Raw genomic sequence first — 72,089 nt, forward strand, 5'->3', positions numbered from 1 at the left:
CATGGCTATGGCATAGGATCCAGCTGTAGTTCTGATTCAACCACTGGATAGGGAATTTCCATATGATGCAAGTGCAGCCCTAAAAACAAGAACGAAAACAAAAACCAGAAACGGACTCACAGATACAGAAAACAAAATAGTAGTTACCATTGGGGAGAGGGAAGGGAGAAGAGGCAACATAGGAACAGTGGATTAAGAAGTACAAACTATTATGTATAAAATTAACTACAAGGATATATTGTACAACACAAGGAATATAGCCAATATTTTACAGTCAATAAATGGAGTAAAACCTTTAAAAATTGGGAGTCACTATGTTGTACACCTGTAACTTATATAATATTGTACATCAAGTATACCTCAATAAAAAAGAATAAAGTCTAGGGGAGTTCCCGTTGTGGTGCAGTGGTTAATGAATCCGACTAAGAACCATGAGGTTTCGGTTTCGATCCCTGGCCTTGCTCAGTGGGCTAAGGATCCAGCATTGCCGTGAGCTGTGGTGTAGGTCGCAGACGCGGCTTGGATCTGGTGTTGCTGTGGCTCTGGTGTAGGCCACTGGCTGCAGCTCTGATTTGACCCCTCGCCTGGGAACCTCCAAATGCTATGAGAGCAGCCCAAGAAAATGGCAAAAAGACAAAAAAAAAAAAAAAAGAAAAAAAGAATAAAGTCTACCTTAAGGAAAAAAAAAACCAAGCAACCAGTTTGCCCCTCATAGAGAAATAGTTAAATGAATTTGATTTTTTCCATTATGGAGTATTATGTTGCTTATATGATCAAAGTTTTATAAAATTTACAACAGCAACAACAAAAACCCATGTTTGTTCTTCAAGTTCATGTGTGCGTATTAATTATTTTTAAACAGTTTCTTTTAAACATTCTTTTCCTTTCAAGGAATTTTATTTCTCTCTGAACAACTGCAGAAAAAAAAATCAAATTGGCAATTACTAGAAAAGAAGAGACAAAAGTATGTGAAATATATCTTGGTTTCAAATTCTCTACAAATGCCATTCTGAAATGTTTCCTTTCTGTGCAAACTTTCAACTGTCACTCACATTCTGCAAATGGAAGAACCATCTATTTATTCCCTTGTAAACTTTCAACTGAAGTTTTTAGTATTTAGAAATGCTAAATATATGATATCAAACATCCCCTTAAAAAATCAAGAAATGCCTATGCCCTCCTAAAATAGACTGACAATTTGATTTTTGCTTTAAGTGGTCAAATAAATTCTCCACTTAGATTGGACAATTTTAGAGACCAAGAAATGACACCAATAGAGTTTCTTTAATCTGTATGGCTCCTGATAAATTCTCACTAATGCAAAGGGACAAGGGTTACTGAAGTTTCCTCACCTTATATTTATGCTTCCTTGGGTGCTGCCTTTTTTTAAAAGCATGAATTTCTTCTCATCTTGCGTTTGTCGTTGAAAGTGTGGACTCTACAAGGGCTTAATCTCTAGAATATGTAAGCAACTTATACAACTCAAGAGCAAAAAAGCCAATCAACCAATGGAAAAATGGGCAAAAGACCTGAATAGACATTTCTCCAAAGAAGATATACAGATGGCCAACAAACACATGAAAAAATGCTCAACATCGCTGATTATAAGAGAAATGCAAATCAAAACTACCATGAGATATCACCTCACACCAGTCAGAATGGCCATCATTAATAAATCCACAAATAACAAGTGCTGGAGGGGCTGTGGAGAAAAGGGAACCCTCCTGCACTGCTGGTGGGAATGTAAACTGGTACAGCCACTATGGAGAACAGTTTGGAGACACTTAGAAATCTATACATAGAACTTCCATATGACCCTGCAATCCCACTCTTGGGCATCTATCCCGACAAAACTCTCCTTAAAAGAGACACATGCACCCGCATGTTCATTGCAGCACTATTCACAATAGCCAGGACATGGAAACAATCCAAATGTCCATCGACAGATGATTGGATTTGGAAGATGTGGTATATATACACAATGGAATACTACTCAGCCATAGAAAATGATGACATAATGCCATTTGCAGCAACATGGATGGAACTAGAGAATCTCATCCTGAGTGAAATGAGCCAGAAAGACAAAGACAAATACCATAGGATATCACTTATAACTGGAATCTAATATCCAGCACAAATGAACATCTCCTCAGAAAAGAAAATCATGGACTTGGAGAAGAGACTTGTGGCTGCCTGATGGGAGGGGGAGGGAGTGGGAGGGATCGGGAGCTTGGGCTTATCAGACACAACTTAGAATAGATTTACAAGGAGATCCTGCTGAATAGCATTGAGAACTATGTCTAGATACTCATGTTGCAACAGAAGAAAGGGTGGGGGAAAAACTGTAATTGCAATGTATACATGTAAGGATAACCTGACCCCCTTGCTGTACAGTGGGAAAATAAAAAAAAAAAAAAAAAGAAAGTGTGGACTCTGAGCACAGGCTATTGGAATTCAGATCCCAGTTGTACCACTTTCTCGTTGTGAGGTACCACAGGACACTTAAGATTTAAGTGCCTCCTTCTCTTTGCCATCTTTCTTTCTCCCTGCTGTTGACAGCCATGAAGGTTGAGCTTTGCTATTTCAGCAGGTACAAGATCCACCCAGGTCATGGGAGGTGCTACAACAGAACTAATGGGAAGGTTTTCCAAGTTCTTAATGCAAAATATAAGTGTGCATTCCTTTCCACAAGGAATCCTCGGAGACCAACTGGACTGTTCTTTACAGAAGGAAGCACAAACAGAGACAGTTGGAAGAAATTCGAAAGAAAAGAACCCGCCATGTAGTCAGATTCCGGAGTGCCATAATTAGTGCATCACTTGCTGATATAATGGCCAAGAGGAATCAGAAACCTGAAGTTAAAAAGGCTAAAGACAACAAGCTATCAGGGCTGCCAAGGAAACAAAAAAGGCTAAGCAAGTATCTAAAAAGACAGCAAAGGCTGCTGTGAAGGCTCCCACAAAGGCAATACCTAAGCAAAGGATTGTGAAGCCTGTGAAGGTTTCTGCTCCCCAAGTTGGTAGAAAACACTAACTTGGAAGGTGAGAATTTTTAATAAAGCTCTGACTATAAATTAAAAAAAAACAAAAAAGATTTCAGTGTCTCAGCTGCCCCATTGGTAAAATGGGGGTAGTAATGGTAATACCTCATTGGTTTTTGGTAGATTAAATGAGTTTCTATCTGTAAAGCAGTTAGAAGTTCACACTAAGAACTATAAGTGTATTCTATTTTATTTATTACAATAAGGTAGCAGTGCTAAATATGTGTAAAATTCTTAATGCTTTTGTTGTAATTACAAACTTTTGTACTGGAATAGAGGAAGCAATGTGAACACTCTGGCTTCATCTAGGTCACAGTTCCAAAGTAAAGCAATTGATACACAATGTAGGCATATGGGCTTTCATTAAAGAAGCTCAACTAATGACCCAAGGAAAGAAATATTTTTGGTAGTTTTTTTTTTTTAAAAAGCTGTTTCTTGGAGTTCTTGTCATGGTGCAGTGGTTAACAAATCTGACTAGGAACCATGAGGTTGCAGGTTCGATCCCTGGCCTTGCTCAGTGGGTTAAGGATCTGGCATTGCCGTGAGCTGTGGTATAGGTCACAGACACAGCTTGGATCCCACGCTGCTGTGGCACTGGCTAGGCCGGCGGCTATAGCTCTGATTAGACCCCTAGCCTGGGAACCTCCATATGCTGTGGGAGCGGCCCTAGAAAAGGCAAAAAGACAAAATAAATAAATAAATAAATAAATAAATAAATAAATAAATAAATAAAATTAAAAAGCTGTTTATTTTTCTAAGGTATGTTTGCTTAGAGATATATTACTTTAAAATCTATGAGGCCAATCATCAAAAAGTCTACAAACAATAAGTGCTAGAGAGGGTGTGGAGAAATAGGAACACTAGTACACTGCTGGTGGGGTTGAAAATTGGTGCAACCACTGTGGAAAGCAGTATGGAGATTCCTCAGAAAACTAAACATGGAACTACCATTTGATCCTTCAATCCCACTCCTGGGCATCTATCCAGAGAAAACCATGACTCGCAAAGACACATGTACTCCGATGTTCATTGCAGCACTATTTACAATAGCCAAAACATGGAAACAACCTAAATGTCCATTGACAGAGGAGTGGATCAAGAAGATGTGGTACATATACACAATGGAATATTACTCAGCCATTAAAAAGAACGAAATACCAGCATTTTTAGCAACATGGATGGACCTAGAAACTATCATGCTAAGTGAAGTCAGCCATACAAAGGGACACCAAGATCAAATGCTTTCGCTGACATGTGGAATCTTAGAAAAGGACAGACTGAACTTCTTTGCAGAACAGATGCTGACTCACAGACATTGAAAATCTTATGGTCTCTGGAGGAGACAGTTTGGGGGGTGGGGGGATGTGCTTGGGCTGTGGGATGGAAATCCTGTGAAATCAGATTGTTATGATCGTTATACAACTACAGATGTGATTAAAAAATAAATAAATAAATAAAATGGACCATGTTGAAAAAAAAATTTATGAGGCCATCAGAAATGTGTTTTTTTGTGTTGTAACATAAAACACACCAATGGACAGGAGATATATACCATCTAGATTATCATCCACTATCCTTTATAACAGCAAGTATGCAATGACAAACCAAATTTTTTTTTTAATGAGCTTGGGCCCTATTACTTTAGAGGCTAATATCTTAATGGTTTTTTAAAAATATTTTGCACATAGATTATATGTTTATAGAAAAAATTATTCATAAATCATCTAGATTCAAGCAAAAGTTACAACTTATCTTTAATTGTCTACTAAGTGGCAATGTAGTGGGAATATCTGGTTCTGTTTGTGAATCACTCTTAAATGAGCTCCTCAGAATAATTTTTAACAAATCTGTAACAGGAGTAATACAGACTATATTCTAAATCAGGAACATGGTTAGAGAACACTAACTGCTTGGTGTGTAAATTGTGTGAAGGGCCCTAACTTTAAAAAATAATTATAAGTTGTTACTTATGGATGAAGATGTCTGACAGAAGATATTTTCAGTCCTGTATCTAATAGGAAGAAAGCACTCATGATAAATTCAGTGGCTACAGTGATTGACAGGAGCATAGAGGATAACACTTGAAACTAAATCATCACAAAAATCTGATTTAGTACAGCGTAAGAGACTATTTGTGGAGCATTCCCACTGTGGCACAGCAGGATAAGGAGCCAGCCTTGTCTCTGCAGTGGCTTGGGTCACTGCAGAGGCTCAGGTTTGATCCCTGGCCTGGCATAGTGGGTTAAAGATCTGGTGTTGCAGCAGCTGTGGCATAGCTCACAGCTGCAACTTGGATTCAATCCATGGCTGGGGAACTTCCATATTCAGCCAAAAAAAAAAAAAAGAAAAAAAAGAAAAGAAAAAGAGAGAGACTATTTGTGCAATGCATACTTAATTCTTGTAATAGGAGTGTGAAATTTTTTCCTAGATAATAAATTCAACTATTCTCATATACCATTCATTCAACAAAAGTATATGGATCTCACTTATGAAACAGGCAGTGTTACAGGTGCTCAAGTTCACACCTTCTAGGATGCAAACACTCTTGGTATGTAAAACTCTAGGAATTCACAGCTTAGGTGGGAGATATAAAGAGGTAAAATACAGTACAACTTGGGAAGCACTATACAGTTAGTTACATGAAAGCCAGAGGATAGGGTGACTAACTATACATAAATTAAATAAGATCTTTTATCCTAAAAAAGATCAAGTTAATATAACTGAAAGAATATCAACAACTTATTCATTTCTCTACTCACCCCCCCCCTTTTCATGTTTATTAAAGTTACACATACTCATGGTTTAAGGAGTTAAACGGTTCCTCACTCACTTTTGTTCCCACTCCCAAGATGCCCATTTTCAATTTCTTTAGCTAGATCTTTTAACTCAATATGTCTAAAAATTGTACTTTCATTATATATATTCATTTTGAATTTTTTGTCATTAATTGCTGACGTCTCCCCTTGGGTAAATGACGATTTAGCTCTCTCCTCCCTCCTCCCTGAATGCACATGCGCACTTTCAATTATCCTAATAAACTACTGTAATTTTAGTAGGATCAATATTTAGTATTTACATCATAAATGTAATTCACAGTTGTAAAGCTAGTCACAGTTGAGCCATGTAGTATATGATAATTTTTCCTTGCCCATATAATTCTTTCTTGCCAGTCATGAATTAGGAAGTTGCCCTCCTAGCCACTGAATCTGCTCTTGAACTGAGTCCCCAGAACTGCGAGAAATAAATTTCTGTTGTTTCTAAGATACTAGTCTATGATATTTTTGTTATAGCAGCCTGAACTAAGACATATTACTTTCAAGTCTTTCTAAAACATTCAGCTTAGATTTGAAGAAATATTAAGTATCTTTCTATATTTCAGTTTACATAACATTTAATTAAATTGCATGTTTGCAGTAACCTGCACAACTAGGATAAGCTTTTTTTTTTTTTGGCTGCAGCCATAGCATATGAAGTTTCTGGGCCAGGGAATGAACCCATGCCACAGCAGTGACCCAAGTCATTGAATAACAACGCTGGATCCTTGACCCACTGCACCACAAGAGAATTCCCAGGATAAACAATTTTGAAAATAATCGCAGGCCGTATACGACTAGCCTGGTAGGAGAAGTTGGAGGAGGGTGCTTAAAACGGGTAAACTTGAGGTTTTAGAGTGAAGACATCCCAATTATAATGAGGAAGGGCTACAGAAAATTTGATTAGGAGGTTAGTTATGATGGCATACTGGTCCAGTGGGTGCAACAGAATTAGAAAGATGCTCAGTGAGTTGGTTGTCACTAGAAATGAGAATCTCTGAATTAAGATCTGACAATGATATGAAGTTTATGCCTCTATCAGGCAGATAAGACTGTTCTGCATGACGTGAAAATTCTTATAAATTTAAAATAACAAAGTTCTAACAACCTAGTAAGACCTAATTATTTACCCGATTTATTTGTCAGGAATTCACCAACTCCATGTTTTATGAAACAATTTTTCCATTTTATCTCAAATAGAATTAGGATTAGTTATTAATTTTGAAGGTTAAGGAAAATTGTTGTGGCTAGGGATGCAAACAGTATTTAAATTGTTACTTTTATAGAAATAATATTGATTATCTAGAAATTTCAGCTATAATTTTTTACTTCTTGATTCTATAAAGAGATGAGTTATTAAATTTTATATAGAGAATCAGCATTTAGATTTGGGTGAAATTATGAAAAGTCAACCAAGTGAATAAATAAATAGGCCTAATTTAATTAAAAAAATTTTTTTGACTACACCCAAAGCATGTGGAAGTTCCCGGGCCTGGGATTGAACCCAAGCCACAGGCTTGTCAGTGCTAAATCCTTAACCACAAAGTCACCAGGAAACTCCTAAGTTTTTAAGTTTTAAGAGAGAAATGAAAAACCTTTCAGATACTTATTTTTGTAATTAAGATTATAGTAACAGAGATTAAAATCTGTCAAAAATACAGCAACTGTTATACATAATATATTTGAAATCTATACTGCAATTTACTTAGAAAGAAACAAAGGAGTTCCCTGATGGCCTAGTGGTTAAGGATATGGAGTTGTTAGTGGTTAAGGATATGGAGTTGTCAGTGCTGTGGATTGGGTCACGGTTGTGGCACAGGTTTGACCTCTAGCCTGGGAATTTCCACATGCCGTGAGCTTGCCCCCCCCCCAAAAAAAAAGGAAAGGAAAAGGATAAACTGAGAAGATACTGACATTCTTAAGGTAGGAAAGAGAGACAAGTGGAAAGATGATCAATGAAATAAAGGAAAAAGTAAGTTGATTACAACAAACATAAAATAATAACTATGTAATTGCATAGACAGAACAAGAGAGTCAGGCCTGGCTGACCAGCTGGAGTGTGGGCCTGGACAGGAGTGATCAGCTGTGGAGACTGCACATCATATGTGCAGAAGGCGTAGAGAGGGTTTGACTGGATTCAGAGAAAACCTTCTGCCATCCCCCATCAACTAGACTGGAAATCATGGTTGAAGAGAGCAAAGTCCCTTTTGAGAAAGCATTTCCAGTTTCCCCTGACTGCATTAGGGTGGTTTCTGTGACCAGGTAGGGTATCCTGAAGATGGTTCTGTGCATAGCAGGGATCGGTTGGGGCTGTTCAGACACCAACATCTGGAGAATTGAAAGGCTGAAGAAAGACTGCAAATGTTATATAACAAAGTACCAGAAAGTGATGCTAGAAAGGAAACTAAAAATGGAGATTAGAAATGAGTAGACCTTTGCCATCAGTAAAAATCTGGGTCACTTAACAGCTGTATTTTTCCAATTGTGTTTTTGTCTGTGGACTTGGATAGCACAGTTGTCTTATAAATGTTTCATTATCTCAGTCTAACAATAGATTTCATTCCAGAATACAATTGTTATATAACAAAAGTTCAGTGTGTTAGAGAAAAAGTCAATGAACACAGTTTTAAGCTTTGTGTGTCCTTTGTTTGTAGGGAGTCAGGCATAAATGAGCCTTTGTCATTTGACTCTTTTAGTGTATTTCTAGTATCCTGTGCCTCAGGCATGACACATCAGATTCTGGGGTTTATCTTTTATTACCTGCCAGGCCCCTCTGGAAAGAGCTTCCATGGAATTCACCTTTGTTTGTTTGTTTCAGGTGTACATATAAATACATGTTGAGTGCATTTGTTGCGGATATTGTGGTTTCCAAAGCCAACGTAAGTAAAAAAGTGTGAGATGAATGATGAAGGGGACCTTCTGAAGGAGGTATGAAGTTAATAATTAAAATGTCATTTACCAAAATACTAACAGCAAAGCTTTTTATGTCAACTATTTGAGTGCCAGTATGAATAAGGGCAACATGACTATACTTGCTTTATATCTGCATTGGGGAAGTTTGTGAAGAAATTCTCTGCTACACATTGAGTTTATAAATATAATAAAAACTAAATTCAGAATTTGCATTATGAAAGCATGTTTAGTTTGATTAATCATTTTAAATGACCTCCTTAGGCACTGAATTGGAAACATAAGTCTGATAAAAATGTTTACACCTCTTTTGGTTGTTATGGAGAGCACAATATTTTTCTCAAAATTTTTGTTTCATTCTAACAAAAATACTTTGAGGTTAAATGACCAAAGGGGAGACCCCATTTTCAAATTATATTTGAAATGCTCACCATTTCAAAGAATGATGGCCACTTATCTGCTAGCATAGATTAAAACTCTCAGTTGTCAACATGTAGTATTTCTCATTACTTCTTACTGTGTATGTACCCAACTTCTATTCTTTTATTCTCCCAGGCCATTCTGAAATTCTAGAACGTAGACTGGGAGGCATGCTGTGGCCATGTCTGAGGGTTTTCTTTAGATAAAGTTAACAAAATATAATGCAAGAAGCATGCCCACTATGTGTGAGGCATGGTGGGAGATAATGCACCACGTTTGAAATAGCAGCAAATAGAGAACAGACTCTTCCATCTGGGGGAAGAGATGGCTGAAAACTACGGAAGAATGGGGTCACTGCTATGTTTGAGTATAAGCAGTGTGCTTAGGGACAGAGACAGGTACTTTCCACAAGGAAATTGGGTAACGCCATGCAAAGAAGGGACTCACTGAGGAGTATCTATTGCTTACAATGTCCTGTCATTGTCAGAGGCATCAAGGGATAGACATGTCTGAGGAAGAAAACTCATTTATCTGAAAGTAAATTCACAGCTGCAAATGATGGCTTAGAGGAAGAAAGTCATTAGTATGCATATCAGTCGCTTTTTGAAATTTTGATTTTAACTATTTAACTTCTTCTTGGATGAGGTTTTACTACTCCTGAGCCTGTGGCAGAACTGTGTTTTCTACCCCACCTTCCAAAAGTTTATTTATTTGTTTTTTTACTTTTTTTATTTTTATTTTTTGGCCTCACCTGAGGCATGTGGAAGTTTCCAGTCAGGGATCGAATCCCAGCTGCAGCTGTGACCTCCACCACAGCTGGATTCTTAACCCACTGCATCACAGCAGGAATTCCACTTTCCACAATTTTAGTTAAGGATTCCATAGCCATAATAACAGTCACATTCTCCCCAAGATCGATCTAGGCCAAAGGGTGAGTGTTCACTCTTAGGAGAATAGAAAGACCAACTACATGATTTTAAAGTACTCCATTTCTGCAGCACAAGACATATCTGTCTTTTGGGGAAAAGTTCCTTGTTAGCAGGGATGGAACATGTTAGTTAATAGATGTAATAAAGGTGAGTCTTGGTGTCTACCGGACCCCGCTCTTCATGGAGTAACCTCCTCTGCACTTTCCTGAGTAGGGTCGTACGCTCAGGAAGAGAAGGAATACAGGAGGAGCGACGCAGATGGTGTGTAACATTCCTTTTCCAGTTTACTGATGGCCAGGAAGGGATAATGACTGTGTTCCAGACCAAAAATTCTGGCAACAGGAGGAGCAGCAGCATAAGGTTAACTGCAAAAACAGGAGAGCTAAACACAGGCTTGCCTGATTTAGAAAGGCAGATTTTTGCATATGAAGTAAATCCCTAGGACAATCACTTCCTCAACCTGAACAGATTCTCTGGCAGAATCTTCAAGTAAAAGTGAACCATTATTGACTTCAGATATGGTGTGTCCCTAAAGAATACTCTACTGATAGCCTCTATTCAAAATAATGTTGTGAAGTCATGCATTCAGCCAAATTCTAATCAGTGAAAAGAAAATCGATCAAAAACACATTCTTATTCCTCAAAATAAACCCTGTGGTGTATGACATTACGAAAGTGAGGGAAATAGAAGAACATTTATCAAAATTAAAATTTATCAAAAAACCTTGAGTGTGTGGGAGTTCCCATGTGGCTCAGCAGGTTAAGTATCTGGTGTTGTCACTGCTGTGGCTCAGGTTGGATCACCTAGGAACTTCCACATGCCATGGTGCAGCCAGAAGGAAGGAAGGAAGGAAAAAGAAAAACAAAAAAAAAAAGCCTTGAGTGTGGTACTGAGTTGGGTGATATGCCAAACAATCTATTCTCTGCTTCTAGATGCTTATGACTCAGTAAAGAAAATATTCACACAGTAGACATAAAAGGCTGATGCTTCCATTTAAGATGCAGAAGAGAAATGGATGCCAGCGGGGATGAGACCAGAGGCAGTATGTGTGGTGCTGGGGGAAGCTGTAACTGACCTGCTGAGGCAGCACTCAAGGCTAGAGATTTCCCTACCTCAACTTCCCCTACTTTTCCTTCCTGCGCAACTTTATAAAGACATATAGGAACTTTTTCTTTACATCAAATTTATCTCTTTCCAGTTTCAGTACTTTTGAATTTTGCGATGAGGATTCCCACATTTGTAATAAAGAACAGAAATCTCTAGAGATTCCATGTAGTCAGATGAAACCTCCTAAAATGTAATACAGTTGAAGGATAAAAATTCTTTAAAAATATACAGGTGAAGATCTAGCTTTAGAATAAGTGGATAGCATCTTTGTAAGAATATCTCATTTTCTGTAAGTTTAGAAAAGACAGTCTTTTGGGTCCTTGTCCATAATGATATCAGAGAATCTCTAGCTTGGTGTAAGATTAAAGTGACTTTGCAGAAACAGCTTAGTAGATGGAATGAATCACTTACTAGACAATAAAAAAGTGTTGAAGTTTTAAAATAAGCTCCAAAGAATGCTTATTTGTCTGGTGAGTCAGATACCTAAAAAGGAAAATACTTTGGGCAGGGTCTTGAGTAAGACATGGAACAGATCAGCATCTACCAACATAGGTTGGTAGATGTACCAGAAATACACAAATATACAAAGTGAATGCTTTGTAATTTGGGGGGTTTTGTAATGTTTCTGAATTTTATTTATTTCATATTGTTCTTTAATGTTTAGGAATTTTTTTGAAATATTAGCATGTTTTAGCTATACTATAAAGAAGCATATGTTTTAAAGGGAATAATCATAACCCTGGAGATAAGGTGTGGTTTTGAGGATAAATACAGCAAAAACAACAACAACAACAACAACAACAAAACCTGAAGGAAAGGCGAAATTAATGGAGTAAGGGGACAGAGTTGCTATGGAGCAGCTTGTCATCAACAGAAGCTCTCTTTCTCTAAGCCATTCTTGAGAAAACTTTGAAGGAGTCCACATAATATTTTATCTATGAAAGCTGTTTGATTACATCAACTATTCCTGTTGGACATTCAAAGAAATCTTATTTGGAATTATTTATGAAGGAGAGATCCCAGTCAAATGTCCAGAAGCTGGCCTTCTATTTCAACATGGTAGGCCTTGGTTGCCACGCATTCATTTATTTATTAGAAAACATTCAATTCCCATTGTATTCTAGTCAATATATTAAGCACAAGGATATATCTAAATTGGCACCTAGTGGGAATCTCCAGTCTCTTAACTAGTTCGCCTAGTCACTCTTTCCTGATTTCAATTCCTATCCCATTCTTTCTGGATTTCATGCCTCATTATTTTGGCCTCCTACTCACCAATATCTTCAGCTTATTTTTGTCATTATCTTCCTGAGTTTGTATCCTCACAAAACCTCAGTCTTGCATTTTTCACAACTCCAACAGAGCTTGGCTAGAGAAAAATGATTTACCTGGTAGACTGATGCCACTAAATCTTCAACATCTTCAGTTCCTGTGGGGTGCTCAACATTGTTGTTTCCTGAGTCCCTTTTTCATTCTCAGCTACAACCCAGTGGAACTACTTCCATTCTTCTTAACCCTTTAGTTTTTCATATCCCTATTGTCTGAGCACCTCCAGAATGGGTAAGAAAAATCAGTGGTCTAAAATTAACTTTAAATTCAGATTCTGTCACTGATTAGTAGCAATTAATCTTACTAAGGCTCTGTTATATCATCTGAAAAGCACACATTAAATGCTGGCAATTTCCTTTCTCTCCTCCTAATTCTTCTCTTCCTCCATATTTTTCCTCTTCTCTCCTTTTTCTAACCTTCTATCTTTACTTACTCTTATAGAAAGAGATATATTAGAGTAATTTCTTCATCTCAACTCGGGTTTTTGCCCTTTCAGGGATCTTATTCTATCTTTTTTCTTCACTCCAACATCTTCTTTATTGACTTCTTTTATCAAGCATTTAAATATGTGTAAGTCTTTTCTTCCTAAAAGCAACATAAGCTTTTTTTGGATACCTATGCATTCGTTCAGGGGCCATTCTGTCTTCTTCCCTTTATACTTTTGACCTTATTTCCCACTGGTCTCCACTTGGTAGTAGTAGACATTTCTGTAGCTTACTGTGTGCAGACCCTGGACTAAACACTGTTCATTCCTCCTCAACTTACAGCAGTCTGACTGCTGCTCATAATCTTCCACTGAAACTGTTCTCACCAAGGCTTTTGATGAGCTGGTTGCAAAAAGCGACAGGCAAGTTTTAATGCTAACCTTATTTATCATTTTATTATTTCAGTAGCATGGCCTATTCATGCTCCCTTTTCTTTTTGGCTGAACCTTCAGTATGTGGAAGTTCTCAAGCCTGCCCTGCAGTTGCAACCTGCACCACAGCTGTACAACACCGAATCCTTAACCCACTGTGCTACATGGGAACTTCTCTTCTTTAAATATAGCTTTGCTCTTTTAATGTCAATGAAGCCATCCTTTTCCAGTTTTTTTCTTTCACTTTCTCATCATTTATTTTCTGACTACTCTCTCTGGGATTCAGTTTCTATGTTTAATCATTAAATACAGTTGCTCTCAGTTTTATCTTAGTCCTCTTATTTTTTCAATCCCTGCTCTTCCTTAATAATTCCAACCACTGTCAGGCTTTGCTTTTTCCCTCTTGTTTTATCTTTGAGGTTCTGATCCACATGGGTAATATTTGCTGGGAACCTCCAGATGACACATTTGTCTTAGTTTCTGTATATCCCAAACCGAATCTAGCTCCCCTCTCAGTTCTCCTCCTCATTTGGGTTTTCTGGGCAGAAACTTTACTATTACCTTTGATCATTCTGTCTCCTTTACCTCCTACATCTAGTCAATCACCAACCTGCCATAGCTACCTCCCAAATATATTTTCAGTATGTTCACTTTCCCTTCCATCTCCACAGCTGTTATCCTAATTCATATCATTGTAATCTCTAGCCTAGAATTCCCAAGTGGATACTGGGAAGTCTAAGCAGATCCTTGGTTCATGGCTGCAGTAGCTCTTAATTCTAGAAGAAGCACCTAATTATACACTTGGCACTTAAGGAATTGTGGTACTTGGGCTTAAACTAATCATCACCTTTTGGTTTGGAGAAAAATAGTATGTGAATGAAGAAAAGCTACTTTAATGATATTGAGAATTCTAAAAAGACAAAAGACAAAAAAAATGATACTGAGAATTATTTTACCAAGCACTAAGTAATATTTCTGAGGAAATTAAACAGTTTACCAATTGGGATAAAGGAGACAAAAATTGTGAGTTGCTTGAACAGGGTACAAAGTTTAATTAGGGATATACTTAGGGGATTTAGGATTATTAATCATCTTTGAATAGGGTGGCTAGAGCAAATTATCCAGGGAGTTTTTTTTTTTTTTTTTCCTTTCTTTTCTTTTTTGGCTGCACCAACATGTGGAAGTTCATGGGCCAGAAGTTGAATCTGAGCCACAGCTGCAACCTACACCACAGCTGTGGCAACACTGGATCCCTAACCAGCTGCGCCACAGTGGGAACTTCTGGGAAGTTAATTTTGAGCTGTGATAAGAAGAGGAGTTAACTACCTCAGTGGAATAGGCTAGATAATCAGTAAGAACCTAGGCAAAAAGGAAACCATATGGGCCAGAGGAATGACCCAGCTAGATGTGTATAGATGGTGACAGAATTTGTGTGAGGAAGTGGCCAGCTACAGAGCCTGGAGAGATTGGTAAGGATGAGTTATGCAGGGCCTCAGAGAATACTAATTTGAATTTTTCCTGAAGGTGACAGAATCTGTGGAAGTATCCTAAGCAGAGGAATAACAAAACCAAAATTATGATTTAGAGAAGTGATATGGACAGTAGTCTAGAGGCTAGATAGGAGAATGGCAACCCTGAATGTGAGGAGGAAGTTAGTAATGACTGTGGTAATCCATGTGACAAAAGATGGTAAATGGAAGCATTCATTTTGGGGGAAGCCTGTGCCTGCAGCATGTGGAAGTTTCAGGGCCAGGGATCAAACCCATGCCACAGCAGTGACCTGAACCACAGCAGTGACAATGCCAGATCCTTAAGGTCTAGGCCACTAAGGAAACCCAATATGGTGAGTCATGAACAATTGCCATAATGTATTTAACTCTTCCTATTTTAATCTACACTGCTTTCAAGTTTTCACTATTATAACAAAGGTGGCCCTGGACATGCATAAATTTTATATATTTTGAATTACTTTCTTAGATCAAGTTGCCAGAAATAGGAATAGTGGTTAATAGGCATGGATGTTTTTAGATTAGCTGATGTAAGTTTGTGATGTGTTCTTTGAAATATATTTTCTGCAAATATTTTGAATACATTTTCTTCTTTTTTTCTTTGAAGATACACGTTAAGGAAACTGAAATTCTTTTCCCTTTGACATATTTTTAAAATTTGATAATTGTTGACCACTTTTTACATTATTTTTCTTTTTTTTCTTTTTTGTCTTTTTGCTATTTCTTGGGCCAGGCCGCTCCCGCGGCGTGTGGAGGTTCCCAGGCTAGGGGTCGAATCAGAGCTGTAGCCACCGGCCTACACCAGAGCCACAGCAACGCGGGATCTGAGCCACGTCTGCAACCTACACCACAGCTCACGGCAACGCCGGATCGTTAACCCACTGAGCAAGGCCAGGGACCAAACCCGCAACCTCATGGTTCCTAGTCGGATTCGTTAACCACTGCGCCACGATGGGAACTCCCTACATTATTTCTAACGCAGGTTGAAACTTGATGTGTTGTTTGTCTGTTTGGCTTTCTTCTTCATGTACCTCCCCTCATTAACAAAATCAGAGTGTATGGTAAATGAATTAATGATAATACCTCATGCTACAGCCAGTATACAGGATTAAAACAAAGGTTTTTTAAAGCATTGACATTGCAAAGGTAACTGTTAGAGAAAATTAAAAGTGAATAAATAGAATTGGTGATATTTAGAATCTAAATAATACTGATTACTGGAAAGGAACTTAGGTCAAATTAGGTTTAAATTTAATGTTTGGCAGAATCCCTTTAGGTTAAACCTTGTAGTTAACTTGATGAGCCACTGAGTTGAAATGCAAAATGCCAAACATGTTAAGTCACATTAACAATTTTCAAAAGAAATGCTGTGCTAAAAAAAACAAGAATGAAAATATCTTGTAATATGAAACATTCTTTAAGGCCATTCCTGTGTATGAGCTGAAGCATCTGATGGAATGATGGTGGGAACATTTCTGAAGTGTGAAAAGTTTCTCTAGTGGAAATGTCAAAAGAAATGAGAATTAACCTGATGTAGCAGAATTCTGAGACTGTCCAAATTAAGCATGAATTAGATTTGTATGTTCACACAGATCTGTGCTATGTCCATGGTTTTCCCAGCCTTATTTATTCACTTCCTTCTATCTTTAGTTTGTGTCCCCTCTTCTGTTCAAGTGTGGCCTAGCTGTCCTGGCTATCTAAAGACACTGTTTATAAAACAGTCTGATCTGTTTAAGAGCAGTACTGTGGAGGACAAGCATGAGGATGTTGGTCACACCACTCCTTCTGAGAACCCTCAGGCAGCCTGACATTTCCTCACCTCTCTCAGAGGTTCCCCTCTCTTACTATGTTCAGAGTTTAGAGATGCTGAGATAAGGGGGGCTGTACAAAATAAATCATGCCAGGAATTCCCACTGTGGTGCAGCAAATTAAGGATGTGGCATTGCTGCAGCAGTGGCACAGTTTACATCTGTGGCTTGGATTACATCCCTGGACAGGGAACTGCCACATACCGTGCGTGTGGCCAAAAAAAAGAAAAAAAATAATAGTATAATTGTAAAATAACATGTAATTGAGGAATTTGAGTGAGCAAATGTTTATAGTCACACAGCTAATATTTTCAAATAGGAGTAAAATTTCATCTAGTTCAGCTGTCCCCTATGGTGATGTGGGAAGCTCCCAAATGATTCTCATTCTTCCTTGGCAGTCATGTGACCTTGAACAAATCATTTAACTCCAATGAATCATTTAACTCCAGTTTCTGCCTTGACAGATTGTAGGTAATAATAGTTGTCCCCGGAAGTTGTTCTGAGTATTAAACAGATATAAAATATTGTTTGGTTATAAAAATACTTGTAAAATGTTAGTATACTTTCTGGGTATGACTACACTTATAGCACTATTTACAGAGGAAAATACCAACACTCCAGAGGACTTGCTACTTAGTGGAAAAGTCAGAATTAGAAGTCAAATCAGAGAATCCTGGCTAGTAGATTATTTTTTTTTTTTTTACTGAAACATTCACATTGTAACTAAATGTAGTTGAGAGATGAAGAAGAATGAAAATACCCTACTGGAGGTGGGATAAAACAGGGAACCATTAAATTTGATTTAGCTATTATAACTATGTCTACACTCTGATCACCTTAGTATATAAAAGAAAATCAAAGTCCTGAATGAAATGTATTCTTCATTTGAAAACAAAACGTAAACATCTATTTTGGATTCAGAGGCACATATTATGTCTTGGTTCTAGGGTTTATATTGGTGAAACGCTCAGGTTAGTAATTGGTAAATTGTCCTTATTAATTCTCTTAATAAACTTTCCCTTTTGGTCTGGTTTATATGAAGGCAGGTGAATATTACTAAAACAAACTTTCTCTGGGCTTGGGTCTCTGGTATTTAAGAAGCAGAATGGCATTTTAGAAATCAGAAGACTGGTTTGTACTCTCCACTCTCGATCCACTTTGGGGGAAAAGTTATTCTGGGTCTTACTTTTCTCATTTATTGAATGGAGATTCTACTTTCTTGAGGGTTATGCTGAGAAAATGCGCCAGACAGAGTGCTCAATTTTAGCACATTGTTGTTTCATTGCACTCAAAGTTTGAAGCTAGAAGAAATATTAAGGTTCATTTCATTTGATTCCTTCAATCTATACATGGATCAAATTTATACAAATGTTAGTCTGCTCAGTTTCCTTTGGTAGTCATGTAACTGGCCTGGTATTTCATTTTCTAAGCAATACTTCTTAAAAATAACCAGAGACATAAGTATATAAAAATAGTTACCTGAATTACAACTATACAATGTATATTTCTGGCAATGCAATCTTAGAAATGGTGAATATATACAATAAAGCTAACATATCACTATCAGAATCCTATCCAAAGTGCACTGGGAAAATATACACAAAAATATAAATTATTAGAAAAAAATGACTATCTCACAATAAATCACATGATCTAAATGTAAGATTATCTATAGTATAAACTAAAATTTTCTAAAAAATCAAACTTTAAAGTCACACAGACTTTATCCTACGAAATACGTCTTTTTAAAAAAACATGGTAATGATAATATTACTGTGTCATACTTACATATACACACAAAAAAGTTAAATTCATTTTCCCTTCTTTAGCCTTTAGGTTTAACTGACAAATGGTGAATATTACTAAAACAATAATTGTTATTGTTTTTCCCTAACAACCTCCCCGGATATGTATTTTTAATTGGCCTCCAGATACAGAAACTTCAAAAACTGCTCTTCAAAAGAAAATAGCTCAAAACATTTTAGACTATAGTTTTTGACCCTGACAAACAACAATGCTGAGTTTGTAAAAAAAAAAAAAAAAAATTAAAAATACCACTATCAGCATAATTCCCTCCAGGTCCATCCAAGTTGTTGCAAATGATATTTATAACATTGTATGGAATAATATATATATATATATCTGTATCTATCGCCATCTCTCCCCCCAACACACACACAATGGAATATTATTCAGCCATAAAAGAATGACTTTTTTGTCATCTGCAACTACCAAACTACCAAAGAGGAAAGAAGAGAGGGGGAAATGGGTGAAATAGGAATAGATGATTAAGAGATACAAACTATTCGTTACAAAATAAATAAGTTACAAGTACGTAAAGTGCAACACAGGGAAATTTATAGTCAATATTTTATAATAACTTTGCATGGAGTATGCTTCATAAAAACATTGAATTACTATGTTGGACACCTGAAACTAATATAATATTGTAAGTCAATTATAATTCATTAAAAACAATTGGAAAAGTTGACTTGGTAGAAGTAATGACACCTAAGCAAATCTTAAAACAGTGAAATCTGTTGATGATGTGCATAAAATATCCAGTCATTTGCATAAAAAATAAATGATTCTGATAAAAATGATTTCAGTGAATTAAAAATAAAAGTGAATACCTGGAAACAAGTCAAAGTCAGCTAATTCTTTTTAAAAATTTCAGGAGTTCCTGTTGTGGCTCAGTGGTAATGAACCAGACTAGCACCCATGAGGACACAGGTTTGACCCTGGGCCCTGCTCAGTGGGTTAAAGATAGGTCGCAGATGCAGCTCGAATAGTGCATTACTGTGGCTGTGAGGTAGGCTGGCAGCTACAGCTCTGATTCAACCTCTAGCCTGGGAACTTCCATATGCTGCAGGTGAGGCCCTAAAAGGACAAAAAAAAATTGTATTTATTTCAGTTGTGTCCCAGGCCTGCAGGGTGAATCTGTCCACTGTTGGCCAGATTCATCCCCAGCCCCACCTCACTGTCTGGCTCAGAAAACAACCTTTGAAAACTCTGTTAAGGAATCATGTCAAAGATTATAATCAGAGTGTTGAAGTTGGGTTATTTTGTTTTTGTTTTCAGTTTTTAAAGTTTTATTGAAGTATAGTTGATTTACAATGTTGTGATAATTTCTGCTGTACAATTAAGACATTCAGTTACACAGACATCCATTCTTTTTTAGATTCTTTTCCCATATAGATTATCACAGAACATTGGGTAGAGTTCCCCATGCTATACAGCAGGTCTCCATTGGTCAGTCATTCCATGTACCACCGTGTGCATGTGTCAATCCCAAGCCCTCAGTCCATTCCTCCCTCCCACTTATCCCAATGGTAACCTTAAGCCATATGATCCAACAATCCCACCCCTGGGCATCTATCTGGAGAAAATCATAATTCAAAAAGATACATGCACCCCAGTGTTCACTGCAGCCCTATTTACAATAGCCAAGACATGGAAAAACCCTAAATGCTGATCAACAGAGGAATAGATAAAGATGTGGTACATATATACAATGGAATACTACTCAGACATAAAAAATGAAATGGCATTTGCAGTTACATGAATGGACCTAGAGATTACCATACTAAGTGAAATTATTCAGAAGTTAAAGACAAACATATGATATCACTTATATTTGACACCTAAAAAAGGAATATAAATGAACTTATTTGCAGAACAAAAACAAACTCAGACTTTGAAGTTAGATTATTCTGTTTTAAAATGTTTTTCTTTAAGTTTCCCCAAGCTATAAAAGTTTGAGCATGACACTGGTTTACATATATAAAACACAGTCACAAAAGAACATTTTATGAAAGCAAGTACTTTTTTGAAGTAAATATTGATGCAATTAGAATGAGGATAAGGAAAAAGAATAAAATCCAATTCCTCAGGTACTTATGCCTCTGGTCAAAAACATTAGAGATTCTTTTAAAAAGAAATTATAGTGAGTTCCCATTGTGGCTCAGTGGTAATGAAACTGACTAGTTCAGGAAGGTGGTTCTATCCCTGGCCTCATTCAATGGGTTAAGGATCTGGCATTGCTGTTGCTGTGGCTGTGGTGTAGGCTGGCAGCTGCAGCTCTGATTCAGTCCCTAGCCTGGGAATTTCCATATGCTACAGATGCATCCCTAGAAAGCAAATAGAAAGAAGGAAAGAAGAAAGAAAGAAAGAAAGAAAGAAAGAAAGAAAGAAAGAAAGAAAGAAAGAAAGAAAGAAAGAAAGAAAGAAAGAAAGAAGGAAGGAAGGAAGGAAGGAAGGAAGGAAGGAAGGAAGGAAGGAAGGAAGGAAAGGAAGGAAAGGAAGGAAGGAAGGAAGGAAGGAAGGAAGGAAAGAAAAGAAAAATAAAAGAAATGATAAAAAGAAGGCTTTTTAGCTAAAATAGGTTTGTGTAAAATTATTATTTAAGAATAAATAATGTAAAATATCCCAGAGTGGGGAGTTCCCACTGTGGTACAGTGGGGTTAAGGATCCAGTGTTGTCTATACAGTGTTATAGGTCACAGCTGTGGCTTGGATTTGATCCCTGGCCCAGGAACTTCCAAATGCCTCGGGTGTAGCCAAAAAAAGAAAAAAAAAAAAATCCCAGAGTAAAAAAGATTAAGATAGAAATCTTGACTAGCTGGGCAAGATTTTAAATTATTTCATGATATTTTCTGTACCACATATAGGAGATACAGAAAACTCTATCCTGTCAGGAGAATATTTAGCCTCTTAATTTTGAATTATTCAAGTGCATATGGAAATGACAAAATTTACCTTGTTTAAAAGCCTCCTATTGTCATTTTTAAATTTAGTTACCCAATCATCATTCTTTCTTGACATCTAAATTTAGTTGTATGTGTGATCTATTATTTGACTTTTTGTTTATTAATTATTACAGGATGCAAAAGATGAAGGTAATGAGACTAAAGCCAGAAGGATGAGCAAATTAAGAAAGACAAGAAAGAAAGTCACTAAACTACATATTTTTTCAACTGAAATAGGAGAAACGGATTTTTCCAACTCAAAAGGTATCTTGCTACTATGATTCCTCAAGAATACGTGGTCAAACACAATCTCTATTTGTTCTTCCTTTTCCTAAAACATTTTTCTTTTCTTCTATGGGAAAAGCAAACAAAAAGAAATAAAATATACTCCTACACAGCAACATAAAAGATGGCTAATATAGGCTTACAACATAAATATATAAAAATAATAAATATATTTAATATTTAAAAGGGGTAAAACTAGGGTACTAGTAGTGGGGGAAAAGAGAGAGTACACAAGAGAAGAAACATATGTGAATAGGAAGAGAAGTGTATTTCTGTTCTGAGAATGGCTTACAAAGATCATGTCTGAGGGAGGCCACCATAAAGATCATGTCTGTGGATTGAATTTTCATACCACAAGGTGGGGTTCCAACTAGATTGAAACAGCACCGAAACTAGGAGTTGATCTAGACAAAAGATTCTATTCTATTCCAGCAGCGTTCCAAGGCAGGAGTGGTAGGAATAGTTTATTGTTGCCATAAACAACAATAAACTACAGTCAGACTTCTGTAGATTTTATTACTGTTTTTAAATTCTCTACAGGCACTGCACCCCCTCAGGTCCTGTAACCAGGGTGAACTACTCCCACTGCCCCTTATTTTGTATATCACTGTCTAAGAATAAATTATTTTCTCAAGTATTCTTCTTCACATCCCGGTGAAGGACAATTGAAAACGGAGTCAACATGTTTTAACATTTTTCCTTTTTTTTTTAATTGAGCTATAGTTGATTTATAATATTGTGTTAGTTTCAGGTAAACAGCAAAGTGATTCAGTTACATACATATATTTTTTCAGATTATTTTCCATTATAGATTATTACAAGACAGTGATTATTGTTCCCTGTGTTACACAGGAAATCCTTGTTGATTATCTATTTTATATTCTATATACAGTAATGTGTATCTATTAATTCCATATACATGATTTTTCGTTCCCCATCCTCCCTTTCCCCTTTGGTAGCCATAAGTTTGTCCTCTATGAAAACCGTAAGTCTATTACAGAAACCATAACTCTGTTTCTGTTTTGCATGTAGATTCATTTGTCTTAATGTTTTAGATTCCACATGAGGTGATATTACATAATGCTTATCTTTCCCTGACTTAACTCAGCATGACAATCTCTAGGTCCATCCATGTTGTTGCAAACAGCAATATTTTATTTTTTGTAGCTAAGTAATATTCCACTGTGTGTATAATATATATGTTATATATGTAATATTATATATATACATATATATATATGAGATAGTGCTGCTATGAACATTGAGGTATATCTACATTTTCAAATTAAGTTTTCATCTATTCCAGATATATGCCTAGGAGTGGGATTGCTGTCATATGGTAGTTCTATTTTTAGTTTTTTAAGGAAACTCCACACTGTTTTCCATAGCAGCTATACCAGTTTATACTTCCACCAACAGTGTAGGAGAGTTCCCTTTTCTTCACACCCTCTCCAGCATTTATTATCTGTAGACTTTTTTATCATGTCCATTCTGACTGGTGTGAGGTGATGCTTCACTGTAGTTTTGATTTGCGTTTATCTGATAATTAGCAATGTTGAGCATCTTTTCATTTGCCTGTTCTTCTTTGAAGAAATGTCTATTTAAATTTGTTAAAATGTCCATCCTACCCAAATAACCAGTTTAATGCAATCCTTATCAAATTACTCATGATGTTTTTCACAGAACTGGAACAAATAATTCTAAAGTTTATATGGAACCACAAAAGACCCAGAATTGCCAAAGCAATCCTCAGGAAAAAGAATAAAACTGGAGGTACGACCCTCCCAAATTTCAGGCAATATTACAAAGCTACAGTAATCAAACAGCATGGTGTTGGCACAAAAAAACAGACATAGAGATCAATGGAACAGAATAGAGAGCCCATAAATAAACCCACACACCTGGAGTCAATTAATCTTTCACAAAAGAGGCAGGAATATACAACAGATAAAAGATAGTCTCTCTTCAGCAAGTGGTGTTGGGAAACCTGGATAGTCTCATGCACATAAGTGAAATTAGAAAACTCACTAATTTTAAACTCAAATTAGTTTAAAAATTTAAATATAAGACATGAAACCATAAAATTCCTAGGTGAAAAAATCCTTTGACATAAACTGTAGTAATAATTTCTTAGATAAGTCTCCCAAGGCAAAAGAAACAAAAGCAAGAATAAACAAATGATACCTAATCAAACTTAAAAGCTTCTGCACAGCAAAGAAAACTATCAACAAAATGAAGAATATCTACAGAATGGGAGAATATACTTGCAAATAATGAGGTCAACAAGGGATTAATATCCAAAATATAGAAACAGTTCATATAACTCACTATCCAGAAAACAACCAACCCAATCCAAAAATGGGCAGAAGACCTTAACATTTTTCTTTATTTCTACAGAAAAGATTAGAAATCAAATGGTGGGCCACAAACTGGGAGATACAAACAAACCAGTCATGGCATCTGGCTCTGCTGAATCTCATTTGCCACAAGATGACAAGGACTCCAAAGATCAGAAAATAGTGATAAAGCCATTGCCCCTCAAAACATCAGCCAGTACTCCTGGTGGTGAATTTCACCCAAACTCCAGCTATAATACTGGTAAGGACTCTGGGACATATGGGTCTAGCCATGAATCCCAAGTTTCTATTTGTATTTTAATTAGTGATAACGTGATGGTGGTTGAGGACTGCTAGCTTAGAAGTCAGAATACTTAAAATAATTTATATACCTATCATTTACAAAATTCTTTACAATTTTATTTTCCCACCAGGCTGCTCATGTGGAAAATGGAGGGGTTGCAATGGATGATCTCTCAAGTCTTTTTTACGAGTGAAATTCTGTTACTCTAAATTTCTGTATCAATAGTGATATAGCTATTTTAGCCTATGAATGTATTGGGTAAAAAAAATTCTGGGATCCAAGTGATAGAAACTAGTTTAAAAAGTTATTTATTTCACAAGAGACTCCATGATGAAAAGATTGAGCATACAAGATTTGGAAGGTAGACTCATAGCAGTGTGTGAAGTTAGAGGTACAGTGTCCACTAGGCTACCCTCACTTCTGATCCCCATTTCAAGACTGGGAGTTTCCTAAGACTAACCTTAGTTTTGATAATTGGCTACAAGGACTCACAGATCTCACTGAAAGCTATTATACTCAGGCTTATAGTTTATTACAATGAAAAAAATACGTTTAAGTCCATCAAGGGAAGTGATTCATGATGAAGAGTCTAAGGAATTTCCAAGCATGGGGCTCACCATGGTCCTCTTTCAGTGAAGTAGCGTCATAGACAGCACTATTCTCTTGGCAATGACATGTGGCAATATAAACGGAGTACTGCCAAGCAGGAAGGTCACCTGAGTCTTGGTGTGCAGAGTCTTTAATGAAGCTCCACAGTCAACTGGCCACACAGCCCTACTGGGGTAAAGTTATACCTCATGACCCAATAATAAATGACATCACCAGACTTTCTAGTGTGGCCAGAGCCCAAAGAAAACAAAGACACTCTGTTGTGGACATTGCAAGCGCTGAGAGATTACCTCCCAAGGCCAAGGGTAAAGGCCAGAGCTTTCTCTGGGCAAGGATAAATTCTTTACCACACACACAGGGCCTTAGGAGGAAGTAGAACCTGAGGATGAACACCATGAGGACTCCATGTAAATTAGTTTTATGTAGCCATTATAACAAATTTAGCATTTTAAATAACACAATTTATTATGTCACAGATCTGTATGTCAGATATCTCGGTTGGCTCATCTGATTTCTCTGCCTCAGGTATGGCAAGGCCAAAATCAAGGTGTTGGCCATCTCAGTTCTTAGCCAGAGACTCTAGGAAACAAAACACTTCCAAAATCATTCACATCTTTGAAAAAAATCCAGTCCCTTGCAGTTGTAGGACTGAGGTTCCTGTTTCCTTGCTAGCTGCCAACCGGGATGGCCCTTAGGCCCTGGAAGCCTCTGTTTATATATCTCCAAGCCAGCAGTGCTTCAAATGGTTCTCATATTTGGAATCTCTATAAATTCCTTTTCTTCCAAAGAACTTTTCTGCCTATAGCTGGATAAAGTTCTCTGCTTTTAAGGGCTCACCTGAGCAATTCAATACAATATCTTTGTTTTAAGATCCATAACCTTAATCACATCCGCAAAGTTCCTTCTGCACTGTAGTTTAACATATTTTTTAGGTTCCAAAGCTCAGGGTGTGAACATCCTTGGAGGAAATTCATAGAATCTCTCATCTCTGCAATTCTCTGTGCTTTAGCTTCATACATTTCTCTATGAAGTGAAGAATATAAGCACCAACAGCCTCCAAGCATCAGGGACCGTCAATACAAATGCCACACGGGCCAGGCAGATAATGCCCATGAGGGAGGTGGGCTAGTGCTGGCTGGAAGGAAACTATGGATGATTAATTATGGCCAGGGGCCAGGCTGAGCTTACTGACCAGTTTTAATAAATAAATTATATGTATTTTCTATAGATACTTTTGTGCTATAATGGCAGTGTTGAGCAGTTGCAACAGAGACCATACAGCCTGCAAAGATGCAAATATCTACCATCTGGCCATTTACAGAAAACATCTGCCAACCCATGAGTTAGAGGATGCATACACCTCTGAAAGCCACCTCAGAACTCCAGCCAATGGTTACTGTGGAGAAAGTCACCCAGTGTTGCCAAATCTAGTTTTTTCAAGAGAAGTTTAAACTCAAGATTTTTACATGAAATTTTCTGGTATTTAAGTGTCAACTAATTTTAAAAAGTTTCCTAACACTGGAAAGACTGAGAAAACATCTGCTGGTCACATTGGCTCTTCCCCAAATAGTTTATGCCCTTAGTTTTATACAGCTTCAGCCATCATTTTTAAGAGAAATAGAATTTACCATTTTTAAGTCTCAAATCAAAAAGAGCTGAGGAAAGAATTGTGTCATGAACTCTCTTTGCACCAATCAACTATGACAAGGAGTGTGGGTACAATTTTGATAGACTCTACTTAGTTAATTCAGAATCCCCTTTCTTTCTTTTTCTTTTTTTTTCTTTCTCTCTCTCTTTTTTTTTTGGTTGTTCCCATGGCATGCAGAATTTCCCAGGCCAGAAATCGAACCTGAGCCACAGATGTAACCAGAGCCACAGCAGTGACAATGCTGGATCCTTAACCTGGTGAGCCACAAGAGAAATTTTTTACAGGCTCTAAGCACCTGTTTACAACTCCAAACAAACCACCAATAGATGGTTTTAAAATAAATATAAAGATCAACCCCCAAAACAGGTGTAAGGAATTTTAACATGGTACTTTCTTCTCTGTAATAACTACTTTGAATTTTTTTTAAATATATTTTTTCAAGGAAGAGCTCCTCCACCCTCACTTTTTATTGATTTTGTCCTGCACCCAGGCTTTCCAACACTATAGGGCTAATGTGGTGTAGCCAGAGGATGAGGACACATCTCTGCTAACAGGGTGGTGCTCAGAGTAGCCAAGCAGAGGAAGGAGAGGAGAAGGGCATTCCTTTCCTAAGCTATACTCTCAAAAGTACTTTTCCTTTCTTGAAATGAGATTTTTTAAAAATATATAATGGCCACACCCACAGCATATGACATTCCTGGGCCAGGGATTGCATCTGAGCCACAGTTGCAAACTACACCACAGCTGCAACCTACGCCACAGCTGCAGCAACATGGATGGGATCCTTTAACCCACTGTGCCAGGCCAGGGATCGAACCTGTGCCTCCACAGCAACCTGAGCCACTAGAGTCGGATTCTTAACCCACTGCACCACAGCTGGAACTCCAAAACGGATTTTCCGAAAGCACCAACACTAACACCTTTTATCGGTGACCTTGGCCTGTTCTCTATGTCCTCATTGTCACTGAACACGGACATTTCCCCAAAGCCTTCTGGGCTGCTCTAGAGCTTAGAGGTTTACTTGGCTTTTAGTGTTTTCTAATTTTTTCCCATAAACACTCACAGCAGAACTTCCTCTATAAAAGCATATTGATTTACTTTGATAAACTTCCTTTACAAAAGCACATTGAAATAATTTCATTGTTTAATTTATCTGTCTGATTGTCATCATACACATCTGGGAGGCACTGACCATAGGGTTTAATTGTGTCTAACAAGGGCAATTTATTTGAAGAAAAGAAATTCAGACTGTTGAGAATAGTTGATGCCTTGAAAATGAAATTTGATTGGACAGTGTTCTCATATTTGGTGAAAAAATTAAACTTTTAAACGAAAAATTGATACTTAGGATATATATCAAAATATGTGATGCCAAGTTTTACTTTTAAATTAGGCAAGGTCAAATCACACAGAATAGATTAATCAGTCACTTAATTAAATCACAGTAATCATTAAATTAGTAAAGGAATAGTCAGTGAGTGCCTTTGATATGCCTACTGTACTGCTACACATACTGGGGACAGAGCAGCAAGTAAGTAAGTAAGAAAACTCTCTTGGAGCTGACATGCAAGGGGAGAAAGACAGACAGTACACTTGCATTATACAATATGGTAGGTGGTGATAAGGACTCTGAAGAAAGTGGAAACTGGTTGTTACATTATTATGGGCTGAACTGTGTTTCCCCAAAATTCATATATTGAAGTCCTAACCACTAGTACCTCACAATATGTCTGTCTTTGGAGAAGGAGCTTTAAAAGAGGTAATTAATGTTGAATGAGTTCTATAGGGTGGGCTCTAATCCAATATGGCTGGTGTCCCTATAAGAAGAGAAGATTAGGAAACACACACAGAGGGAAGACCATGTGAAGAAGATGGCCATCCACAAGCCAAGGAGGGAGCCCTTCAGAAGAAACCAACCAATCCTGCTGACACTTTGATCTGGGACTTCTACCTTCCAGAACTGTAAGAAAATAAATTTCTGTTTAAGCCTCCTGGTCTGCAGTATCTGCTATGGCCGCCTTACCAAGCTAATGTATACATTCGCTGTCCAGCCATAGTGCAGCTCGGGGATCTTAGAGTAAGTCAGTGGTTGAATCTGTCCACATTGTGATTAAATCTCATAGAATTAATACTTCAGCTGATTTTTTCCAGCACTTTCACAACCATAAATTATCCCACCTTGCATTTGGTGGCATGTTTATTGTCTATAGTTTCACCAATAATATAAAGCTCTCTAAGGGTACCCAGACTTTTTCTGGCTGCTTTCTAGTTATATGCCCAGTATAAATAGTGTGTCATAGGCAAAAAAAAAAAAAAAATCTGTATTGAGTGGATAAACATTTTTCTTATTTCAAAATAACACATTTTTATAGACCTTTAGATGATATAGATAAGGCAAAGAACTAATATCATTACTGGTGTTACCAGTAAAATGACTTTATTTCTTTAATAGAAGATGTCTTCTGATTTTTTACATTGTTAACATATTAATACATTGTTAATATATTATTATTATTATATTATTATAAGAATTAACGATTATTTATGTTGTCAATATATTTAATATAAAATAGTTAATACATGTATAATTGCTTTTTATGTTTAGAATATTAATCATCTGAAATTCCCACATTTTAAAATGCCTATAAATTTTATTTTCTTTAAGGAGAATTGTTCATCTTGGGAAGAACACCCAACACTTCAGAATAGGTTGGAACACAGCAATAGCTAATTTAGCTGAAACACTGTAGTTGCTACAGCTTGTTTGTGTTAAATGGAAGCTAGCTGTAGAGCCTCTGAAACCTCAGAGCAGCTGAATTTTTCAGTGACAAAATAGCATCCCTAAATATATTTGCATAGGTAGAACCAGTAGATTGTTCTTTTACATGCTTCATGTACTTAAAATCTACTTAATTTATGTTTTTAAACTGTCCATCTTTATGTTTTAAAAGCCTACTTGTATCTTGAAAAAGGATACTCAGGCATCACTTTATACTCCTGAGTTCCCGCTGTGGTGCAAAGGGATCTGAGGCATCTCTGGAGCCCTGAGATGCAGGTTCAATCCCTGGCTGGCACAGTGGGTTAAGGATCCAGCATTGCTGCAGCTGTGGCGTACGTCGCAACTGCAGTTTGGATCTGATTCCTGGCTCAGGAACTCCATATGCCAGGGAGCAGGCAAAAAAAATGATAGCTGCTCAACATCAGTGATGTGACAGATTGATGGGGATACAGATTCAGACATGACCATGGTACCATTACTAGGGTTACATGTCTAAGAGTATTGATAACGGTGGTTACTGTATGCCAAGAACTGTTAAATAACTTGTTTAATTACCATAACAAGTCCATGAGCGTGTGATTCGGGGACTCAAGTTCATGAGTTAAGTGAATTAGATGATTTATCACAAAGTCTCTTCTAACTCTAAAACTTTAGAATTTGTAAACTATCTTAAGTCTTAAAAAGAATATTTTTTTTTAATTTTCTAGCTTTTAAAATTGAGTATTCAGTCTAAATTTTCATCTCCTAATGCACTCATTCTTTTTTATTTTTTGTTTATTTATTTATTTTTGGCTATGTCTGCAGCATGTGGAAATTCCCAGGCCAGGGATCAAACCTGCGCCACAGCAGGGACCTAAACCACTGTAGTGACAATGCTGGACCCCACTTCTCTCCTTCTTGAAAAACACTTTTTTTTTGCTCATTTATACAAACTTTAAATTTGAAAAAGATGTAGCTGTCTTAGATTAAGATTCCATTATAAAGATATAAAACCCTTTTGTCAAACAAAAAAGGCAAAGCTACAGAAAATAAACAAAAATAAACAAGTAATGTTACCCGTAATCATCAGAAACTTTGATTTTGGTAACACTAGTTAGTTCAAGAAGTTCAAAGTCTTTTCAATGATAGTCTATACTGTATTATATGGCACCAAAAGCTGCCCAGTTATGCACATATTGCCTAATTTCCATAAGCAAAGACATTTTCAGCAAGTACTGACATATGATAATGCTATATACTTAGGTAAATAATGTTGACTTTCACCTAGCCGCAAGTGATAATCTCTTAGGCTGTTTAGAAACAGTGTTCTTGGGACTCAAGGTGAAGGCAGAGTAAGGAAGGTAAGATCAACTCTAAACCAATGATGTGAAAATATAATGCTTTTGTTAATGATCATAATGACTAATTCTATTTTCTAGCCTCATTTTGCTTCTCAGTTCATTATGATGTAATAATTTAGAGCATTTTTTATTTTACAGATAACACCAGGGACAGCATGCAAATTCCTACTGCACCCCAGCTTTCTTCTAGAATGAAGCATATTAAACAAGAGATGGCCAAAAATCACCTTCAGTTTGTACGATTTGAAGCTACAGACCTCCATGGTGTGTCCAGGTCTAAAAGTATCCCTGCACACTTTTTTCAAGTGAGTTTTCTTTGTTTTGGTTTTGTTTTAATGGCCGCACCAGTGTTATACGGAGGTTTCAGGTCCAGGGACTGAATCCAAGCCAGAGCTGCAGCAACACCAGATCCTTTAAGCCACTGTGCTAGGAAGGGCATCAAATCCAAAACTCTGCAGTGACGCTTTTTTTTTTAATGGCCACACCTATGACATGGAAGTTCCCAGGCCAGGAGTTGAATAAGAGTTGCAGCTACAGCCTATGCCACAGCCAGAGCAACACCAGATCTAAGCCACATCCTCGAGCTACATCATAGCTTGTGGCAATGCCAGATCCTTAACCCACTGATTGAGGCCAGGGATAGAATCTGCATCCTCACAGAGACAACGTCAGGGCCTTAACCCACTGAGCCACAATGGGAACTCCTGCAATGGGATTCTTAACCCACTATACTATAGCAGGAACTCTTCCAAGTGAATTTTGCAGTTTGCAGGTAGAGTTATGACTCAATGTAATTTCATGACCATTAGCAAGCAAATGGTCCTTATTACTGTTTCTTATTTTACTGTGATCTATACAGCAATTCAAGCTGAAAACCAATAATTTCTTTTGTTTCTTCCCTTGTCTCTCCTCAAATACATGATTCTTCCCTAAGAATCTTTCAGCTCCCAAACAACAATTCATTTACTCAGTAGAAATACAAAACTAATTAAGACTGTAATTTTAGTCCTTTTGCCTTGAACAATTTCACCCATAGAATTATCTTTTTTCTCTTACTGCAATTTTGAAGATTATAGTCATTGTTTTTTTTTTTTTTTTTCTGCACCCACAGCATGTGAAAGTTCCTGGGCCAGGGATCAAACCCTCACCACAGCAGTGACCTAAGCCACAGCAGTGACAACTTAAGAGATAAGGATTTCTTCTTTCTTAGGATAACTCCTATAGTTTGTTTGATGTGAGAAAATTAGAACAGAAGCCCTAGGAGCAAGTATAAAAAGAAAAAAGAAAGAAAGAAAGAAAAAAAAAAGATTAAATAGAATTTGCTAGATAAAGAACATATCCCTTTCAGCTTTTAATTCCAAAAAGAAAACACCTATTGTTAGATTACTTAATGAATACTATTAGGTTCTCAAAAAACAGTGGTATTAAGAAATTGTATTTGGGGATATGTTTTGAGACATTCTGAGATTTTTTTTCACTTTATATCATGTACTTATTTGCATAACTGATTTATTGTGTTACTGAAACATCTTTTTTTAGGAAAGGACATCAGTCAGTATTATATACTATATCATAAAAAGCATCATCTAAGATTATTTTTAGCTATACCTTATTACTTTAATATCAAAATGTAATTTTTCTCATTTGCTTTACATCGGGAACAACTAAGTTCTTCAAAACAATTTTTTAAAGTATTCTAAAAGATTCAAATTTTTTTCTTAAAAACTTCTTTAGGAGTTCCTGTCATGGCTCAGTGGTTAACAAATCCAACTAGAAACCATGAGGTTGCAGGTTCGATTCCTGGCCTCGCTCATTGGGTTAAGGATCCCGTGTTGCCATGAGCTGTGGTGTAGGTCAAAGACGCAGCTCAGATCCCTCATTGCTGTGGCTGTGGCGTAGGCTTGCAGCTATAGTTCTGATTAGACCCCTAGCCTGGGAACCTCCATATGCCAAGGTGCAGCCCTAGAAAAGACAAAAAGAGCAAAAAAACTTCTTTAGATCTGCCTACAAACACACACACACAAAGTTTATATATACAGGTCCTTGAGTAAGTTGAAAATTAAGCAGGCACTGAATGAATAGTCCTTGACTTACTCAACTTTTATTACTGGCAAAAGCAAATTTCAATCATTGAGGTCAAATGACATTTGAAAATGGGTGGAAATGGTTGAAAATGAAGGAGGAAGTGTCTCACCATCAAATGCAAGAGTGAACCAGCATACTGCCTCTGTCAGCACTAGCCCCTTTCTGGTAGCCATGCTCTTTTGTATTTGGAAGTAGTGTGAAAAACCATTAGACTTGCAAAATGTTAGTATTTTTTATTATGTTACTCATGATGTTCACTGACATCATGGGAACCAAACTTTGCAGTCAGCTTTTTCTCTACCCATTAATGTAAACTTCAACACATGAAGTCTTATTGATATTCCTATTACACAATTTCTAGAATTTTTTTTTTTCTTTTTATGACCACACCTGCACATGTGTGGTCATGTGTCAAGTTCCTGGGCCAGGGGTCGAATGAGAGCTGCAGCTGCAGGCCTATGCCACAGACACTGCAACACCAGATCTGAGCCGTATCTGCGACCTACACCACAGCTTGTGGCAATGCTGGATCCTTAACCCACTGAGTGAGGCCAGGGATCAAACCTGCATCATCACAGAGAGAATGTCCTTTAACCCCTGAGCCACAACAGTAACTCCCTCTAGAAATTCTTTTATGTGTCTGTTCAACTTTATAATTTCATTACTTTCTTGTTGTCTGGCACATAACAAAAGTTAAATAAAAACCAAATCCATTGAACCCAAAAGGTTAACACTTAGCAATCATCCAGTCTAACACTTTGGTTTCACAGTCATGGAAGCAGAGGCTCATAGCTCTGTAACCTACCTAATTTCACACTAGTAATTAATAACAGAGCCAGACTAGCAGTAGATTTGGTGACACCTGGGTCATGCTGAATTGAAGGCCACAACATTTTGGAAACTCTATATAGGTCCACATCACAGGCATGGTTTCTGGACTCTGTGACACTGTGGGTTCATTTGTTCTTTAGTAGGAAGAAGTGCAGTGCTCAGCAGCCCAACTCCTTGGTCCTGTGTGACCACAGTCAGCTCTCTGAGAAGGACTGAGGAGCTTTACTGTAGACTTTAGGCAGTCAGCTAACTGTGGGGATTACAATAGAAAACACCAAGATAAAGCCTTATCTGAAGTATTAGTAACTATGTCGTATGATAGAAAGCTCTTTCAAAAATACTTTGGGTTATCATCATTTCACGTAATTGTGTAAGCCTTTACCTTTCTCAGCTGCTATTATGACATTTTATCATTATACCCTTTATGATGGTTATTTTCAGGTCCATGAGCATATAAAGCCTCCAAGGTTACAAAGTTCTTTTGTGGATTAAGGATCAGGCATTGTCCCTACAGTAGTTCGGGTAGCTGCTGTGGTGTGGGTCTGATCCCAGGCTGGAGAACTTCAACATGCCCCAGGAGTGGTTAAAAATAAAATGAAATCAAGCCTCTAAGGCTAATTATTGACTTGTTTATAAATTACCTTTGGGAGTTTTAAAGTATTTAAAATTTATCTGATATTAAACCAGTGTCAACCAACAGATATTTAACATTTTTTTCTCATTAGGAAGGCTCTTCCACTCCTACCCCCCTCCCACCTTTTTGTTTATTTTCAAGTTTCAAAACCTAATTGCTCTACTCTTTGACTTCTTTAGGAAAAAGTGATCCATGGGGTTTATATGCCCCGAGGTTATCTTGAGTTGATACCAAATCCTAAGGACAATGAAGTGGATCACATAAGAGCAACGTGTTTTAATAGTGACATAGTCCTGATGCCAGAGCTTTCGACCTTCAGAGTTTTGCCCTGGGCTGAGAGGACTGCGAGGGTGATCTGTGACACATTCACTGTGACCGGGGAGCCGCTGTTGACCTCCCCACGGCACATCGCCAAGAGGCAGCTGAGCCAGCTGCAGGACTCTGGCTTCTCCCTGCTCTCTGCCTTCATCTATGATTTTTGCATTTTTGGTGTGCCTGAAATTATCAATTCAAAGACCATATCTCTACCTGCGTCAGCACTGCTAAATAATCATGACCAGCCCTTCATCCAAGAACTTGTGGATGGTTTGTATCACACCGGGGCCAATGTTGAAAGCTTTTCCTCCTCTACCAGGCCTGGCCAGATGGAAATATGTTTTCTGCCTGAATTTGGCATCAGTTCAGCTGATAATGCATTTACCCTCAGAACAGGTGTGAAAGAAGTGGCAAGGAAATACAATTACATCGCCAGTTTTTTCATCGAGACTGGAGTGTGCAATTCGGGAATTTTGTCACATAGCCTTTGGGATGTCGATGGGAAGAAAAACATGTTCTGCAGCAGTTCTGGAATGGGGGAGCTCACGATCACGGGGAAAAAATGGTTGGCGGGACTCCTGAAGCACTCCGCTGCTCTCAGCTGCCTGATGGCTCCCGCTGTCAGCTGCCGGAAGCGCTATTCCAAGGAGAGTAAAGACCTGAAGGAGAGTGTGCCTACCACATGGGGGTACAATGATAACAGCTGTGCTTTTAATATCAAGTGTCATGGTGAGAAAGGCACCAGGATAGAAAATAAACTGGGTTCAGCCACAGCAAATCCTTACCTGGTGCTGGCTGCTACTGTTGCTGCAGGCTTGGATGGACTTCAAAGCTATGATGGCGTTTGGGCTGGGCCAGATGACAGCACAGACCTCCATGAATCTGCTCCTGAGATCCCTTTGAAACTAGAAGATGCCCTGGTGGCACTAGATGAAGATCAATGTCTGAGACAGGCTCTAGGAGAAACTTTTATTCGATATTTTGTTGCCATGAAGAAATATGAGTTGGAAAATGAAGAAACAGATGCTGAGAGAAATAAATTCTTAGAGTATTTCATTTAGAGTGGAATCCTTAACTATTCCTTTAGCGATGTGTTTTTACTTAAGTAGCTGATATGCCGAAAAGAAAAGATTGGATTTTTGTAACCACGTCAAGAATACAAATGCTTTTTCTTTTTTCTTTTTCTTTTTTTTCTTTTTTTTTTTTGTCCCCATGGAATATCTGACAGATGAAGTCAGGCTGCTGGGAGGATTATGATAACAGAAGGAAACAATAAAGTTGTGGTGCAGCTGTGATGTGCAAAACCACTGAGCCTTGTCACTCAGTGGTCACTGCCTCTTTGTACATTAACCTACACACAAATACTCAGTTTGTGGGGGGGGGCAACAAATATATTCACAGAATAAAAAGACTTAAGAATTAGAAACCAAAATTCAAATGATGAAAAATAAAGATGAAATAATTTCAACTTCACACTGCCAGAGAAACAAAAATACTTACTAATATAATCTTATTCATCAAGGCGTATTGAGGATCTTTTGTAAGCATCACTGAGATATTTCTAAAAGACTTAGATAAGTTCCACAAAAATATGTCATGATGACAAGTTAGCAGAAGTTTTAACACTTTTTACTCTTCTCCACTAGCTCCTGAAAGGCCCAGGAACTTCAAGGCTATAATGTCCCCAAGAAACAAATCCACAAGAAATAGGTATTGAGCTGGGAACAATGAGGTCAAATATTTAAAAGCAGAGAAAAATCTTCCTTTAAACGATATCTCATATAGAGGCCTAATCCATAAAATACAGATGGAATGGGAATGAACCAGAGTGGGTGGGCTCTGCTTGCTTTGTACCGCTCTTTTGAAACTGGAGATTTCAGACACCTCTAGCTCTCTGTGGAGTGAGCACAACTGCCTTGATAACAAGATCAATGTTTCCAACTAAAACTGTGTTTCAATGACCGAACAATTTTCCTGCCCGTGGAAGTTGGAGAATTTTTCTTGCTTGCTTTTTTTTTTTTTTTGCTTTTTAAGGCTGCCCCTGAGGCATATGGAGGTTCCCAGGCTAGGGGTTGAATCAGAGCTGTAGCTTCTGGCCTACACCACAGCCACAGCAATGCCAGAGCCGAGCCATGTCTGCGACCTACACTACAGCTCACAGCAATGTCAGATCCGAGCAGTATCCGTGATCTACACCGCAGCTCACAGCAACACCAGATACTTAACCCACTGAGAGAGGTCAGAATCAAACCTGCATCCTCATGGATCCTAGTCAGATTAGTTTCTGCTGAGTCACGATGGGAACTCCAAGAATATTAAATGTTCCAAACTTTGTTTGAGTGAGTTAATGTTGTAACTATCATTAACTGTTTAGCTTCTTTGGGGAGGAAATTTCAAATCTACTTACTAGCAAATGATAAACCCTATCCCAACTTGTAGGATCAAATAGGAGAGTCTAAGTTCAATTAAAACTGACTGTGGTCTCAATTAGGCAGCAAACACACAGGCAGAGAGAATATGGCTCAGATCCTCCTAATTTAAGTCCACAGGATTTGGCAGCTTAAATAATGAATGTCAGCTTGTCCTCCAGTAACTGCTCCCCCTCTTTCCTTTGAGCAGAAGTGTGTTTGGATATGTAAGAATTAAGACATTTTGAGTAGATTAAGAGGTAAAAAGATAGTGTAGGGTGGGTGGAGAAGGAGAGGAATCCAAGAACACTCCTGAGATGAAACTCCACAGGTCCAGCCCAGAGCGGGTGGGGAGGAGCTTTCTGGTTGTCTTCTGGCCTTCATTCTTCCCTCTCATCTCAAGATTGACAAACATGCCGGCTGGCAACACACATGATAAAAAAATTAAAATGACATTGTGAGCTTTCACTGTGGCTGAGTGTGGTCATGTTTTTAAGTTCAGGTCAAAGAAATGTCAGTTGAACTGTTGTATGGAAGCTCTAGGAAATTTCCTTCAAGGACAGATACTCTGTTCCCTGTCCCTTCTCCCTCCTCTGCCTTTACCTTTCCTGCTGGCTAAACTGCAGGCAATGCCAGGAGCCACACTGGGTAGTAACTAGGTGGGCTGGACGGTCTGCCTACGTTTACTGTTACCTCCTTGAAGGCACAGTGACTTGGCATCTTTGTTACCTGGATAAACCGCACCTTTCCTGCATGTGTGTGTGAGTGTGTGTGTATCTGTCTGAGGGGAACATTTGAGGGAACTGAGGATGAAAGAATAAAGATAAAAGAACCAGTGAAAGATCACTTCCTCAATCTTTCTGCTTCTGGAGAGGAGAATCTGAACTAAAGGGATTCACATGTGCAAAAAATTATATTGTCACTTATCCTAACAGAGCCATACAGAACAATAAAACAAAGACTGTGGCCCACCCTGCAGTTCCTTAAGGATCAAGTCATTAGCCGCTGCAATCGTAGACTGACAGTGCACCCCAAGAGGAATTCAAGACCAAACACAGGAAGAGGCACTCTGTGCTTTGGAAAAACAGGCCTTTAGAGAGTTAGATGTATATCTGAGAAAGAATTTTAATAAACCTAGATTCTTGCATCTTCCCATACATAGAAAAGCACTAAAGGGGTTTCCTGGCGGCTCAGCAGGTTAGGAATCTATCATTGTCACTGCTATGGCTCTGGTTACAGCTGTGGCATGGGTTCAGCCCGGGAAATTTCACACACCTCAGGTGTGGCCGAAAAAACGAGGGGAAAATAAGATATCCCACTATGCTTAGCCCTAAACCCAAATAATTATCATGACACAATTATTATTCAGAGTACTACTAGCAACAGCCTAAAACTCAAAGCACTGTGCAGTGCTTTATATTCCTGTAGAGGAGGCTGTTCTATAGTCCATAAGTCTCAAAAAACCTTACCAGCTCTTGCTAATACAGCCCACAAAACCACTATCTTCGGCAAACCCTAAAAATGATTATAGAAGGCACAGGTATAAAACATAAAAATGTTAGGTAAATGTGTAGCTTATGGAGTGGACAGAAATGAGCTACAGTTTCTATTTTAAGAACACTGAACTTTACATAAACATCTTTATGAAATTAAAAACTAAAGGAGGACTTTATTAATAAGTGAAGAATAAAGAGCTTAATTGAATTAGGCCTCGAAGCACCCACAAGCTGTCCACCTCAAATAATTAAAACTCATATATACCATTTACAACTGTTAAACACATAAGAGGAGACAAGTCATAACAAGGTGAGCATACTGGAAAGTGTGTTTGGACAAATCAGAGTGTAGCTTCCATAAGACACCTTGTGTATACCCAGGAGATTTCCTATTAAATGATTACTCAATACAAGCTAGCCCAAACTTAACAAATTCAACTATTATAAATAATTTAAGCAAAACACAGCCCTATAGAGAGTACCATAAGGGAATGATGAAAGAAGTATTAAAAGTACTAACTAGTGATGTTTACCCCCTTTACCATTTGAATGATTTTTTTTCCATTATAGCTGGTTTATAGTGTTCTGTTAATTTTCTACTGTACAGCAAGGTGACCCAGTCACACATACATACATACATTCTTTTCCTCACATTATCCTCCATCATGCTCCATCATAAGTGACTAGACACAGTTCCCAGTGCTAAAAAGCAGGATCTCATTGCTTATCCATTCCAAAGGCAATAGTTTCCATCTATTAACCCCAAATTCCCAGTCCATCCCACTCCCTCCTCCTTCCCCTTGGCAACCACAAGTCTGTCCTCCAAGTCCATGATTTTCTTTTCTGTGGAAAGGTTCATTTGTGCTGAATATCAGATTCCAGATATAAGTGATATCACATGCTATTTGTCTTTCTCTTTCTGACATTTCACTTAGAATGAGAGTCTCTGGTTCCATCCGTGTTGCGGTAAATGGCATTATTTTGTTGTTTTTTTATGGCCAAGTAGTATTCCATTGCCTATATATATCTACATCTTCTTGATCCTCTCCTCTGTTGATTGACATTTAGGTTGTTTCCATGTCTTGGCTATTGTGAACAGTGCTGCAATGAACACACGGGTGCATGTGTCTATTTCGAGGAAAGTTTGGTCCAGATATATACCTAAGAGTGGGATTGCTGGGTCATATGGTAGTTCTCTATTTAGTTTCCTGAGGTACCTCCATACTGTTTTCCATTGTGGCTGTACCAATTTACATTCCCACCAACAATGCCTCTTTACCTTTTGGATAATGATATAACTAGAACAGTTTAACAAAGAGAACTTAAGCTAAATATCACAGAACCAGATAAGCCATCTATAAACAGTTTTTAAAAAACATACGCATCTAGGTAGCAAAATAATGAGATTTATATGTAGAGATGAAAAGCCTCCCTGGCTTGCTGGTAGCTGGTTATCCAGATCAGAATGTTAGTTCAACTCTAAATTGACTCTAAAATAATAATCTCAATATGCATTTAAGTATTAGTCTAGGAGTTCCTACTGTGCCACAGTGGGTTAAGGATTTGGCCACGGTGGCACAGATTGCTGTGGAGGCACAGGTTCGGTCCCTGGCCCAGGAACTTCCACATGCTGTGGTGTGGCCAAAAAAAAATTAATCTAAAGAAGTATAGCCTTTTATACACAGGATGAACCCTTTCTTAGAGACTAGGTATAAGCAATACCATAGTTGGCCTAAAAGCAGCCACCAGTTAAGAAGGTGTGCAAGTTCAACAATATATGTAACTTCAATAACAAGAACTAAGTCCTAATGTTGGATTAATCAGTTAATTAATAGAAGCAATATAATTAGTATGAGGGAGAATTATTTCTCCTTGCATAAGCTTATATGAGGGCAGATCATCACTGATAGTTAACAATAAATTCAATAATTAATCATTTGTTAAATTAACTGTTAAGCCAAAATACATATATATTTAAAGAAAGATTTGAGAAAGTAAAAGAAACTCAACAAACATGAAGCCTGCTTGTTTACCAAAAACATCACCTTTAACATTTCTAGTATTAACAGCACTGCCTGCCATTGACATCTGTTCAACAGCTATGGTATACTGACCATGCAAAGTTAGCATGATCACTTTTTCTCTAAATAAGGACTTGTATGAATGACATTCTGTGGGCTTCCCTGTCTTTGTTTTTGACCATTCCCACCTGAGGAAGCTCATGGGCTAGGGACTGAATCTGAGCCCCAACAGTGACAGTGCCAGATCCTTAACCTGCTGAGCTGCCAGGGAACTCCCTGTCCCTTACCTTTTTTTCTTTTTAGAGCTGCACCTGTGGCATATGTAAGTTCCCTGGCCAGGGGTTGATTTGGAGGTGCAGCTGTGGCCTATACCACAGTCACAGCAACATCAGATCAGAGCTGCATCTGTGCTCTACGCTGTAGCTTACCACAATGCCGGAGCCTTAACCCACTGAGCAAGGCCAGGGATTGAACCTGCATTCTCACAGAGACAATGTCAGGTCCTTAACCCTCTGAGCCACAATGGGAACTCCCCTGATTAACTTTTAATCAGTTAATTTAACTTGTGTGTGGAGAGGCAGGAATGACCAAATAAGATAAAAAGACTCTATTGAGTTTTAAGTTGTCCAAAAACAACAAAAATCCAGCTAATCAAGGGATAACAAAACTTTAAATGGGTTATAACAATTTTGGTTGTGACTGAAGAATAAAATAACCTCTATGTGATTAAAATCTAGGGCAATCAGTCAAAATATTTTATCACATATTGATCCAAAATACTGATGAATGGAACCAGTTACTCTGGAGATTACAGCTCAATCTTACTCTAGAGTTTATATCAACAATAGAGTTTATGGCCTCAAAGTTAGATTAGGTCACCCCAATGGTGTAAGCACTGTTAATGGTTTGTTTGTACAAAGAATAAAGTTCTGCATGATCTGAGTTCAGACCAGAGCAATCCAGGTTGGTTTCTATCTATTCTGCATTTCTCCCAGTATGAAAAGGCAAGAGAAGTAAGTTCCACTTTACAAAAGGACTTCCAAACTAATAGATGATATATTATTGATCTAATTAATTTATATATTATCCTGCCAAATAACAAGGTTTGTTAGAGTGGCCAGTAAACACAAAAAATGTAAACCCTTATTAGCAGAGGTTCAATTCCTTTCCCTAACAGCATGTTCATAACCAATTTTCTTTTGTTAATTATCCATAAACTACGTGCCACAGCATTTCTTAGGAGTTGAGTTGATGTACAGTGTTGTGATCATTTCTGCTGTACAGCAAAGTGATTCAGTTATACATGTAGACACATCTATTCTTTTTCAGATTCCTTTCTTCTATAGGTTATCATAAAATATTGGGTAGATTTCCCAAATCAAAATTGGAGAGGATTCTTGGAAGGAATTCCTAAGAGCAAAGAATTTCCAGTGGCTCTTAAAGTTCCTGTTTGGAAGTGGTGTGCTGCTCATCTTCCCTGGTCAAATCAAGTCACAAGAGGCATGATGTCGACAGGGTAGGAAGTGCCATCTCTTTACAGAGAACAGTAAAGCAGTTGGGTACAACGGTACAACCTACCCCAAAGCCCTTTGCTAGTAGTAAAATAAACAGCTCAGGTGTTGTCTTCTAAATATCCTTATATCATGAAACTGGTCCCTAGGTGTTATTTTTATCTCTGACTAGAAAAAGATATCTCATTTTTAGAACAGCTGAGGTGTTTGGTTCTTCAGCATTATCAACCATAGGCCAATGTGGTTTCTGGAGTCTTTGATCAGCCTCAATGTCAGTTCAGCTGCACTGGTCACTCTCCTCCTGAAATCTGAATCTGCAGAATGAATGCAAGGCAGGGAAAACTAGTTCATAATTCTACCCATTCTAATGGCAAGGAACTCCCCTAAAGTAAAAAGTCTGTAACTAGCAGTTTCTCTCATGGTTCATAACCAATTTTCTTTTGTTAATTATCCATAAACTACGTGCCACAGCATTTCTTAGGATAACTGGCCAACAGCATTAGGCTACACTCACAGCATACGGAAGTTCCTGAGCCAGGGATGTAATTCAAACTGCAGCTGCAAACTACACCGCAGCTGTGGCAACACTGGATCCTTAACCCTCTGTGCCACAGCAAGAACTCCTACTGCATTGCATTTTTTATTGAATAAAATGTGTGTTATTAAGAAAATTCGTGATTTGTTCTAAACGGCGTGCACATGGTGCAAAACCAAAAAGAGGTCATCTTCATCAAAGTGTCTCCATTTCCCACTGGTCCACAGTAAGATTCCCCTTCCTGGAATTTTTACTCTTGGGCTACTGGCCATGCAAATGGGTCCTGGATGAACAAAGTGATATTTGCCATGTGTAACCCAGGCCATAAAATATCCCCCATAATGGGCAATACAATTTCCTCTTTACCACCAAGTAAAATAAATCTAAGCAACATAGCCAGATTTGAAGCCATTTGATGATGGCAAGTCCAGAAAGTAAGGTAGCTGGGTACTTGGATCTCTTTCTGGGGGGAAATAAATAAGCAGACCAACTTGATATTTGAAAGGCTGTGTTGAAATAAATAAGCAGACCAACTTGATATTTGAAAGGCTGTGTTTGGATATTATTTGAAGTTAAGATAAATTTGTATAATGTTCAAACAACTCACATTTTCATGTTTCTGTTAAAATAAAAAAAAAAAAACTAACTTTAACTCACAGAAGTGTGTTACCTAAGAATATACTAAAGAAAATTTACATGGAAAATTACATTTCAAAATCTGGAAACAGCAAATATTATCTAATAATGTGAAAAGAAAAATGAAAAATGAAATTCATTATTTATTTAAGAAATGTATATCATATTCATGCTAAACAATTCTTCAGACATTCAAGATAATTACATACTTTTAAGGTATTTCCAGGATTTTGGTTTCAGATATTTCACATCTGGTACAAAAATACAACTAGACTCTTTTCTTATGTTTAACAATAAATTGAATATTTGATGGTCATGTGGACCACTCTCTTCATGTTTTTTCCAAATTCTCTTTAAAACTTTCTATGTAAGAAAAAAGAGAAAACAAAAAAACAAAAAAACAAAAAAATCTCCCATTTCCCCCATGACAAACTCCAAGGTAGTAGACCCAGCTGCCTTTTACTACAGCAAGCTGTTGATGTCTTCAAAGTACTTCTGATCATTTTCCACTTTCATCTTCTGCTCTAGTTGTTCATGATTGTGATGAAAATAGGGAGCAATTTATTGAGGAAGATACGATTCCAAGGAATGCCACAGTTCTCAGAGTTCAGTAGGTTGTAGATCTGAATAAAAATCCAATGGTAGAAACAACTATCCTGTGTCTTCAGAGTTTTGATGTTATCCCCTTTTTATTTTAAAAGGAAGCTTGACATTTTGCTACTATCATTGTGTCATTTACAGATGACTGAAAAGAATAGCGACCCCCTTGTTGGCCAGACCATGGCACCAAGGAGTGAGCTATGGACTTAGGCAGGAGAGTAGACATGGGTAGAACAGGGCATGACCAGAACCACCGAACATTGAGACTTTCTAAGATTTAGCAAAACAGCTGGGTGAGGGCAGACGACCAAGATTAAACTACGATCTCTGAGAATCTGGGCTGCCCTTGATGGCTGGCAGAGGGCACCTGTGTCATTTTTCTAGCCACACAATTACAATGTCATAATAAAGCTTTTTGACCCTAGTTCATGTTGTTTCTTAAACAGGCAACTGATCCCTAAGTAGTAGGGTTATTGTAAGGACTAAATAATCAAATGTATGCAAATCACAGTCACAGGGTCTCAATACTACCAGAAGTTTTTCTCTTTTCATGGACTCTAGGCTCAAAGTGTTGCAGTCATAACCCTATTAATGATGCATTGTCATTTGCCTATGCAGTACAATCACTAACATTGTTTTAAGTAGTACTTTTAGAGTTAGAAAAGTTACGTATACATACATTATGAAAGAGGGGATGTTTCTGCTAATGAAAATTACTAGCACAGAACTCCAGTTACCATTTTACTAAGATATCTAAAGAAGATATTTCTTCAAAATTAAGTCCCTTAACTCCATCATCTATGCCTCTGTGGAGCACAACAGTAGCGTTATATTACATGGACTCTTGCTTCTTTCCTGTACAAGGAACTAAAGTTAGATTTCCTTGACAAAAGTCACTAAGCATTATAATCTGTGATAAGTCTTTGAATGGTTCCATCCCATCATACAGTGGATTCCAAAATAATCTGGCCACATATTTTAGTATGTGGAGGATAGAGCTAAGTTTGAGGCAGTGAAATTGCATAAATCCATGTGGAGGGGTCGTTTGTTTGCATGTGTAAGCAGAGGGTCATGGATATAGTACAGAGACATGGTTATGGACACAGAAGGGTAGGTATTGATGAGCAAAAGCTCATAGACTAATCAAGGACTAATTAATCAGAAGTTCCAGGGTGATTTCCTTTGATTTTGGAGACAAGAGGCCCCAGGTGACTTGAGGCAAGTTCTCCCAGGATTTGGTGACATGAAGGGAATTAAATAGTATCTCTAACTACCAGGTCTGATTAAGGCTTTCATCCTGTCATCTGTAAAATGGGAATATTCAGATCTCCCTTATGAACTACAGTAGCCAAATGCTTTTACTCCTGTACATGGGAGAGAAAAGCCTCCCACCCCAATCCCAATTCCTCTCTGTTCATTCTGCCTGTGCATATGAATTGGTCTGGGGTGGGGCTGGGGGTAGCTTTTTGATGAAGGTTTGGGGATTTATCCTGCTGTGTCCAGAAATGATGGCAAAAAAGTTTTTGTCTTCTTCCTCTTCTCTCTGGGTGAGACTACACCAGAAAACTGGGGAAGTTGACCTGTTCTTGACAACGCAACCACATATGTCTTAGGTACATGTTCTTACTCCTGAACTGATATTTCCTTTACCAGAAGTAGGACAAGTCTCTTCCCTGGGCCTGGAACTTCCAAGTGTACTCAGGAAATAGTACTGCAGGTATGTTTCTCTGGAACTCTGAGAGGCCTCTGGATATTCAGAGGTTGATCCATAAATAATCTTCCTACCAACATTTCCATTGATTTATTTCATTCCAGTCCTTTCACAGACTATAAATGATATCTTTTCTTATGCAGCCCATAGCTTAATGACATAATTCACTTGTCATTCAGTTTTGCCATGTGTTTCCACAATTTATAATAACCCATCTGGAAGAGAGAATTAGGACTTGACTTGACCCACAGATTTTGAAATCAAACTTATGGTTACTAAAGGTGAAACATGTAAGTGGCTATAGTGGTCTCAGGTATGTGGTGAACACAGGTGGCAGAGAAAATTAAGAGCAAAAAGTTATATTCCAAAAGGGGTAAAGACTTTTCACCAGGTAGGTTAAATCAACCCAATGTCATATGGGATAAAGTGGAAGATGTTCAACATGGAGGTAGGGGAGAGAGTGTCAGGCCAGACAGAGCAATGAGGATTCATTTACTTCTATTTTTTAATTTTTTAATTTTTATTTTATTTTATTTATTTTATTTTATTTTATTTTATTTTATTTTATTTTATTTTAATTTAATTTTATTTTATTTTATTTTATTTTATTTTATTTTATTTTATTTTATTTTATTTTATTATCTTTTTCTTTTTGAGGGCCGCACTAGGGGTCTAATCGGAACTACAGCTGCTGGCCTATGCCAGAGCCACAGCAACACTAGATCCGAGCCGCGTCTGCTCACGGCAATGCCGGATCTTTAACCAACTGAGTGAGACCAGGGATTGAACCTGCAACCTCATGGTTCCTAGTCGGATTCGTTTCCACTGAGTCACGAGGGGAAATCCTATTTTTTTTTATTAAAGTATAGTTGATTAACAGTGTTGTGTAAATTTCTGCTGTACAGCATAGCGACCCAGTCATACTCAGACATTCTTTTTCTCATACTATCTTCCATCACGTTCCCAAGAGATTTTTTTTTATTGTTATTTCCCTAATACAATTTTTTTTCCACTGTACAGCATGGGGACCCAGTTACACATACATGTATACATACTTTTTCTCTCATTATCATGCTCTGTCATAAATAACTAGACATAGTTCTCAGTGCTACACAACAGGATCTCATTGTTAATCTATTCCAAATGAAATAGTTTGCATCCATTAACCCCAAACTCCCAATCCATCCCACTCCCTCCCCCTCCCCCCAGGCAACCACAAGTCTATTCTCCAAGTCCATGATTTTCTTTTCTGAGCAAAGGTTCATTTCTGCCCTATATTAGATTCCAGATATCAGTGATATCATATGGTATTTTGTCTTTCTTTTTCAGACTCATTTCACTCAGTATGAGAGAGTCTCTAGTTCCATCCATGTTGCTGCAAATGGCATTTCATTCTTTTTTATGCCTGAGTAGTGTTCCATTGTGAATATATACCACTTCTTACTAATCCAATCATTTGCCAATGGATATTTAGGTAGTTTCTATGAGGGTGGATGTGTCTTTTTTAAAGAAAGTTTTGTCTGGATATGTGCCCAAGAGTGGGATTTCTGGGTCATATGGTAGTTCTATGTAGAGATTTCTAAGGTACCTCCATACTGTTCTCCATAGTGGTTGTAGTACCAGCTTACATTCCCACCAACAGTGCTGGAGAGTTCCCTTTTCTCCACACCCTCTCCAGCACTTGTTATTTGCGGACTTATTAATGATGGCCATTCTGACTAGTGTGAGGTGGTATCTCATGGTAGTTTTGATTTGCATTTCTCTAATAATCAGAGATGTTGAGCATTTTTTCATGAGCTTATTGACCATCTGCACATCGTCCTTGGAAAAATGCCTATTCAGGTCTTTTGCCCATTTTTCCATTGGGTTGTTGGTTTTTTGCTGCCAAGAGATTTGATATATTTCCACCATTTTAAAGTTATTAAAGTTTTTATAAACTATGCATGTTATATTCTTTGATATTTTCAAAGGTATAAAGAAATGTCATTTTTCCACTCTTCTCCCAATAACCAATCCATTCTTTGTAATTACCCTTTATTCAAATTTGAAAACTAAAGACATGGAAAATATTGCTTCCTTAGTTTTGGTCTGTACTGTGGATAACAAAAGAGTATACAGAATATAATTTGGGGACCTGTGAAGAATATTGAAGGACTGGAGAGAACAGCTTTAATTAGACTAAATCAAGGGATTTAAATTGACTTTTCACAGAAAGATAAGATGAAGATACAAAGCAGGCAATGATAACTGATATATAGAGATCATGAAAAAATTGAGAAGGGCTGGGCTGGGCCCATCTTTCAATACAGAAGTCTCATAGGTTTGTGCTTCTGAATTGTATGTCTTATACCTTATAATGAACACCTGCACTGTATAGAGATGAGAGATGTTACAACTGCAGATCCCAAGTTATATATGAAGCTTATTTAGTTCTGCAGGATCCTAAGCTGTGCTTCAAGGTTTTCCGTCATTTTAATAAAAACAGATCTATCACTTCTATCTATTTAGTATTTGCTATGTAGGATGTCCTTTTGTACATCAACTCATTGGAACTCTTAAAAATTCTAAATATTTGTTAAACCATTTCACAGATGAAGAATTTGAGGTTTAAGATGCAACAGATTTTGAAATCAAACTTACGGTTACCAAAGGCAAAACATGAGGGGAGGGATAAATTAGGGATAATTAGTGCATAATTAACATATACACACTACTATATATAAAACAGATAACCAACAAGGACCTACTGTATAGCATACAGAACTCTACTCAACATCCTGTAATAACCTATATGGGAAAAGAATATGAAAAACAATGGATATATGTATATGCATAACTGACACACTTTGCTATACACCTGAAACTAACATAACATTGTAAGTCATCTACACTCCAATACAATTTAAAAAAAAAAGAATCTGAGGTTTATATGGGGGCTGATCTATTCACAGTCATGGTTAGATATTGGCAGTTAAGGGATATTGTTTGTTTTATGAGGTATCTGTAGATGTACCTGAAAAGCAGGGAGAAGACAGTTTTGTTATGTGTTTCCACAATTTATAATAACCCATCTGGAAGAGAGAATTAGGACTTGACTTGAACATTTCCCAGGTTATTTTACACCAGACCTCATGTACTATTTCCTTTTCAGTAAATAGTTGTTCATAGGGTATATATACCCCTGATTATGTCTAATGGGCACATGGAAAGTCATCAGAGGGAAATATATGCCCAGAACACCAAATGCTACACATCAGTCCCTTCACCAGCACCATCATGTCAACTACCATCCCCTGGAACTTGTCAGGGAAGCTTTCTTGGAAGGAGAATATCCATGATGTTTTAAAAAGCAATGACTTGCATGAAGTGAGAGTGGATTTCAATCAAGAAGTACAAGTCTTCTATATTCTGAAAACTGTAAGACACTGATGAAAGAAACTGAAGATGACACAAACAAATGGAAACATATACCATGTTCTTGAATTGGAAAAAATCAATATTGTTAAAATGACTATATTACCCAAGTCAATCTACAGATTCAATGCAATCCCTATCAAATTACCAATGACATTTTTTCACAGAACTAGAACCAAAAAATTTTAAACTTGTATGGAAACACAGAAAATCTTAAAGAGCCAAAGCAACCTTGAGAAAGAAAAACGAAACTGGAGGACTCAAGACTCCCTGATTTTAGACTATACTACAAAGCCACAGTAATCAAAACAGTATGGTAATAACACAAAACCAGAAATATAAATCAGTAGAACAGTACAGAAAGCCCATAAATAATCCATGTGCATATAGTCAATTAATCTACAATAAAGGCAAGAATATACAATGTAGAAAAGACAGTCTCTTCAGTAAGTGGTCCTGGGAAAACTGGACAGCTGCATGTAAAAGAATGAAATTGGAGCACTCTAGGAATTCTCATTGTGGCTCAGAGGGGTTAAGAACCCAACAAGTATCCATGAGGATGTGGGTTTGATCCCTGGCCTCACTCAGTGGGTTGAGGATCCAGCAGTGGGTTAACTTTTGAAAGAGGAAAGGGATCTGAAAGCCAAAAAGTTTGAGAACTGCTGCTATAATTAAAACTGATATTTTTATAATTAGATTTTAAAATTCAAACAAGGAGTTCCTGTTGTAGCTCAGCAGTTTAAGAACCCAACATTGTATCTGTTTGATTCCTGGCCTCACTCAGTGGGTTGAGGATCCAGCATTGCCACAAGCTGTGGCATAGGCTGCAGCTACAGCTCTAATTCAACTCCTGGCCTGGGAGCTTCCATATATTGCAGGTGGGGAAATACAATACAATACAACACAATACAATACAATACAATACAATACAATACAATACAATACAATACAATAAAAATTAAATGTAATTCCAAAGCCCCACATTACATTCATTCAAAAAAATTCTAACATCTATCATGTATGTACAAAGTATTATGCTACTATATTCCTATTTATTTCACTAATCACCACTGTTCATTTTGTCAGATCTAAAATAAGTGAAGAAAAAAGGTGTGTTCACATAGTAAAATCAGGGTGTATTTCATATTTAAATGCACTGATCCATTTTTGCAAGTCCTGTAACTATTTTGCCATCTTGTGTTCAGTAAAGAAATTACACATTATTTTCATTTTTTTATGTCTGATATTTATCCAGTTCTAATAATTGCTGAGAGAAGGTGTTGAAATATGCAATAATGGTTATGGATTTGAATTTTTTCTTTCAATTCTTTGTGTGTGTGTGTATGTATATACAGTCTTTTTTGCCATTTCTAGGGCTGCTCCGACAGCTTATGGAGGTTCCCAGGCTAGGGGTCGAAATCAGAGCTGTAGTAGCCAGCCTACGCCAGAGCCACAGCAACGTGGGATCCGAGCCGTGTCTGCAACCTACACCACAGCTCAGGGCAATGCCAGATCCTTAACCCACTGAGCAAGGCCAGGGATCGAACCAGCAACCTCATGGTTCCTAGTCGGATTCTTTAACCACTGAGCCACGACGGAAATTCCCTTTGTATATATTTGCTTCATATATGTTGAAGCTTTGTTATTGAGCATAATCAGTCTTCCTAATGAACTGACCCTTTCAATGTTATGAAATGTCTTTATCTCCAGTAAGATTGTCTTTGGTAACAGTTCTGATATTAATATAGTTCCACTTTATTACATTTTCTGTTTAGATGGTATGTGTTCTTCTACACACTTACTTTCATTCTGTGTTTTTATATTTAAAGTGTCTCTTCCATAGATATCATGTAGTTAGGTTTTTATAAATATGCATAGAAAATCTCTCTACTAGAATAACTGGTCTCTCTACACTTAAATTTATTACTGATGCGACTGAATTTAGAGCTACCATCTTATTAGTCTCCCTCCCCAGACCCAAGTTTGCTTGTTTTGTTTTCCTCCAAGTTTCTATCTGTGTCTCTGTTTCTCTTTCCCTGACTTCTTTGAGGTTAACCAAATCTTTATTTTAGAATTTCATTTTATCAATTGGCCTTTTAGTATACATTTTTACATTATATTTGAAGTAACTGTTCTAGATATTATAATATACATTCTTAAATTCAACCAGTTTACTTGAGTTAATGTTGTACTTCTTCACACGTAATATAAGAACCATTTACCACACTCCATCCATAATATTTAATGTAACCCCACAATACAATGTTAGAGTTTTTGCTTTAAAAAGTCATGTCATTTTTAAAAGGTAAGAGAAAAAAAGTAATCTCATCTCCTTCCTCAATATTTCCCATTTCCTGAAGATCTGAGCTTCCAGGTGATATCATTACCACCCATTTTTTAACCTGATGAATTTCCTTTTTTAAAAGTAATTACTCTGAATTTTTATTATCTGGCAGATGTTGTCATAAAATGAAGTAGTGAGTCTGCTACTTCAAAGAAAACAACTGTTAACTATTGTTGCCAAAGATAAAACTCGAGCTTTCAAATGAAAATCAGAATATTTGAAATTTCTACCTAGCCTCATAAGCTCGATCCCTTCACAATATTTTCTGATGAAACTGGTTGTTCTATTAGAATCCACTTTTTGTATTTTGTACAGTGAAATGCATGAACATTTGAATTTCCATAATTTGATGAATCAATGTTTTCCAAATGACCAATACATGGATAAAATATCCATTCAAAATGCAAAATAGATGCATGGATCTTAATGTAACAGAATATGAAGAGACCATTGATGTTTCCCAATGGCAAAGTGCAATTAACCATTAAGAAAATACTACTTAAGTTTTGGTGTAATATACAACAATAAAATCCAACATTTTTCAAAAAGACTATTAAAATTCTCTTCACTTTTCCAACTACATGTCTCTGCAGGATAAAATTTTCTTTATATGGCTCCTTCAAAATAACATGTTGCAGGGAGTTCCTGTCATGGCTCAGCAGAAACAAATCTGACTAGTATCCATGAGAATGTGGGTTTGTTCCCTCACCTAGCTCAGTGGGTTAAGGATCTGGCATTGCTGTGAGCTGTGGTGTAGGTCACAGACGCGGCTCAGATCCCATGTTGCATAGGCTGGTAGCTGTAGCTCCGATTTGACCCCTAGGCTGGTAACTTCCACATGCTGTGTGTATGGCCCTAAAAAGCAAAAACAAACAAATAAAAATAATATATTGCAATATTCAATATATATATAAACAGTTGTAAGAATCTAGCTATCCTTTTTCCTTTTTTAAAATTTATTTTTTAAATTGAAATACAGCTGTTTATGATGTTTCAAGAGTACAGCAAATTGATTCAGTATAATATACATATATTCTTTTTCAGATACTTTTCCATTTTAGGTTATTACAAGATATTGAATATACTTCCTTATGCTATATAGTAGGTCCTGGTTATTTACCTATTTTATATATAAGAGTGTGTATCTGTTAACACCGAGGTCCTAATTTATCCCTCCCCACTCTTTTCCCCTTTGGTAACCTAAGTTTTTTTTTACGTCTGTGAGTCTACAAATTTCCCTTAGAGCTCCCTGTAGCATAGTTCTGCTGATAGTAAATTCTTAGTTTTATCAAACAAGTCTTTATTTCATCTGCCCCTTAAAGGATCTCTAATGATACAGAATTTAGAGTTGAGAGTGTTATTTTTTTTTCTCATCAGCAGTCACCGTTATTGTGTCCAGGTATTTTTCTCCTGTTTTCAAGATTTTTCTCTTTATCTTTGGCTTTAGTAGTTTGAACTTAATCTACCCTTATGTGATTTTGTTTTTGTATTCTCATGCTCAGATTTGCTAAGCTTCCGAATTGACAATTTTTATGTCATTCCCCAAATTTAGAAAGCTTTCAGCCAATATTTCTTCAAATATTTTTTCTGTACCATTCTCCCATTTCTTTCCTTCTGCAATTCCAAATAAACATATATTAGACATTTTTATTTTATCCTATGGGTCCCTGAGTCTCCAATCATTTTATTTGCAGTCATTTTCCTCTCTGTTCTTCAGATTGGATAATTTCTATTAATCTATCTGCACATTCACTAAACTTCCATTTGTTAGGGCCAATCTATTATTAAGTCCATTTGGTAAAATGTTTTATTTCATATATTGTATTTTTAAGTTCTACATTTCCATTTTTATAGTCTCCTTTTGTTCATTCATTATGAACAATGATGAGACTTTCTGAGATTTAATATTTGTTCATTCATTATATACCTAGATTCCTTTATTTCCTTGAGTGCTGCTATAATAGGTGCTTTGAAATCCTTGTGAACTAAGTTCTTTTAATAACTGCCTTTTCTTTAGACCATGTCAAGAGCCTTTGGATTATATTCCAGTCATTGTAAATAATATATTGTAGAAGCTCTGGATTCTTTTATATTCTTCCAAAGAGTTTTGACTTTTTTAGTAGGCAATTAAATTAACTGGATTCAAATTCCAAGCTCAGTTTCCTCTTTGGGGGAGTGAAAGCTAAAACCTCTGTTCAATCCTTTTAGCCTTAGGCTGCCTAGAGTTGTCCATATGCAAGATTTATGGTCCTCTCTGGATCTCTTTTTCTGGATTTTCTTTCTCATTTTCTAGTTAGTACAAATACCCCAAATTCTGTCATCTAGTTCTTCAAACCACTAAAACTGGGAGTCACCATCTGAATTTTAGCTACCCTTCAGAGTACCAAATTGGGTCTGACCTCAAGTTAAATGCCATAAGCAATGGTAATTCCCCAGTGACAGTTCCTTTTTCTAAATATAGATGACCTTTACCCTCTAGTTTCTGTCTACTTTTGGTTGCTCACCAGTGCTTTTATAGATAGTTCTTTTTAAAAAATACTTTGTCCTGAGTCTACAGTTGGTGTTTGCTGGAATGTTAGTTCAATAGAAGCTAATCAGCTATAAAAATGCAGAACTCTGCATATAATTTTAGAAAACTAGGCATCTACCTTCCTACTTTCAATGGAGACAAGTGGAAAAGAAACTGAAGGCGTTTCCACTGTGGCTCAAGTGGATTAAGAACCTGCCTAGTATCCGTGAGGATGGAGGTTTGATCCTTGGCCTCACTCAGTTAAGGATCCGGTGTTGTGCAGATGTCGAAGATGTGGCTTGGATCCCCTGCTGCTGTGACTGTGGTGTAGGTCAGCAGCCTGCAGCTCCAGTTCAACCCCTGGCCTGGGAACTTCCATATGCTGCAGATGCGGCCCTAAAAAAATAAAAAAATTAAAAAAAATAAATTGAGAAAAGATAAATGGATTTTACAGTGATTTAAAGTAAATATGGCCTTGATGTTTAAGAACAGTAACTAGAATGTAGGCTTGCAAAGTGTTCCATAATGGGGTATCTCAGGACTTTGGGATTAAAAGCATTAATTTGTCTCTCCCACTCTTGAAAACTTTCTAATGACTGTAAAGGATAAATAAGACATAAAACCAGAGACACAGAAATCAGAAGAGGAGAAGACAGCAATAAAGTTTTGGAAGACTGAAAGCCAAATGGGAAACAATGATATATTTGGTAGAGTGAAGAAAGGTGACATAAGTAAATTGGAGGGGAACCTACAAAAAAAGCCAATATGTGCAACAGAACCCCCAAAAGCTGCAATCATCAGACTCAGTAGTTCTGAGAGTAAGGGTGCAGGAGGATCTCAAATTCAATAAAGGAAGAAGTATGATGCTTAAATACCCTCCCCAATCCTGCACAACCAAGTAATAATCCCCTTCCCAATCCATGAGAAGTGCACATTTACTCTCAGAGACAACGAACTAGAGAGACATTACACTCAGGGAAACAGCACACTTAATGAAGGAGGGACTTGAACTAAAAATGAGAAGCAAAAGTCTACCTCCTACCCCCCATCACGGTAGAATATTTATTTGCGATGATTGGAGGATTCTAATCTAGACTAAGAAAAGACTTATATAAAGTAGGTAGGGGATCCCTGCCACTGCCACAAGTCAATTCATAAAAAATATTCTGGGAGTTCCCACTGTGGTACAGCAGAAACAGATAGCCATGAGGATGCAAATTTGATCCCTGGCCTTGCTGAGTGGGCTGGAGATCCGGCAGTGCTGTAAATTGTGGTGAAGGTCGCAGGCATGGCTCAGATCCCGCCTTCTTGTGGCTGTGGAGTAGGCCAGCAGCTACAGCTCTGATTCAACTCCTAGCCTGGGAACATCTGTATGTCATAGGTGCAGCCCTAAAAAGAAAAAAAATTCTGCCCATACACATGTAACTTCCATTCAGCATTCTGGGCCACTGTTCTCACCATGAAGGGACTAAACATTGGACAAAAGCCTCTAAAATTAAAATTAGTACCTTAAGTACTTATTAAATTGTCAAGCTCTGGTGCAGTTTTTAAGAGGAAAAAAAAAAAAAATACTAGAAATCAGACCAGCTCTATTTCAGAGAAATTAGAGTCAGGTAGTAACTGTCCTCTTTTATAAATAGATAGATGATAGATAGATAGATAGATAGATAGATAGATAGATAGATAGATAGATAGATAGATAGAAAGAACTTAGAGCTTCAAATTGCACCAAATAACTTCAATATTTGGTCTTAAACACCTCAGTTTGCCCAGGAAAATTTGAATGAAATGTAATAAAGCTCTCCAAGTACTTCAGAAAGTCGACTGGCCATAACTTTCCAAGGTTGTTTTATGTCACATTATTAGTATTAGAAAAAAATAGCCCTGACATTTAACTAAAAGGAAACTGACCAGTAAAAATATTAAAAATTAACCAACAGTCAGAGCAGTCTGTTACACTTTTTTTTTGAAAAAAAAAATCCACAAATTTCTCCTAGAAAAAATAATAACCAAATATCATTAGCAATAACCACACTTCTATTCTTAAACTGAAATTACAATTTATATCAGTATTAAACAAAGTATCCTATATCTAAAAGATATAGGGCTCAGGTAATAGGACCTGCCTAAGACTGAGGTTGAAACAGGAAAACTGCAAAACCCCTTCTACCACAAGTCTTACATCAAACAACAAGCAAGAGCAGTCTGCCTCTGGAATAGGGACAAGAACATGGTGAGAGACCCTACACAAGTATATGGGGCAAGCTGTTAGCTAAGACTGGAATAGGAATAATGAAAAAAAATCCTCCAACACTGAAGGCCCCACATCAAAAAGAATGTACCAGTAATCCATTGTTGGAGGAATCTGAAGTCAATGGTGCATCAATGGTAACAATAACAATAACCCCAAACCCAGCTCAACTGCTAACTAGACTGACTCAACCTAATTGCCAGAAAAAAGTATACCCATTTCTCAGTGTAAATACCTCAGGTTCTTCTGTTCATCTATATTCAATGGGTAACAGTCAATCAAAAAATTATAACATATATTTTTCAAAATGATAAATCCCACTGTCAAAAGAGAAAAATAGGAATACAACCAGACTTAAAGATGGTGCATGTATTGGAACTTATAAGAGATATTTAAAAAAAACTAAAATTAATATGTTAAAAGTATAGTAGAAAATGAGTTTGACACTCAACAAATGGGAAATTTCAGCATAGAGATGAAAGCTACAAAAAGAAGTCTAATGAAAACACTAAAAAATAGGGAGTTCCCGTCGTGGCGCAGTGGTTAACGAATCCGACTAGGAACCATGAGGTTGCAGGTTTGGTCCCTGCCCTTGCTCAGTGGGTTAATGATCCGGCGTTGCCGTGAGCTGTGGTGTAGGTTGCAGACGCGGCTCGGATCCCGCGTTGCTGTGGCTCTGGCGTAGGCCGGAGGCTACAGCTCCGATTGACCCCTAGCTTGGGAACCTCCATATGCCAAGGGAGCAGCCCTAGAAATGGCAAAAGACAAAAAAAAGAAAAAAGAAAAAAGAAAACACTAAAAAATATATGATATCAGAATGAGTTGCAATACTCATATCAGACAAAATAGACATTAAAATGAAGGCCATAAAGAAAGACAAAGAAGTACACTATTTAATGATAAAAGGATCCATTGAAGACAACGATATTAAAATTGTCAATATATATGTCTCTAATACAGGAGTACCTAGATATAGAAAACAAATACTAACATACATAAAAGGAGAAACTGATGGGAACACAATAATATTAGGAGACTTTAACACCCCACCCACACCAATGGACAGATCCTTTAGACAGAAAACCAAAAAGGCAACAAAGATCCTAAATCACACAATAGAAAAGTTAGACCTAATTGACATCTTCAGGACATCACATCTAAAAAAATCAGAATATATATTCTTTTCAAGTGCACATGGAACAATCTCAAGGACTGACCACAAACTGGGGCACAAAAATAACCTCAACAAACTTAGAGTATAGAAATTATTTCAACTATCTTCTCTGACCACAGTGGCATGAAATCAACATAGGAAAAGAAATGAGAAAAAACTTACTACATGGAGACCAAACAACATGCTACTAAAAAACCAATGGGTTAACAAGGAATCAAAAGGGAAATTAAAAAAATACCTAGAGACAAATGATAATGAAAACACAATCATTCAAAATCTATGGGATGATGCAAAAGCAGTGCTCAGAGGGAAGTTTAGTGATACAGGCTTTCCTCAGAAAAGAAGAAATATCTCAAATCAACAACTTAACCTACCATCTAAAAGAATTAGAAAAAAAAAGAACAAACAAAACCTAAAGTCAGCAGAAGGAAGGAAATCATAAAGATCAGAGAAGAAATAAATATGATGGGGGGGGAGGGAGTGGGAGGGATCGGGAGCTTGGGCTTATCAGTCACAACGTAGAATAGATTTACAAGGAGATCCCGCTGAATAGCATTGAGAACTATGTCTAGATACTCATGTTGCAACAGAAGAAATGGTGGGGGAAAAACTGTAATTGTAATGTATACATGTAAGGATAACCTGACCCCCTTGCTGTACAGTGGGAAAATAAAATTAAAAAAAAAAAAAAGAAATAAATAAAATAGAGATTCAAAAAACAATAGGAAAAAAATCAAAAAAAGAAAGAGCTGGTTCTTTGAAAGGGTAAACAAAATTGACAAACCTCTAGCTAGACACACCAAGAAGAGGAGAGAAAGAACTCAAACAAAATAAGAAATGAAAAAGGAGAAATCTCAATGGATACTGCAGAACTAAAAAAAAAAAAAAAGAGAGAATATTATGAACAATTATATGCCAACAAATTTGACAACTGAGAAGAAATGGACAACTTCCTAGAGACATACAGTCTGCCAAAACGGAATCAAGAAGAAATAGATCAACAGAACAGACCAATCACTAGAAATGAAATTGAATATGTCATAAAAACACTCCCTACAAATAAAAGTCCAAGACCAGACGGCTTTACAGGCAAATTCTGCCAAAAATAAAAAGAAGAACTTATACCCATCCTTCTTAAACTTTTCCAAAAGGTTGAAGAAGAAGGAATACTCCCAAAGACACTCTATGAAACCACCTCACCCTAATACCAAAATGAGACAAAGATATTACCAAAAAAAGAAAATTATAGGCCAATATCTTTAATGAATACAGACACAAAAATTCTCAAACAACATTTTGGCCAACTGAATCCAACAATATAAAAAAAGATCATACACCACGACCAAGTGGGATTCATCCCAAGTTCTCAAGGATGGTACAACATATACAAATCAATCAATGTCACACACTGCATTAACAAAAGAAAAGTCAAAAACCACATGATCATCTCAATAGATGCAGAAAAAGCATGTGACAAAATCCAACATCGATTGATGATAAAAACTCTTACCAAAGTGGGTATAGAGGGAACATAACATAATAAAATCCATTTATGACAAACCCACAGCCAATATAATATTCAATAGAGAAAAGGTGAAAGCCTTCCCAGTAAAATCTGAAACAACACAAGGATACCCATACTCACCATTTTTATTCAACATAGTATTAGAAGTCCTAGCCACAGCAGTCAGACCAACAAAAAGAAATAAAACGTATCCAAATTGGAAGAGACGAGGTAACACTGTCACTCTTCATGACATGATACTATAATAAAAAACCCTATGGACTCCATACAAAAACTACTTGAACTAATCAATGAATTCAGCAAAGTAGCAGGATACAAAATTAACATTCATAAATTGGTTGCATTTCTGTATATTAACAATGAAATATTAGAAAAGGAATATAAAGATGCAATGCCTTTTAAAAATCACACCTCCAAAAATTAAATACATAAGAATAAACCTGACTAAGAAGGTGAAAGACATATGCTGAGAACTATAAAACATTAATCAAGGAAATTAATGAGGATTCAAAGAAAGGTAAAGACATTCCATGCTCCTGGGTTAGAAGAATTAATATCATAAAAATGGTCATACTACCCAAAGCAATCCACAGATTCAATGCAATCCCCATCCATTTACCCATGACATTTTTCACAGAACTACAACAAATAATCCAAAAATTTATATGAAACCATAAAAGACCCAGAATTACCAAAGGAATCCCGAGGAACAAAAACCAAGCAGGAGGCATAACTCTTCCAGACTTCAGATATTACAAAGCTACAGTAATCAAGACAGTATGGTTCTGGTACAAAAACAGAAATGCAGACCAGTGGAACAGAACAGAGAACCCAGAAATAAACCCAGTCAATCAATCTTTGACAAAGGAGGGAAGAATAGAAAATGGGAAAAAGATAGTCTCTTCAGCAAGTGGTGCTGGCAAAACTGGACAGCTGCATGTGAATCAATGAAGCTGGAGCACACCCTCACACTATGTACAGAAATAAACTCAAAATGGCTTAAAGACTTAAACCTAAGACAAGACCCAATAAAACTCCTATGAGAGAACATAGGCAAAACATTCTCTGCCATCAACTACACAAATGTTTTCTTAGGTCAGTCTCCCAAGGCAACAGAAATAAAAGCAAAAATAAACCATTGGCACCTAATCAAACTTACAAGCTTTTGCAAAGCAAAGGAAACCATTAAAACAAACAAACAAAAAAAAAAAACAAAAAACAAAAAGAGGGAGTTCCTGTCATGGTTCAGTGGTTAACAAACCCAAGTGGCATTCATGAGGATGCAGGTTCAACCCCTGGCTTCTCTAGTGGGTTAAGGATCCAGCATTGCCATGAGCTGTGGTGTAGGTCAAAGATGTGGCTCAGATCCCACATTGCTGTGGCTGTGACACAGGGTGGCATCTACAGCTCCAACTGGACCCCTAGCCTGGGAACTTCCATATGCGATTGATAAATAAAAATAAATAAACAAATAAATAAACAAACAAAAAGACAAAACATAGAATGGGAGAAAATATTTTCAAAGGATCCAAATGACCAGGGCTTAATCTCTAAAATACACAAACAACTTATACAACTCAACAGCAATAAAAAACAATCCAATTGAAAAATGGGCAGAAACCTGAATAGACATTTCTCCAAAGAAAACTTACAGATGGCCAACAGCCACATGAAAAAATGCCCAACATCACTAATTATTAGAGAAATGCAAATCAAAACTATAATGAAGTATCACCTCACACAGGTCAGAATGGCCATCATTAATAAGTCCACAAAAAAATGAATGCTGGAGAGGGTGTGGAAAAAAGGGAACACTCCTTCACTGTTGCTGGGAATGTAAATTGGTACAACTGCTATGGAAAACAGTATGGAAATACCTCAGAAAACTAAATATAGAACTACTATTATGACTCAGCAATCCTCCTCAGAAAACTAAATATAGAACTACTATTATGACTCAGCAATCCTATTCCTCAGACAAAACTTTCATTCAAAAAGATACAGGCACCCATATATTCACTGAAGCACTATTCACAATAGCCAAGACATGGACACAACCTAAATGTCCATTGACAGATTAATGGATTAATAAGATGTGGTACATATACACAATGGAATACTACTCAGCCATAAAAAGAACAAAATAATGCCATTTGCAGCAACATGGAAGGAACTAGAGACTCTCATACTATGTAAAGTTAAGTCAGAAACAGAAAGACAAATACCATATCACATATTTGGAATCTAACATATGGCACAAATGAACCTATCTATAGAAAAGAAACAAACGCATGGACTTGGAGAACAGACTTGTGGTTGCCAAGTGTGAGGAGGAGGGAGAGGGATGGACTGGGAGTTTGGGGTTAGTCGATGCAAACTATTGCATTTGGAGTGGATAAGCAATGAGACCCTACTGTATAGTACAAGGAAATATATCTAGTCACTTATGATGGAACATGATGGAGGACAATGCAAGAAAAAGAATGTGTGTGTGTGACTGTGTGTGTGTGTGTGTGTGTGTGTGTGTGTGTGTAACAGGGTCACTTTGCTGTACAGTTGAAACTGACAGAACATTGTAAATCAACTATAATAGAAAAAAATAAAAATCTTAAAAAACAAACAAACAAAAAAACCACTTCCTCTAATGAGCTAATCACCAGACAGGACTCTATTGTGAAGGAATAAGTATTCCTTCATAATCATGAGCAAAGAATAAGTAAACCTGAATAAAAGTCAAGAGAAATGATCAAACCAAAACACAAAGAAAAAAATGAGTGGAAAAATAGAATGGTGCATCTAAGAGCCGTGGGGCAATGTCATCTAATGTATAGGCAACTGAAATCCTAAAAGAAGAGAGGAAGGAGTAGAAGAAGTATTTGGAGAGGTGATGGCCAAACACAAATCATGGTCAAACTGCTGAAAATCAAAGTAAAAGCTTAAAAGTAATTAGAGAAGAAGGAAATCTTACATTCTATAGGAAAACAATTCAGAATGATAACAGAGTAGATTCCACTTGGCACAGTGGGTTAAGGATCCAACTGCAGTGGCCCAGGTTGCTGCAGAGGCACAGGTTCAATCCCTAGTCTGGCATGGTGGGTTAAGGATCTGGCACTGGTGAGGCTGTGGCATAGGTCGAGGCTGCAGCTCGGATTCAGTACCTGACCAGGAAAATTCCATAAGCTGCGGATGAAGCCAAAAAACAACAAACAAAAAAGAATGATAAGAGTTCTCATCTATGCAAACTGGAAGATGGAGAGACATTGTTTAAAGTGTTGAGGAAAATAAACTTTCAACCTAGAATTTTATACCCAATGATAACATATCCCTAAAATGAAGGCAAAATAAGGACATTTTCAGACAAACAGAAGCTGAGAATTCACTGCTGGCACACCTGCACTATAAGAAATGTAAAAGTCAGTATTTTAAGGGAAATACGGATCAACACAAAGAAATAACAAGCACTGAAATAATAAAAATGTGGGTAATTTGTTTAATTTTCTTAATTTCTTTAAAAGAAAAGTGATTGTCTAAAGCAAAAATTTTAACATTGCAGGATTTATAGAATATGTAGAATGAATAAAAATAATAGCACAAGACACACAACAGGGAAATGGAAGTATATTCTTACACGATATGTAAAATGGTATATTATTAAAAGTAGATTGTGATAAATTTAAAATATATATCATAAACCCCTAGAGCAAAGACTAAAACAAAGATGACAAAGAGGTATAAAGAATAAGTTAATACTGAAATTAAAATGGATTCTTTTAGAGTATAATAATGGCTTTATCAACAACAGGTGAATCTAGGTAGATGAAGGGTTTCTAGAGTTCACTGCATCACTCTTGCAACATTTTTCAAAAGCTTGAAGCTTTTTCAAAATAATGGGTTTAATTAAAAATATAAATGACAAAAATGGCCCTAAAGAAATTTCCAATATTTATTTAACCCCCACAGTGTGCGAAGCCTGCAAAAGGAAATACGAAGCTATACCAAGAGAACATATGATCCCCATCAGGCTGCAGCTCACATTTCTATGAGACTCAAAAATGAATACCTGACCATGAATATATACCAGAAAACTGTCCAGAAATAACAAAATTTTTGATTGAAGGAACTGAAATATTCCTTAACTCCAAGAGCCAATAATCTGGAAACAACAAAAATAATAAAAGTCCCTAAACTGGTTAATATTTTGTGGAACCATTAAAATATCCCTATCATAATATAGTTTAATTTCAAAGGGTATTTATCAAACACTAACCATAATCCCTGTCCTGTACTAGATGCTAGGGGTAGACAGAGAAGCTGTATATTAATACTCTGAAACTTAATTTATATATTTATTTATTCAGTTAGTTTCAAAGTAGAAGAAATTTATTATTCTTACAATTTCCATGGGTCAGGGGTCTGGGTACTATTATCTAGGTCTTCTGCTCAGGAAGACCAGCTAATAAATCCCAGACCAGACTGAAATCAAGGTGTCAATTGGGCTGTGATTTTCATCAGAGGCTTGGGACCCTCTTCCAAGTTCACTGGGCATTAGAAAAAAATCCCTTTCTTTGCAGTTGTACCACTGAGGTACCTGTCTACTTGATAGAGACTGTAGGTCACAGATACAGCTTGGATCTGGTGTTGCTGTGGCTGTGTTGTAGGCCTCAATTACAGCTCTAATTCAACCCCTGGCCTGCGAACTTCCATATGTTGCAGGTGTAGTAGCCCTAAAAAAATAAAATAAAATAAAATAAAATAAGATAAGATAACGGCAACAGATAAAATGTAAATCCCAACACTGAGTGTGCTGCTACCAGGTAATTCAGACATTAACTAAGACTACAATGAAAGATACTGCAAGCAAATTATCTCTACAAAGATATGGATACCAATGTTGAAGGAACAAAATTAAAATGGTCACCTCCCCAGTAACAAGAGTAGAAATCAATTAAATAGAAAATGGACAAGCACAGAGAAAATCAAACCCCAAAGTTAATAAGATTGATAACTTTCTAGTAAGACTGATCAAGAAAAAAATACCTCCAAAATGATCAGTATCAGGAACGAAAGAGGGTCTATATCACTATCAAACCTAAAGACGCTAAAGAGCTAATAAGAGAATGTTATCAACAACTTTACGACAATATGGGCAATAATGGAGATGGCATTAACAAATTCACTGAAAAACTGACAAAAGATACAGAGAAAATTTGAATTGCCCTATGTACTTCTTTAAAATTGAATTTATAATCAAAAACTTCCTTACCAAGAATATTTCTAAATGTTGGCTGAAGTCTGTAAACCACTTTTTTAATCAAAGAAAACCCCTGAAGATTAGACAAAGCCCTGAGTAAACCAGTCATGTCCCCCTCCCCCCGCCATTGGATTTTTAGTGAATGGAAAGGAGATACAGAGAGAGGAAGAATCACAAAAGAGGGCAGAGACAATGGTAAGGAGATAAAGACAAGGTGATAAAGTAAAAGAAAACAAATAGTCTCATTATGTCGGTAAGACAGAACTAATAAAATCAACAAAAACTAGATTACCTGCATTAATGGTGTACAATGGCAACCTGAGAACCTATGGATTAGATTAGAAATGGATGAAAAAGGGGAAATAGACCTGTAAAAATTGTTGGTTTGTATTTCCTAAACAAGCAAGTGATAGCAAAAGAGAGCTGTTGAAGAACCAAGTTAGGAGGCTGGTACACAAAGCAGACAACCTACAGAATAGACAGGATAACTGGAATAGCAATACAGTATTGTTTAGAGGCACTCTTTATTACTGTGATAATACCATCTACATACACTAGAACATTAGTTCAAAACTTGAAACAGTGCTCCTAGAAGAAAATTTTCAGATAGAAAATGTGTAATGGTTAGAGACGAAATTATTACAGTTTCTGACAATAGAATTGAAACAAGGAGCTAAAGAAACCTGAATTCAAAAGAATCTGCTTTTGGAAAAATCTGCTCTCTTCTTGGTGGGTTTGAGTCTAACCTAAAAATTATAAAACTTATGATATTATTTTACTTTATTATACTATAGCATAAATGAAAGATAGCTTAGAGAACTATAGTCAATTCTCATTATTCCAAACAGTCATATTCTATAAACTCACTTCAAACACTGAGTCAGTCAACACTGTACCATGGCTCCTATCAGAAAATACAAGGTGAGGTTCCAGCCAGCCTTTGGTCACATTTTTGTCAACCAATCAAAACACAACCTTGTATAATGCGTGTTCTGTTTAAAGACATCTTATTCAACACATCCTGCAGATTCATGAACACTAAATTCATAGCCACCAGCACTGTAACTCATGTCTAAACGAAGCTTATCTAACATGGATATTTTCTCTGTAAGGCACATTGCCACCCTCTTGGGACAGCACTTCACTCTCCTTGGGGGGAGTCATTTTATATGGTGAAATCACTAACAAAAAGCACAAGATGTGAAAAACGTTGCACTAAATAAATAGATGGCAAAAAAGAGACTGAAACAAGAAGTCAGAGCACTACCTGTATGACCTTGGCTAGGAACATTCTTCCAGGCAACACCAATTTTCCACGGCTCTGTGTATGTCTGTAAAGAACTGTGAAAACACTGAGTGCTGATTGTGGGGCTACAAATAAATTTCAGTGAGTAGGCAAATTTGCTCAATTGGAACCCAGGAATAATGAGGATTGTTGTATACTACTGTCACACAAGTAAATTTTTATATATTTACTGTAAATAAACCTAGAAATCTAGAAAACCATAATACCATTCAAGAATACCATTTATTGGACTCAATTTGCCAAGATTTTTAGTTATGAAACATGAAAAATACAAATCCATTAAAAGTCACTTTTACAATGATTTCAAGCAGGCCTCTTCAACATACTAGAATATGACAATTAGCATTAGGAGAAGTCAAAGCATGTTCATTTTTAAGTTATAAATTAAATTCATTAAATCGGATGTGGGAAACTTAATTCACTACATTTTTAAGAGCAGGACTGCCAGTATATTGATTGTAATCAACTTTTCAGAAATACCATTTATTCATATGGACTATTATTGAGTATCAGGCCATGCCTTCCCTCATCCTAAGATTAAAGTGCTGCCAAAAGATTTCATGACTTAATACATCATTATCCACATTGGTTACACACTGCAGTTAAATGCATTATACGAAAAACAAAGTCTGATCTAGGCTCTACAGAGTTCTCACAGATGAGAGATGTTTATTCAAACACCTAAATGTTCATGTTCAAAGCTTTACGTATTTGCAAATCACCTTTAGTTTTGGGAGAGGCAAAGAGAGAAATAGCAATAAATGAGAAAATTACAATTGCATGAATTAGTAGTGACTTCAACGAAATTTTTGAAAAAGCAATCTCTTTCCCATCCATTTCCTCATCATTCCAATTAAGTCCTATTGCATTATAGCTACTACATACTTTACAGAGAAAGGTGAGAATTAAGTGAACAAATGAGAAACTCTGTACACCTGCCTTAGAGATCATTCCAGGCCAATGCCCACATTTTACAGTTGGCTGCCAGCCAAGTGCTCTTTTTACACCATTATTTTTAGGAATGTGACCAGACTGCACACCAGATCATGAAGCAGAACTGCTACTATGTATTCCAAAAAAAAAGGTCCCCCAAATATTAGCTATAAAAACCTATACCAAAGTGTATATTTTCTAAAGGGACTGTCTCTCTTGGCCTAATCAAGCTGAAACCTGAACTGATCTAAAAGTGGGACAATTGTTAGAAAATGAAGAACTCAATACTTTAAAAAAAGAGAAGAAAAATTATACCATTATACCATGCTTCCCTGTGGTACAGCTTTGATTAAAACTTGGGCCCAAACATTAGCTCTGATCAATTATTTCCATATTAAAATCAAAAAAACTGTCAAGAGGAGGAAAAAAAGACACATCTCGCTTTGTAGTTGGGAAGCGGGGGAAACTTTTATTAATAAGTTAGAACACATTCGTCAACAGAAACTTTAAAAAATTCACCCTTAGGGAGTTCTCATCATGGCTCAGCAGTAACTAACCCAACTATTTTTTCCCATAGAATTCTGTTATGGGGCACAAAGGTAGAACATTATTCCATATAAACTGTTACTGAATAATTTTATTACTTTGGTTTTGAATTGCAAACGCTTGTTTTCTTCAAAAGCATTATAGTACAGGGATGCTATGTAAACAGCAACTTAAGCAAGAAATATTGTCCATATTCAGACTGAGAGAATCCACTGTCCAATGTAAAGTATATTTTTATTATTTAATTGTGAATCATATCAGCAAGTAATAAGACCAAGAGCTTATAGAGCATTACAACTAGAAAGCCCAGCCAACACATTTTCCACTACATAATAAACACCACCTACTTCTTATGCATATCCAACAATCATTTTTTTGGTTGTGTTTCTTAAGTTCTTCTTCAGTTACTTCAATTAATTTGCCTTTTAATCCTAAAGGGTCCTTCTCACTTTTGGTCACTAGAATTCAATCCATGAGACTTCTGCCCTGTTTCAGAGGGCCCTCAAAAAGTAAAAGGGAAGAATTCAATTTGGCATCTTCAAGTTGGCAGCCCTTCCCCTTCCTGCTGCTGGTCTTCAGGCTACTTCATTACTCTAATTCCCCCTCAAAAAGATAGAAAAAACCCTCAAATCTGACAGTTCTAAAGCCCTCTTATAATTTTAGGAGGTTGTATTAGAATTATAAATTGAACACTATATAAAATAGCTGGGCTATAACGTGGGCTTAGAAATGCTAGCACACAAATATGCACCCTAGTGCTATGACAGTTATAACAAGGATAGTACAGAACCTGGAGTCAGAAAACAAGTTGTGGTCCTGGCTCTACCAATATGTTCTAGCTGCTTACCAATCTGGACCAAATTTTTTTGCCTTAAAAATCTAAAGAGGAGTTCACTGGTGACTTAGCAGGTTAAGGATCCAGCGTTGTCCCTGCTGTGGCTCAGGTCGCTGCTGTGTCTAGGGTCAATCCCTGGCCCAGGAACTTCTGCATGCCTTGGCCAACAACAACAACAACAAAATTCAAAAGAGATTTGATAGAAGAAAATAGAAACAACTAGCTAAAGTTGATTTTCCGGACTTTCAACAGACACAGAATTTCAAAACTCACATGAGACAGCAGTGTGTTTTCTAAGAATCCACTGAGAAACAAAGGTTATCAAATCACGAAAATAAGAAAACAGTCACACTCTAGGGGAGGGGTTGGCAAACTGGCCTGTACCTGTTTCTGTATAGCCCTTGAACTAAGAAAAATTTCCATACATGGTAGGGAAGGTGAAGAGATTGAATCTTTATGAATCCCTCAAAGCCTAAAATATTTCTTACCTGATCTTCTGCACAAAAGTTAGCCTACTCCTGCCTAGAGGGTTTAATAACAGAATGTATTGGATTTTGTAGCGTTTTTTTCCCCCCACAAAATACATTTTCAAAGCTTTTATTTTATTTCTTTTTAGAGCTGCACCTGCAGCATATGGAAGTTCCAGGGGGTTGAACTGGAGCTGCAGCTGCCGGCCTAAGCCACAGCCACAGCAACACTGGATCCAAGTTGTATCTGTGATCTATGATGCAGCTTGTGACAATGCCAGATCCTTAACTCAGTTAGCAAGGCCAGGGATCAAACATGCATCCTCACAGAGACTATATCAGGTTCTTAACCTGGTGAGCCATAATGGGAACTCCAAAGCTTTTAGATAAGATGTATTATTAGTATTTTAACCAGTTAAGATACCCCAATGGAAAATTTTCAAGACATTTCTATAGGATAGGGCTACTATCTAACCTATATAACTAGTTTGTAACATAGTACCAGATTACTGTTTAATGTAGAGGCAGCAACATTCAAGGAAGTTTACTTCTACAGACTGAATTTTGTGTCCCTCCCAAATTAGGCTGAAATCCTAGCCCTCCATGTGATGGTATTAGAAAGTGGGGCCTTTGGTAGGTGATGTAGTTGCTGGGATTGCTGCCCTTATTAAATAGGACTCAGGGAGCTCCCTCATCCCTTCCACTGAGTAAGGACACTGAAAAGATGGCTACAAACAAGGAATTGGGCTCTCGCCAGAAAAAGAATTGGCCAATGCATTGATCTTGGATTTCCCAGTCTTCAGAAGTGTGAGAAATAAGTCTGTTGTATAAGCCACCCACAGTCTTCTGGTATAGCAGCCCAAAAGGACTAAGTCAATTACAAATCTCATTTTCCTCAATCATATCTATTTTAGACATGCAATTGTCCCCCAAATAACAAAGTGATAGGTCTGTGGTGCCTTTCCAGTTTCACATTCCTTCTTATGAATCTATGACATCTCATTCTTCCCTCATTAAAACTCTTTAGGTGTCTTGGTCTCCATAAATGAAGTAAAGTATGAGAATACATATGATCTTTCCCGCATCAAACCCAAATGATTTCTTTTGCCATTCCATCACCTGCAGGGTGGTTAAAAGTAATCTTTTGGGAATGTACATTTAATCTAGGTCCCTCCCTCCTTCCCATATTCTTTATAATGATGTATCTGAGTTCCCTAGAGCTGTTTACCAGATCCTTCATAATCTGGTCATAGTTTGCCTCACTAGCTCCATGGTTTAACTTTCTCCCCTTTCCAGTCTATGCTTTAGGTAAATGGGAACTCGTTTCCTCCTCTCCCCCACAGGAATCACTTCCCCCAGAAACCCTCTCTGACCCCAGGTCCTTCGTGGTCATAACAGACTGTTATCGTACTTGTGACATTTATAGCCGTCTCTTTACTAGTCTATGAAGTCTAGTGGACTAAACTCAGTGAAAACAGAGATATTGGGGCTCAGGGCTGGCCATGAAAAAGGAACACTCTCACAGTCCTCTCTGTCTCCCTGGAAACAGGAAATAAATCTCCCATGTGAAAGATGCCCTGCCGTTACTGGGAGGTAGCAAGACATCCTTCTCACCAGAGATAGGAAATTCAGGGTCAATAAGTCTCTATAAACAAAGCCTGTTATTTCTTTACTAATGTACTCCCCAAACTTTGCTTAAACTCCTTACTAATGAAGCTTCCCAACCTAAACTTCTTTATCGCATCAACTTCTCTCAAATTTATTGTTTGTCTAAAATGTATAAAAGCTGCTTGCTTTGGCCACTTCTTGGGTCCCATTTCAATGAGACTTCTGCGCATTCAAATTAAATTTGTTGCTTTTTCTCCTGCTAATCTGTCATGTGTCAATTTTATTATCAGAACAGCTATAAGAAGGAGGAATGAATAAAAGTGGAAATTTCCCCCTTTCCAAAAGAGACTACATCTCTAACATATGGCAGCTTCTCAATAAATATTTATTTACTAGTGTTCATAGAGACAATTTTAAAAAAGAATCGGTCTTTCTCACTCAAAAGTCTATACTTTTTGCTTTTTTGCTTTTTAGGGCCAGAGGCATGGCATATGAAAGTTTCCAGGCTAGGGATCAGACTGGAGCTACAGCTGCCAGCCTACGTCACAGCAACATGGGATTCAAGCCATGTCTGTAACCTACACCACAGCTCACGGCAACACCGGATCCTTAACCCACTGAGTGACACCAGGGGTCAAACCCGCATCCTCATGGATACTAGTCAGGTTCATTACCACTGAGCCATGATGGGAACTCCAAAAGTCTACACTTCTAACAATTATGATATAGGAACCTCCCCAACTAAGTTCTATTTCCTCAGCCTCTACCCTTGTCATATAATCCTGACAAGCGTTCTAAGATGTTCAAGATTGGCTTATTTTGAAACTGATCAGGACTCTGTGGGACCTGCCATGTCCCTGCTCCTTATTTGCTGAAAAAGCTTAGTCTCCTAGGCCTTCCCAGAGTTCCAAAGAGCAGAGTCAAACAGCTAATGATTATAGAAGTGAGAAAATGTAGAAACCAAGGAAACATAGTCAAGCAAGAACAGTACTAATAGCTTGAACAATAGAGTAACAGGATTCCCAGCGCCCCCGGAAGGGGCACAGATAACAATGTTATGCATATCCTTGAGCTGTTTTCCAGAAACCAGGGCCCCAAGGGATGGAAACTGTTAACCACAAGCACTCAGTCCCCAGAATGGCTGGAACCAGAAGGTTGAGGATTGAGATTTATAATATATCACCATGTTACCTCATCACCAACCAAACAGAAGAATGTCCATAAGCTAATCATGCACCCTGGGATACTCACCTCAAATGCTGCCTTTAAAAATTCTTGCCTGAAAGGTATCAGGGAGTTCAGGTGTTTTGAACATTAGCTGTCCATTCTCTTTGTTTGGTGCCTTGCAAATAAACACTGTACTTTCCTTCATCACTATTCAGTATTAGCAGATTGGTTTTGCTTCTTCTCAAGAAAGCAAACCCAAATTTGGTTCAGCAACAACTTCACAAAGAGGGGAAAAAACGATCTGAGTTTTTTCTTGAATTGCATCATAATCTATTTTAGTTTCTTTTTGGACCCAAAGACTCATGCTACTACTTGTAGACTTTTTGTATTTGCCTCTAAGTTTTCTCCTTTAAATAATACTGAGAATGTGGCCGATAATTTTAATGGAGAAGGGGCAGCAACTCTCTTATTTTAATTCAGATATTCTTTTTTTTTTTTTTTTGGAAAGGATATACTATTCAGCCATGCACTTAGCTAAAGTAAAGAAACAGGTCAAATACCAAGGAGGACAGAACACATGATTTGATGGCTGGATGATAAATGCAGCAATAAATGAAAAGTCATAGTGTGAACCACATCACATCAGGCCTATAGGGTCCCAAGGCAGCATTTCTTAACCAGTTTCCTTTTCCGTGAAATGGAGATGACAGAAGCACCCACTTCACAGGATTACTGGAAAGATTAAACACATGTAAAACACTCAGGCAATCAGTAAACACTGAACAATTCTCAGCTATATTATCCTTATAGTCAGAGTTATAGACTTCTGAAAAGTTTATGAAAACTACAGATCCCAGAAGCCATTACTCTCATCTAGAGACAAACTCAGGTCCATGTGGAGAAAATAAAGAAAGTTGATGAACATTTAAGTTGTGGCAGATGAATGGATTAAGAAGATGTGATATATATACACAATGGAATACTACTCAGCCATAAAAAAGAACAAAATAATGCCATTTGCAGCAACATGGATGGAACTAGAGACTCTCATACTAAGAAGAAGAAAAATACCAAGATAGCACTTAAATCTGTAATCTAATATACAGCACAAATGAACCTATCCACAGAAAAGAAATAAACTCATGGACATGGAGAACAGACTTGTGGTTGCTGGGAGTTTGGGGTTAGTAGATGCAAACTATTGCAT

General features: G+C 37.1%; 1 protein-coding gene and 1 pseudogene across 1 annotated transcript; both read left to right on the top strand.

Annotated features, from left to right (window-relative positions):
• LOC100738963 lies at nucleotides 2,345-3,529 on the top strand (annotated as a pseudogene).
• On the top strand, nucleotides 8,036-36,457 carry LGSN (lengsin, lens protein with glutamine synthetase domain). The gene is made up of 6 exons (XM_021084655.1): nucleotides 8,036-8,115; nucleotides 10,326-10,542; nucleotides 21,594-21,732; nucleotides 24,151-24,351; nucleotides 30,908-31,074; nucleotides 34,499-36,457. The coding sequence occupies exons 1-6, from the start codon at nucleotides 8,036-8,038 to the stop codon at nucleotides 35,693-35,695; spliced, it is 2,001 nt and encodes a 666-aa protein (XP_020940314.1). The 3' UTR covers nucleotides 35,696-36,457.

The sequence above is a fragment of the Sus scrofa genome, chromosome 1 (genome assembly GCF_000003025.6).
Source record: "Sus scrofa isolate TJ Tabasco breed Duroc chromosome 1, Sscrofa11.1, whole genome shotgun sequence".
In the NCBI taxonomy this organism is placed as follows: domain Eukaryota; kingdom Metazoa; phylum Chordata; class Mammalia; order Artiodactyla; family Suidae; genus Sus; species Sus scrofa.

Coding starts and splice junctions, on each gene's coding strand:
- LGSN (XM_021084655.1), top strand. CDS start 8,036: ATGGTTGAAGAGAGCAAAGTCCCTTTTGAGAAAGCATTTCCAGTTTCC. Junction 8,116..10,325: donor AGGGTGGTTTCTGTGACCAG/GTAGGGTATCCT, acceptor TTTCCTGAGTAG/GGTCGTACGCTCAGGAAGAG. Junction 21,733..24,150: donor GGATTTTTCCAACTCAAAAG/GTATCTTGCTAC, acceptor TTATTTCTACAG/AAAAGATTAGAAATCAAATG.